This window comes from Nicotiana tabacum, chromosome 3 (genome assembly GCF_000715075.1).
Source record: "Nicotiana tabacum cultivar K326 chromosome 3, ASM71507v2, whole genome shotgun sequence".
Taxonomy (NCBI): domain Eukaryota; kingdom Viridiplantae; phylum Streptophyta; class Magnoliopsida; order Solanales; family Solanaceae; genus Nicotiana; species Nicotiana tabacum.
The window spans coordinates 156895542-156967630 of NC_134082.1; the positions used below are offsets into that span (position 1 = coordinate 156895542).

The 72089-nt window shown below is 39.1% G+C and overlaps 3 protein-coding genes and 1 non-coding gene across 4 annotated transcripts; 1 reads left to right on the plus strand and 3 right to left on the minus strand.

Annotated features, from left to right (window-relative positions):
• Positions 1-28882: 28882 nt before the first annotated feature.
• On the minus strand, positions 28883-29431 carry LOC107828907 (uncharacterized). The gene has a single exon (XM_016656296.2). The coding sequence runs from the start codon at positions 29429-29431 to the stop codon at positions 28883-28885; it is 549 nt and encodes a 182-aa protein (XP_016511782.2).
• Positions 29432-30092: 661 nt separating this feature from the next.
• LOC142177601 (uncharacterized) lies at positions 30093-33914 on the minus strand. Its single transcript, XM_075246810.1, has 9 exons — positions 33360-33914; positions 33255-33284; positions 32964-33059; positions 32539-32870; positions 31782-32424; positions 31470-31551; positions 31016-31213; positions 30782-30835; positions 30093-30691 (listed from the first exon to the last, which is right to left on the minus strand). The coding sequence occupies exons 1-9, from the start codon at positions 33912-33914 to the stop codon at positions 30093-30095; spliced, it is 2589 nt and encodes an 862-aa protein (XP_075102911.1).
• LOC142179755 (small nucleolar RNA R71) lies at positions 33550-33656 on the plus strand. The gene has a single exon (XR_012708293.1). It is a non-coding gene; the product is annotated as a small nucleolar RNA R71 (small nucleolar RNA).
• A 4698-nt stretch (positions 33915-38612) lies between the features above and the next one.
• On the minus strand, positions 38613-42224 carry LOC107828908 (beta-amyrin 28-monooxygenase-like). Its single transcript, XM_016656297.2, has 3 exons — positions 41206-42224; positions 39990-40177; positions 38613-39174 (listed from the first exon to the last, which is right to left on the minus strand). Exons 1-3 carry the CDS (start codon positions 42149-42151, stop codon positions 38878-38880), a joined length of 1431 nt encoding a protein of 476 aa, XP_016511783.1. The 5' UTR covers positions 42152-42224; the 3' UTR covers positions 38613-38877.
• Between the last annotated feature and the right edge of the window lie 29865 nt (positions 42225-72089).

The window sequence follows — 72089 nt, forward strand, 5'->3', positions numbered from 1 at the left end:
TCAGCCGTCCACCTGGAGAACAAGGAAGGGCAATGGAAGATTCAGCAATCAGGCGTACACCTGGAGAACAAGGGAATACGATTCAAGTTCAGCAGTCAGGCACCCAAATGGAGAACGAAGGGAACAAGCAAGTTAGGTTCGAGTAATCAGGAGCCCGCCTGTAGAATAGAGGATAGGCAACAATGGTCAAAGAAAGACGTTTAAAGGTTCAACAATCAGGTACCCGCTTGAAGGAGAGGGAAAGCAGCTCAAGAATGCAATTCGAGTCAGCAACAAAGGAACGACTGAGGGAAATACAAATCAACAAGGCAACAACAGTCACAAGACCAAGTTTGAAAATATATCTTTGTAAAGCATAGATTATAGCTTAGTCTAGCTTCTTCATTTTTGTCATGGTGTAATAGGGAGGACAGTAGGAAGTATCAGCAGCAGCAACAACAGTAACAGTAAAACCGCAGCTTCATGGTAGTCCCAGATACCGAAACTCCCCGAACTACATTGACCTGATTCCTTTATAGCCAAGGATATGTAGGAAACCTTTTGAAGCAAAGGTTCGGTCAAATCTTTCAAAAAATGCTTCCCACGGAGTGCTTAAACAGGCAAAAATCGCTCGTATCCGCTCACTTTATCTTTGCACGAAAACTCTTCGGGTTTCCGAACAAAGAGGGGCAGCTGTGAGTACGTGATTTTTGCCTCATACGAATTACTCCAAAATAATTCCCAAAATTAGGTTTTGGCTTTGATTATGTGTTATTTTAGGAATTATTATGTGATTTTCTTTTAATTTAAGTGTTTAATTATTTGTGATAGGTGTTATTTAAAGTTAATTAATATTTTAAAGCTAATTTAGGTCTTCAATAGTTTAATTTAGGATTTTTAAGTTTAATTTTTGAAAGAAAAAGAAGAAAAGAAAAGAAAAAGAATTAATGAAAGAGAATGAAGTCAAATTTGGGCCAAATTCAATTTAATTCAAGAGGCCCAAATAAAATGCACTGGAAACCCACCCCAATCCAGCCCAAAACCAGCCCCAACCCGGTCCGTCTCCAGCATCGATTAAATGATGCCGTTTCTTGTTTGTTGATCTGAACCATTCGTTTCATTCGATTGAACGATCCAGTATTATCCTCGCAACCCGACCCGTCCACCCCACTAACCGACCCAATCCCCCAACCGGCCAAAATGATTCCGTTTTACATAAGTGGATTGATCCACGCCGTTGATCTCAATTGATCCAACGGTTTGGATTCAATTCCACAACCTGTATATATATGTGTAACACACTCGCCCCCCCTAAAGCCCCTACCCAGTCTCCTTCGTCTCTTCAGAGGCACCCATGTCTCTCACCACCTCACACCACCGCCCTCCGCCCATGAGGCAGTTCAGGTGGCCCAAACAACCCCAAATTAACACCATTGATTCTCCTTCACCCCATCATCTCAAATCCCCGAACCATTGCCTTCGAATCTTAGCCAAATCCCTCGAATTTCAGATCGAAGATCGGACCTAAACCATAGTTTACCCAATCAACCCCAAACTAATACCATATGACCACCTTGACCCCCTCTTTAAAAATCCCAGAATGGTTTCCTTAGAATCTTTCTAGAACTCCTCGAATATTAGATCCAAATTTAAGCTCTTAAAACTCACAACTCGATACTGTCAAAACTGGTGGCATGCATCGACTGGGGAAGGCTGATTCGTTACAAAATTGATGCCAATCGCTCTTTCTCTACAGAAAAAAAAGCGATTGGTATCAGTTTTGTATGAATCAAGTTATAAGATTCTAACTTCGAGTTTAGTTGGTGAGTATCCAGCACTACTTCTTTCTTTTCTTGTTATTATTCCACTTCTGCCCCGTCTTCTTCTCTTCTTAGGTTTGAATTAGGTTTAAAATTGTGAATTATCCATTCGATTGCCTTTGATGCATATTCATGTATGTCGTTAAGTAATTTAACAGTGATTTTGATTTTTCAATCTAGTTAAAGGTTTTAGTCTTTTGTTTACTATAATTGTGGTACTTCGGAACTTAGAGGGTATGAATAACAGAAGCCTTGAGGGTAATTTAGGCAAGAAAACCTGCCAATAATTAATTAGGAGGTTCCTCAATAGTGGTAGGGTTTAGGTGTGAGGACGTGATTTTTGCCTCATATGAATTACTCCAAAAGAATTCCCAAAATTAGGTCTTTTCTTTAATTATATGTTTTTTTAGGAATTATTGTGTGATTTCCCTAATTGTTTGCATATATTTATGTGCATGTTTAATTTTATTAATTCATTAAAAATACAAAAATATAGCATTTGCATTTAAGATTTGATTTTTATATTTTTTTGAAATTAAATTAATAATTAGGTGTTTTACAAAATGAAAATTCAAAAAATATAATACATATTTTGTAATTTTAGTCAAATTATTGTGATTTTCTTTTAATTTGGAATTTAATTATTTGTAATAATTATTAGTTGGAGTAAATTAGTATTTTTAAGTTAATTCGGGTTTTATAATTTAATTAGGATTTTAGTCTTAATTGTTGAAAAGAAAAGGAAAAGAAAATAAGAAGAGGAAAATCTGGTTGGGCCAATTTGGCCAAGCCCAAAACCAAAACTCAGCCAAACCCAGCCAAAAAAAAAACCAGCCCATACCCGTCCCAACCCGGTCTCTCTCCAGCCTCAACCAAACGACGCCGCTTCGAGCATCTCAATCTGGACCTTTGATTTGATGAGATCAAACGGTCCAGAATCTCACTCACAACCCGAACCCGACCCAATCCCTGAACTGATCCAACCCCAGAACCAAAACGACCCCGTTCTGTGCCCATTTGATCCCAACCGTTGGATTTCTATCATCCAACGGTTCACATTAATCACCCCATTTTAATAATACAAAGAACCCCCAAACGACCCCAACCCCCCAAAATCAGAACCCCTCCCATTCGTCTCTCTCATCGATTCAGAGACGACCTTGTCTCACCACCGCCCTCCGCCCACCGAAAATCGCCCAACGGCGGTTCTGGTGGTCCAATCCCTCCCAAAAATACAACCCAGAACCCCATCGATCTCCTCTTCCCAAATCCCCAAACCATTGCCTTCGAATCTTAGCCAAATCCCTCGAATTTCAGATCAGGGCCTTCGAATCTTCAATCAAAGATCGACCAAAACCCTAACTAATCCAATCGATTCTAGGCTAACACCCAAGGTCCACCTGACTTCCCTCGTCCCTAAACCACCCCTAGTTCCCCTCGAATCAAACCGGAGTTTGTCGAATCTCAATTCGAATGAACGAATGCTGAGTTTTCAAATCAAGAGCCTGTATTGAAGATTTGAGGCCGAAATAGGTTTTATTCGTGTGTTCTCGTTTGAGAACTCGTGATTAAGACCTATTCCGACCAAAATCAAAAGATGCCGGATTTTGTTCAAGCCGAGCTGGTCGTTCATCTTAGGTATTTACCATTTCCATTTGGAGTTTGTCATTTAGCTTTCATTTTCCTCATTTTCTCTTTTTTTCTCTATTCTCTGTTTCATCTCATTTTTAGGCTTCATTCGATATGTGTCTTTTCAGATTAATTTCCTGTCACGTCAATTTGTTTTGGTTTGGTAATTGGTGTTGACTCGTTAATTTTAGTCAATTGTTGAAGCTAGTCAGTTTGTCGATTTGTTAGAACATTTCCGATTTTGCAATCGATAAACTAAGTTTGTCCGTTTGCTAAAATTAAGGATTAGTTCATCACAATGTTTGAATCGCTTAGTCGGTCGTCACATTGTTTTGAATTGCTTGGTCAGTTGAAATGCTTTGAAAATACATGAACTGTTGTTTTGGTTGTCACCTGAACCTACTGTGTCATTCCATGTAAGGTGTTCTGAATCATTAAAATCCTTGGCCTTTATTTTGTTGCTATTTGATTCAACCTGGTTCAAGCTTAAGCTGTTGTTGAGTTTGATGAATTGAATCCTACTCTTTAGGGTCTGAAATGAATCTGACATTGGTTTGAATTCAGTGTTGGTATGATAATGTTAATTAGATAGTAGTGAGTTATAAGGTTGCATTCAGAACTTAGGAGAATTGGTTATAGCTGCAGTCACAGGGTCTTCATGGGTATTTTGGGGGTTTAAAAGTTTGTCAAATCGTCTTGCTAAGTGGGCTGTCAGTAAAGTACTTAATTAGCCATTAATCTAATGTGTTAGTGGGGAACAAAACATAATGGTATGGGGAGGCTTAAACGGAATTGATTAAAATATATTGCCCATACTTGCTTGAACTTTAAATAAAGAAAAGACATGGGTTAATGGGGAACAAAACATACTCTAGTGGAGTTCTAAAGAATATCATGGGAAGAATTAGTTTCTTAATTTTGCCTGAGTGCTCTTACGAGCTGGCAGGGTCAGTGTTTGGGTATAAATGGAGGGACTTAGGACAGAGTTAAGGGCTGGTTTTTGGGAGAAGGGAGATCAGTCTTTGATCAATTTTTTTAGAGAGTTAAAAGAGTTCAAAAGGTTCTGAATTTTGAGACCTTAGGAGTTTGAGAGAGGTTCTGCTTTTGGTTACTCTCTAATCAGTCTTAGAGAGCAGTTTTGAGGGTCCAAAAGATCAGTTTTATTTGAGGGCTTTTAGGATCAGTTTTCAGAGGTTAAATTTTAAAGATTCTTTGAGGAGAGTTGAGGCCAGTTTTTGAGAGTTTTAAACAATCAGTTTTGTTGGAGAGTTTAAGAACGTAAAACCAAAAGAAAGATACTGTTTCATTGCATCCGTAGGTGTAATTCGAATTCTTGACAGTGATTCTCATTACTTTTGATTGCTTAAGTGGTTCAGTGGTCTACTGGTTCAGTTTTGGGTTTAATACAAGCTTGGTTGAGTCTGTTTGTCTTGGTATTTGCTGTTGCTGTTGGTTTACAACCTTTTTAGGTTTTTCTGGAGTATTGATTGAGTCACTGCTACTGGTGTATTTCTGTTGTATTGACTGCTACTAGCCTGTTGCTGACCTCCTTCTCTTCTCATTGTATTGCCATTTCCAGGTATCCCTTGAATCCATAGAAGATGAGATACAGAAATATGTAAAGTTGTAATTACATGAAGCTTGATGAATGAATGATCTTTGGCCTTCAGTCTTCAATAACAACTTGTTTGGAATCCAGTAGCATAATGTGAAAGTAGTTAGTTTAGTCTGTTTCATCCTAGTACAAGTAGTGTATTCTGGGAACCATGTTGCTCTTTCTTTCTTATCTGAATATTTGTGGTATGTAAAGTTAATTGAATACTTGAGATACTGTGTATATGGACTATTATCCTATGCCTATTCTCTTCAATAGAATTGACTTTAGTATGGTTCAATTTTAGTATAGTCCAAGTATGGCACCCTGTTCTATAAAGTATTAAAACTGGAATATGATGGAGCCTAAAAGGTTAGGAAGAATGTCTATGTTCGTACCAGTAATTCCATGTATAATAGATAGTAGAAATGGTTTATACTTCATTGTTTAGTGTCAATAACCCTAGCCTGAATATCATGTAGTCATAGTTGAGAAGTTGCATCTCTTCTAGCTTCGATATTGAGTTATTATTATTCTCCCACTAATTGCATATTCAAGGAAAGGATTGAGGCATTAGTGTAAGTTCGTTTGGTTAAAGTCTAAAATTTTTGGACCATGGAGATTGGGCTTGAATGCGTGGCAAACAAGCCCAATGATTTCCAACCCACAGAAAGGTCTCCTAGGGGAGATTAAAAGAACGTTGGGCTCTAGAACTGATCCACGACTTTGAGCCCAAACGCTGGTGGCTGAAATGCCGGGTTGCTGCAATTGTGCACAAGCAAATTTATTATTTGGACTTGGCTGGAAGAATTCAATTCATAGTTCAACGTATTATAATTCAATACATAATTAACTAGGACTCTTTCTTTTATTTTAGAGACAAATAAAGTAGAGAATCATAGTTGCTCTTAGGTTTGCCCTTTAAATAATGAACGAGATGAGCCTCTCCAAATAAAGCATCTAGATTGCGGGCCCTCGATAATTGTATATATTAAAACACTTAGATTTCGGGACTGGCCGTTTAGAGAATTTCACGGCCTTCTCCAAAATAATAACGCGTTAGTCTCTTTAGGCGCGTATTTTAATAACATTACCTCCCTAAACTCGGGTGCGCATTTGTGTGACCCAAATCCAAATCCCAACGATGTTAAAGTATGTCCAAAAACCACGGGTGCATTTATGTGACGTGGTTCAAGACTTGTTTTAATGACGTTGCAATTTTCTTTAAAAATGAATAAAAGTGGTTAAGGTTAAAATTTGCACATAGGTTCATAATTGTTAAAATCAGATAATTTAAGCCAAATATAACAGTTGAGCGACCGTGCTAGAACCACGGAACTCGGGAATGCCTAACACCTTCTCCCGAGTTAACAGAATTCCTTACTTAGATTCGGGGACTGTAATACAGAGTCAATCTTTTCCTCGATTCGGGATTCAACCGGTGACTTGGGACACCATAAATCTCTCAAGTGGTGACTCTAAATCTTTAATAATAAATTCCGTTTCGATTGTCCTTTAATTGGAAAAACTCCCTTATATCATCTTTGGGTGTGAAAAAGGAGGTGTGATAGCTCTGGCGACTCCGCTGGGGAACGCACCCAGAATCTCTGGTTCAGGGTTCAGAATTTGAGCTTAGGATAATTGTTATATTTTGGCTTTATTTATTATCTAGTCTTATTTACATGTTTGGGCCTAATGTGCTAAATGTTGCTTTTTACCGCTTTGATATTATCTGAACTGTATATATAAACTGCTACGAAACCCCTCTCTTCTCCCTCCTGAGGAATGCATGCTGGTCGTGACTTCTTTCTGTTAGTGTCAAATCCCAAATAGAACGAGGTTCGGACAAGTTGCGAAGCCGGATGATCTTTTGGTTACCGGTACACAGCCCCCCCTCGGCTCGAGTTGTCCGCTCGGGTAAGCCAGGTCTAGAACAAATAAACCTAGGTTTTTAAACCTAGTATAACAGTACCTCATGATGGATCCCTAGTAGGAATGTTTGTTTGCATCATGTGCATTTTGACTTTGGAGACTCAACACAGGGGTTGGGTCTGTCTAGGACAGGTGCACTCGAAATAAAAAGACAATCCTGATGCATCTTACTTACTACTTGCGCATTTATTTGCTTTGGATTTGCATCTTGACCGGCTTTGGAATGAAAGGAGAGAATTTGGGAAAGAAATAGCAGCGTAGAGGGTTAAGAGAGTGAATCACATGTTTAAAGAAAAACCAGTGTCCAAATAGCGCTGAAACTCTGCCGAATTTTTGAAAAAAAAAACGAATTAAAAATGAGAAAGGAGTTTTGTTTTCGAAAATAGTTTGTTTTATTTTCCCGAAGGCAACCCCCATCGGTTATTTGAAAGGGTTATTTGCTACGCCAGTTTGATTCTCACAGGGTGTGAGATATGTAGGCAACCCCCATTGGGTCCAACTTCATTTTTGCAAAAATAATCCGAAAGAACAAAAATTTTTCTTTTTATTTGAAAATAGTTAGGGTGATTCCATTCTTGTCAGTAATAGCCGAATGGTGCTAAAAGTGCGCTGGAAGGCTGTTTTTGCAAAAACAGCCGCCTGTGGTCATTTCAGAGTTATTTCAGAGTTTGTTAGTCTTTTTGAAATTTGTTAGTATTGCGTCTTTGTGATCGAAGCATCTGTTTTATAAAAGCTGAAAATATTTTATTTACTTTCACACTTATCGGACAGAACTACGCACGGTTTGATTCATGCGGGGACATGATACGTAGGCAATCTCTATAGGATTCGACCACCACTAAAAAGAAAAAGGGAAAATAAAGAAGGATAGAATAAAAGAAGCTTAAAAGAAGGGGCAGAATTATGAGGGGCCGGAATGACGCACGCAACCGAAGCAAATGCATGATAGAAAATGGTTAATTACCTAGATGCATTGCATCCCAAAGTGTAATTGCATATGTGTTAAACTCTAAGAACTAACAAGTTTGTTGTATTCCAGAGAATTCAAGCAGTTAGTTTATTTAGAGGATACTGGCACATTATCATTACCAAACCAGATCAAAGGGACCAATACTAGAAATAATGTCTATCCCGGATGTTGACACTAGTGTTGAGGTAGAGGAGTTGAACGTCAATAAAATGAAAGAGGAGATGCTCAAGCTTAAGCAACAGATGGCCGAAATGTACCAGGCCTGGTCCAAAGGGCAATCACCGCCGTCTTACCCAGCCAACCCGACTTTTACCGCACCATTAGCTCAGTCTAAGGATCATCCCGCCACCGATCCATGTTTTCCCATTTATCAACACTACCATGGCACTACTTCTCAAACGCCTTAAGCTCCACCACCAAAATCAATTACATACCCTCCTCTGCCAGCCACCCCTATCTTTGTGGCATCTCCACCAACTGCGTTACATAGATCCCTAAGTGAACCTGTGTTCCAAGCTCAGGACAAAGAGTATTATCCCCCGGAACTCACCTTCAAAGCTCCCGAAACCTACCCTTACGATCCACGTTCTGATCTCCCGAGAGAAGCTTAGAGACCAGCCAAAAATCCCGAACATGAGGAGATGTTCAGAAAAATGAAAAGCATAGAACAATCCTTCAGGGATATGAGAGGGCTAGGAGGTCAGGTAAGTGTGGCTTACAAAAACCTATGTTTATTCCCAAATGTACAACTACCGGCAGGGTTCAAAGTGCCCAAATTCGACTTGTACAACGGACACAGTGATCCGGTGGCTCATTTGAGAGGTTTTTACAGTAAGATGAGGGGAGCCGGAGGAAAGGATGAATTGCTAATGGCTTACTTTAGTTAGAGTTTGAGCGGAGCAGCATTGGAGTGGTACACCCACCAAGATCACGGAAGATGGTACACATGGGATGATCTGGCACAAGCATTCGCTTTTCACTTTCAGTATAATCTTGAGATCATTCCAGACCGACTATCTTTGACTAAACTAGAGAAGAAGCACAGTGAAAGCTTTAGAGAATATGGTTTCTAGTGGAGGGAGCAAGCAGCAAGGGCTGACCCCCCAATGAAAGAGAGCGAGATGGTTGATTACTTTTTGCAGGCTTTGGAGCCAACTTACTTTGGTCATTTGGTGTCCGCAATTGGCAAGTCTTTTAATGATGTTGTAAAAATGGGAGGCATGGTCGAGGAGGGGCTTAAGTCCAAAAAAATATGAGTTATTCAGCGATCAAGGCAACCACTTAGGCCATTCAAAGTGGCACTGGGGGTGTACTTGGAAAGAAGAAGAAAGAAGATATCACGACTGTTGAGTCCGGTGCCTGGTACGGATCTAGAGGCCCGTCACCCTACTATAGCCAACCATGACCCTACCACCAAAATTACCCCCACACTCCATATAGCCTTCCGCAATATTACTACCCACCGCTAGATCCCCATTTTCCGTCCATCATGCACAAACATATACCCAAACTCTGGCACATGCACCATGGCATGCACCGACTCCACAAAATCCATACCCAGCTCCACAAAATACATATCCACCCCCAAGAGCCTACAGAAATCCCCCCGAAACAGGTTTCCGACCAAACCAAGCCTTCAAGAATGAGAGGTTACAGAAGTAAAAGACTTTCACTCCACTGGGGGAATCATATACCAGTCTTTTCCACAGGTTGATGCAGTTGGGCATGCTAAATCCAATTGAGCCTAAAATGCCAAATCCTCCTCCTAGAAATCTTGACCACTCGGTGAGTTGTGAGTACTGTTCAGGAGCCCCGGGGCATGATACAGAGAAATGTTGGAAACTGAAAATAGCTGTGCAAGAGCTTATTGATACTCATCGGATCGAGGTTCAGGCACTAGAAGCACCAAATATCAATAAGAATCCACTGCCAGCTCACCATGAGACCCATATGATTGAGTTGATACACAAAGGAGGGGATCCCAAGAAGCCCTCGCAGACGGTAATGATGGTCCGTTCCAGTGAAGCCAGCTCAAAGGAAAATGTAACTAATGGGAAATCAATGGTCCAGTTAAAAGGGGTGGACAATAATCCAGCTGTGGTAGCCGAGAAAGGGTCGTCAAACATTGTTGCAGTGAAACCCGAGAAAGCTAAAGTGGTAGTACCAGGGGTTGCAAGTAAACCTGTTGTGGTCATGAAGGGGGCTCGCACAGAGCCTGTTATTATAAAACCAGCAACTCAACTTCCAGTGATCAACAGCAAAGCTGTTCCTTGGAATTATGAACGGGTGACCGTGATTTACAAAGGAAAAGAAATCAAAGAAGAAGTTTGTGAAGCACAAGGTTTGACTCACTCAGGAAGGTGTTTTACTCCCGAGGAGTTAAGAAGAACTAAAGATGATCCAACGCCGGTGAAGAAAGCTGTAACTAAATAAGAGGCAGAGGATTTTTTGAGGAAAATAAAAGTGCATGACTATTCTATTGTAGAGCAGTTGAGGAAAACGCCCGCTCAGATCTCATTGCTCTCATTGTTAATCCATTCAGATGAGCACCGCCGATCATTGATGAAAAACCTGAATGATGCCCATGTTCCCGACAAGATCTCGGTGAACCATCTGGAAAAGATAGCCAGCAAGATTTTTGAAGTAAACGGAGTCACTTTTTCTGATGATGAATTGCCCGTAGAAGGTACTGAGCATAACAAAGCCCTTTACCTTACAGTGAAATGTGAGGATTCCGTGGTTACCCGGGTATTGGTTGACAATGGTTCAAGTGCGAACATCTATCCTCTATCCACTCTAAGCAAGCTGAAAGTAGAGGAGGAGATGATCCATAAGAACAGTATCTGTGTGCGGGGATTTGACGGCGGAGGCAAAGACTTAGTTGGGGACATAATGTTCGAACTAACCATAGGTCCAGTAGAATTCACAATGGAATTCCAAGTACTGGATATGGCTGTTTCCTACAATTTGGTATTAGGGCGACCGTGGATTCACGCCGCTAAAGCAGTACCAGCAACAATCCATCAGATGGTCAAGTTTGAATGGGACAGACAGGAAATAGTTGTGTTGGCCTCATTTTAGTTAATCCTGTATTGATCATTAGAATTCGAGGCGTGCCGTTTAGTTAAATTCCATGGCCCTCGCAAAGCTTCAAATGCGAAAGGCTTTTAGGCGCGTTAGTTAATAATATTACTTTCCTAGACTCGGGTGCACATTTATGTGACCCAAATCCAAATCTCAACAATGTTAAAATATGTCGAAAGCCCCGGGTGCATTTATGCGACGTGGTTCGAGACATGTTTTAACAGTGTTGCAATATTCCTAAAATAAACAAAGCGGTTAAAGTATTAAAATGCACATAAATTTGAACATGTATTAAAAATCAGATAATTAAGTCGAATATAACAGTTGAGCAACCGGGCTAGAACCACGGAACTGGGGAATGCCTAACACCTTCTCCCGAGTTAATAGAATTCCTTACTCGGATTTCTAGTTCGCAGACTGTATTACAGAGTCATATTTTCCTCGATTCGAGATTCAACCGGTGACTTGGGATACCATAAATCTCCTAAGTGGAGACTCTGAATTCTTAATAATAAATCCCTTTTCGATTGTCCTTTAATTGGAAAAACTCCCTTATACCCTTTCGGGGGTGTAGGTAAAAAGGAGGTGTGACAGCTCTGGCGACTCTGCTGGGGAACAAACCCAGAATCTCTGGTCCAGGGTTCAGAATTCGAGCTTAGGATAATTGTTATATTTTGGCTTTATTTATTATCTAGTCTTATTTACATGTTTGGGCCTAATGTGCTAAATGTTGCTTTTTACCGCTTTGATATTATCTGAACTGTATATATAAACTGCTACGAAACCCCTCTCTTCTCCCTCCTGAGGAGTGCACGCTGGTCGTGACTTCTTTCTGTTAGTGTCAAATCCCAAATAGAATGAGGTTCGGACAAGTTGCAAAGCCAGATGATCTTTTGGTTACCGGTACGCAGCCCCCCCTCGGCTCGAGTTGTTCGCTCGGGTAAGCCAGGTCTAGAACAAATAAACCTAGGTTTTTAAACCTAGTATAATAGTACCTCATGCCGGATCCCTAGTAGGAACGTTTGTTTGCATCATGTGCATTTTGACTTTGGAGACTCAACACAGGGGTTGGGTCTGTCTAGGACAGGTGCACTCGAAATAAAAAGACCATCCTGATGCATCTTACTTGCTACTTGCGCATTTATTTGCTTCGGATTTGCATGTTGACCGGCTTTGGAATGAAAGGAGAGAATTTGGGTAAGACATAGCAGTGTAGATGGTTAAGAGAGTGAATCACATGTTTAAAGAAAAACCAGTGTCCAAATAGCGCTGAAACTCTGCTGAATTTTTGAAAAAAAAGAGAAAAAAAATTAAAAATGAGAAAGGAGTTTTGTTTTCAAAAATAGTTCGTTTTATTTGCCCGAACTACGCCAGTTTGATTCTCACAGAGTGTGAGATACGTAGGCAACCCCCATCGGGTCTATCTTCCTTTTTGCAAATTTAATCCGAAAGAACATAAATTTTACTTTTTATTTGAAAATAGTTAGGGTGATTCCATTCTTGTCAGAAATAGCCGAATGGCCCTAAGAGGGCGCCGGAATGCTGTTTTTGCAAAAACAGCTGTCTGTGGTCATTTTTCAAGGTTTTCATCGATTAGCCAACACAACCTTAAAATCTTCGTCTTCGAGGTGCTGAAAGGCCGTATTTGCAAAACCAGATTTCATTTTTTGGAAGAAAGGGAAAAGAAAAAGTGTGTCAATTTTGTCTTTAAGTCAAATGAGTCTTGATTTTTGCTTAATCACCCTAATAAATGTGCAGAATGAGCACGGGTCCAAGTTTGCCGATAGCAGTTATGAACAAGATCCCTTTGGAGTTGCGTATGTGGTGGGAAGATCTGGGCAAGTCAGAGCAAGATAAGGTCAATCTACATTTGGGGGGTCTCACTGGGTTATTAAAGATCAGACCTAGAGGAGACATCATAAAGGCTTTGGTTACGTTCTGGGACCCGGTCCATAACGTATTTCACTTCTCGGATTTTGAACTCACCCCAACCTTGGAAGAGATAGCAGGTTATATGAAAAGTACTGCAGGTTTGAGGCATAAGTATCTGATCGCTCCAAGGGCCATTAACTCTCACAAATTCATGGATTTGCTAAAGATAAACAAGGGAATCCCATATTCCGAGTTGGAAGGGGTTTTTCCACTCTACGTTTTATATACCAGAAGTACGGGCATGTAGGAGGGTTCAATGATTGGGAAAGAGGGGTTTGCAGTAAAGGGAACCGAACAAAATGGGACGAGCATATGCGTTTTGCTTTCATGGTAGCATTCTTAGGCCTTGTGTTGTTTCCCCGAAAAGACGGTAATATCGATTTGCGGGTGGCTGGAGTCATCAAGGTCCTGGTTACCAACTCCAAGAGCACTCTCGCCCCTATGATAGTGTCTGAGATATACCAAGCTCTCACAGCTTGTAAAGCTGGGGCAGACTTCTTCGAGGGATGCAATTTGCTACTACAAATGTGGATGATCGAGCACTTGTGCCACCACCCTCAGTATATGAGTTATGGATCCGCAGAGAAAAGTTGCATTGAAGAATTCAACATAAGGGTTTCAGGGTTCAAGTTACCGGAGGGGTTTGGAGAATGGATAGCCCTCCTTCGCGCCATCAATACGGGACAAATAGAATGGACACTAGGTTGGCTTCTTGTTGAAGAAATTGTGTATATACCCGCCACAGATCCTTACTTCCTCCTAATAGGTCTTTGAGGTATTCAGCCTTACGCTCCCTACCGAGTGATGAGACAATTAAGAAGGTGTCAGGTGATGCATCTAGATGAAGATCTCAGTATCCACGCGGTTGAGATTAGCTGCGACGGCCAATTTCACGAAGAAACAGTTCGTTCTATTTGGAATGAGTGCCAATATTTGACGGCAAGCACCCGAGTGCGGAACCTATCTAAAGGAGAGGTCTCACCCGCCTACCTTGCCTGGTATAGAAAGAAGAACACTACAAGGGCCGAATCAGAAAGACCGGCCAAAAAACTGCACATTCAGGAATTCGTCGAGGCATCGCAAGAACTATGGGCTTGGTTGGCCAAGGAAAACGAGTACAGGGCCACGATAGGAAAGCTGGAGAAGAAAGTCAAAGACCTTCAATTCGAGAAAGGCTTACAAGCAGCGACGGATGAGGGTGAAAAGAAAAGGCTAGCCAAAGAAAATAAGGCCCTTCGAGCTAAAATTTAAAAACTGAAAGTAGCAGCAGAAAATCCAGTCCGAAGTAACAGAGATGAAAAGCTCGTAGCTAACCTAAGGCAGAAAGTGAGTAACTATAGTTTCTATTTGAACAAAGCAGAAAGTGAACTAGCCGGAGCTCAAAAACAATTGGCTAAAAATGCAGATGAATGGGTATGCCTGGTTAAGCAGTTGAGAGAAGGGTACGACGATGAGGTTGCGGGGTTGAAGAAAAGGGTCATCGCCACGAGAAACAAAATGATCAAGCAGGCAAAAGACTTCAAGGTTGAAAGGGAACACTGTTACATGACATTGGCGCAGTTAGAAATAGACTTGCAACAACTTCAGGAACAAAACTATGCAGCTAAGCAAACTTTGGAGGCCAGGGCCCAAAAGATTGAGCGTTTGTTACAAGAAAAGGGAGTCATAAGAGAGAGAATTAGAAACATCGCTGACTATATCGTTATGAAGTGCCACATTTGTGAGGATATGACTCATACTACATTCTTTGCAGCGGTGATGACCTTTGTTAAACAAATAATGAACAACTTGGACCAAATTCAAAGGGATCTTGCACATAGGCCCGTGGCGAGACCGAATGAAGTCCCACGGACACCAGGAGCATTGATGTACTCATGATTTTCAGTTTGAGTCTGTATTTCCTTTTCTGTCAGAGTCTGTAAGGCATGTTGGGTTTATATTTTCTCTCTGTTTGAGTCTGTATTTCTTTAAAGTATGATAGCTTAATTTCAGAGTCTGTATTTTGTCTTTGCATCAGAGTCTGTTAGTCTTTTGAAATTTGTTAGTATTGAGTCTTTGTGATCGAAGCATCAGTTTTTATAAAAGCTGAAAAACCCAAAAATATTTTATTTACTTTCACACTTATCTGGACAGAACTACGCACGGTCTGATTCATGCGGGGACATGATACGTAGGCAATCTCTATAGGATTAGCCCACCACTAAAAAGAAAAAGGGGAAATAAATAAGGATAGAATAAAAGAAGCTTAAAATAAGGGGCACAATTATGAGAGGCCGGAATGACGCACTCAACCGAAGCAAATGCATGATAGAAATGGTTAATTGCCTAGGTACATTGCATCCCAATGTGTAATTGCATATGTGTTAAACTCTAAGAACTAAGTCATATCTCAGAGAATTCAAGCAGTTAGTTTATTTAGAGGATACTGGCACATTATCATTACCAAACCAGATCAAAGGGACCAATACCAGAAATCATGTCTATCCCGGATGTCGACACTAGTGTTGAGGTAGAGGAGTTGGACGTCAATAAAATGAAATAGGAAATGCTCAAGCTTAAGCAACAGATGGCCGAAATGTACCAGGTCTGGTCAAAAGGGCAATCACCACCATCTTACCCAGCCAACCCGACTTTTACCCCACCATTAGCTCAGTCTCAGGATCATCCCGCCACCGATCCAGGTTTTCTCATTTATCAAAACTACCATGGCACTACTTCTCATATGCCGCAAGCTCCACTACCAAAATCAATTCCATACCCTCCTCCGCCAGTCACCCCTATCTTTGTTGCATCTCCACCAGCTGCACTCCAAAGATCCCCAAGTGAACCTGTGTTCCAAGCTCAGGACAACCAGTATTATCCCCCGGAGCCCACCTTCAAAGCTCCCGAAACCTACCCCTACGATCCACGTTCTAATCTCCCGAGAGAAGCTGAGAGACCAGCCAAAAATCCCGAACATGAGGAAATGTTCAGAAAAATGAAAAGCATAGAACAATCCTTCAGGGATATGAGAGGGCAAGGAGGTCAGGTAAGCATGGCTTACAAAGACCTGTGTTTATTCCTAAATGTACAACTACCGGCAGGGTTCAAAATGCCCAAATTCGACTTGTACAACGGACACAGTGATCCGGTGGCTCATTTGAGAGGTTTTTGCAGTAAGATGAGGGGAGCCAAAGGAAAGGATGAATTGCTAATGGCTTACTTCAATCAGAGCTTGAGCGGATCAGCATTGGAGTGGTACACCCGCCAAGATCACGAAAGATGATACACATGGGATGATCTGGCACAAGCATTCGCTTGTCACTTTTAGTATAATCTTGAGATCATTCCAGACCGACTATCTTTGACTAAACCGGAGAAGAAGCACAGTGAAAGATTTAGAGAGTATGGTTTCCAGTGGAGGGAGCAAGCAGCAAGGGTAGATCCCCCGATGAAAGAAAGCGAGATGGTTGATTACTTTTTGCAAGCATTGGAGCCGACTTACTTTGGTCATTTGGTGTCCGCAATTGGCAAGTCTTTTAATGAGGTTGTGAAAATGGGAGACATGGTCGAGGAGGGGCTTAAGTCCAACAAAACCATGAGTTATTCAGTGATCAAGGCAACCACTCAGGCCATTCAAAGCGGCACTGGGGGTGTACTTGGGAAAAAGAAGAAAGAAGATGTCACGACTGAGAATGAGAATGAGAGGTTACAGAAGCAAAAGACTTTCACTCCACTGGGGGAATCATATACCAGTCTTTTCCACAGGTTGAGGCAGTTGGGCATGCTGAATCCAATTGAGCCTAAAATGCCAAATCCTCTTGCAGTCGTGAAGGGTGCTCGCACAGAGCCTGTTATTATAAGACCAGTAACTCAGCTTCCAGTGATCAACAACAAAGCTGCTCCTTGGAATTATGAACGGGTGACGGTGATTTACAAAGGGAAAGAAGTCAAAGAAGAAGTTTGCGAAGTGCAAGGTTTGACTCGCTCAGGAAGTCGTTTTACTCCCGAGGAGTTAAAAAAAACTAAAGATAATCCAACGCCGGTAAAGAAAGCTGTAACTAAAGAAGAGGCAGAGGAATTTTTGAGGAAAATGAAAGTGCATGACTATTCTGTTGTAGAACAGTTGAGGAAAACGCCCACTCAGATCTCATTGCTCTCATTGGTAATCCATTCAGATGAGCACCGCCAGTCGCTGATGAAAATCTTGAATGAGGCCTATATCCCCGACAAGATCTCGGTAAACCATCTGGAAAAGATAGCCAACAAGATTTTTGAAGTAAACAGAGTCACTTTTTCCGATGATGAATTGCCCGTAGAGGGTACTGAGCACAACAAAGCCCTTTACCTGATAGTAAAATGTGAAGATTCTGTGGTTATCCGGGTATTGGTTGACAATGGTTCAAGTGCGAACATCTGTCCTCTCTCCACTCTAAGCAAGCTGAAAGTAGAAGATGAGAGGATCCATAAGAACAATATCTGTGTGCGAGGATTTGACGGCGAAGGCAAAGACTCAGTCGGGGACATAATGTTGGAGCTGACTATAGGTCCAGTAGAATTCACAATGGAATTCCAAGTGCTGGATATAGCTGTTTCCTATAATTTTCTATTAGGACGACCATGGATCCACGCCGCTAAAGCAGTACCATCAACACTCCATCAGATGGTCAAGTTTGAATGGGACAGACAGGAAATAGTTGTGCACGGTGAAGATAATTTGTGCGCTCACAGCAACACCATTGTGCCATTCATTGAAATGGAAGATGACAAGGGACCATGGGTCTACCAAGTTTCTGACGCAATGTCAGTCGAGAAAGTTCCAGAGGGAAGTGTATCCCAAATCCGAAGATAACCGCCGCATTAGTCATGGTAGCATACGAAATGTTGAAAAATGGTTTTGTACCAGGAAAGGGTTTGGGATTAGCTCTGCAAGGCATCATACAGCCCGTGTCTCTCCCTGAAAACTTGGGAACATTTGGTCTAGGATTCAAGCCCACAACCGCAGATATAAAAAGAGCCAGGAAATTGAAACAGAGGGCATGGGTCCTTCCAAAGCCGGTCCCACGTCTTTCCAGATCATTTGTCAAGTCCGGTACGAGGAGTCGCCCAGTGACAACAATTCCCAGTTCTGTGATTGATCCAGACAAGGAGTTAATTGAAATATTTGAGAAGTTGTTCGACAGTGTGAACATGGTGGAAATTGGAGAAGGTTCTAGCAACACGGAAGTGCAATTTATCGGGCCAACAACAAAGCTTAATAATTGGAAGGATACTCCTCTCCCTACTCGGAAGGAGTCTTGGTAGTTTGCTTTGATTTTCTTTTAAGTTTGTACGGATTATTCCAGGGTTGTAATCCGGATTTCATTTTTCAGTCTGTTTGAGTGTGCAAACCTTGTTATCTTTTATCATTCAATAAAATACAATTTCCCTTTCTTCATCATTCTTGATGGTTTTCCTTTTTGTTTTCTTTTCTTTTATATACAGTTCTTTTTACGTTGGTTCTAATGATATGGTATGCATAAGGAATCCTCAGTCCAGTCTTAAAAATTAATCTGATTCCGAAATATTAGTTCAAGAAGTAGATTGTGATTATGAATCAGAATATGATGATGAGGATTAAGCCTTCAAAGAGATTAGTAAGGAGTTAATTCACTTCGAAGAAAAATCCAAACCCAACCTGAATGACACAGAAGCCGTCAATTTAGGGGACACAAACAATGTCCGAGAGGCTAAAATAAGTGTCCACCTCGAGCCAAAAACCCGGGAGGAGTTAATCAAAACACCCATTGAGTACAAAGATGTTTTTGCGTGGTAATATGACGACATGCCAGGTTTAAGCACTGATTTAGTGGTCCACAGATTGCCCACTGATCCAGCATTCCCTCCTGTCAAGCAAAAGTTGAGGAAATTCTAAACTGATATGAGTGTGAAGATTAAAGAAGAAGTTACCAAGCAGTTGGTTGCAAAGGTTATTCGGGTCACTCGGTATCCTGTTTGATTGGCTAATGTCGTGCCTGTGCCGAAGAAGGATGGCAAGATCAGAGTATGCGTCGATTACCGCAATCTCAACAAAGTAAGTCCGAAGGATAACTTCCCACTACCCAATATTCACATTTTGATCGATAATTGTGCTAAGCGTGAGATTGGATCTTTTGTTGACTGCTACGCCGGGTATCATCAGATTCTAATGGATGAAAAAGATGCAGAAAAGACGGCATTCATCATGCCATGGGGAACTTATTGCTACCGGGTAATGCCATTTGGTTTGAAGAATGCTGGGGCAACTTATATGAGGGCAATGACTACTGTGTTTCATGATATGATACACAAGGAGATTGAGGTATATGTATATGATGTGATCATAAAATCAAAGCATCAGGCCGACCATGTCGGGGATTTGAGGAAATTCTTCCAGAGGCTTTGCAGGTACAACCTCAAGCTGAACCCCGCCAAGTGCGCATTTGGTGTTCCATCTGGAAAACTGTTGGGATTCATAGTCAGCCAGCGAGGCATCGAGTTGGACCCATCAAAGATCAAAGCCATACAAGAATTGCCCCCTCCGAGGAACAATACTGAAGTGATGAGTTTGTTAGGAAGGTTGAACTATATCAGCAGATTTATTGCTCAGCTCACGACAACTTGTGAGCCTATTTTCAAGTTGCTAATGAAGGACGCTGCGATCAAGTGGACTGATGAGTGTCAAGAAGCATTCAACGAGATAAAGGGATACTTGTCTAACCCGCCTGTACTGGTACCACCAGAACTAGGGAGACCTTTGATTCTTTACTTAACTGTCCTAAAAAATTCATTTGGCTGTGTACTGGGGCAGCATAATATCACCGGTAGGAAAGAACAAGCCATCTACTATCTTAGCAAGAAGTTCATAGCTTGTGAGGTTAAGTACACTCACCTAGAAAGGACATGTTGCGCCCTAACTTGGGTGGCACAGAAATTGAAACATTATTTGTCATCCTACACTACTTACCTCATTTCACGCTTGGATCCATTGAAGTATATCTTTCAAAAGCCTATGCCGACAGTAGACTGACGAAGTGGAAGATTTTGCTCACAGAGTTTGACATAATCTATGTGACTCGGACTGCAATGAAAGCCCAAGCATTGGCCGATCATTTGGCCGAAAACCCGGCCGATGAAGAGTTTGAGCCACTGAGGACTTATTTTCCTGATGAAGAGGTAATGAATATTGACGAGCTAGAACAGGCCGAAAAACCAGGTTGGAAACTTTTCTTCGATGGGGCTGCTAACATGAAAAGAGTGGGGATAAGAGCCGTGCTTATTTCTGAAACACGACATCACTATCTTGTTATAGCTCAACTTCGTTTCTATTGTACCAACAATATGGCTGAGTACGAAGCATGCATTTTGGGTTTAAGGATAGCTGCAGACATGGATGTACAGGAAGTCTTGGTCTTGGGAGACTCGGATCTTCTGGTACACCAAATTCAAGGAGAATGGGAAACACGAGATTTGAAGCTCATACCATACCGACAATGTTTGCATGATCTTTGTCAACGGTTTCGATCAGTAGAGTTTAGGCATATTCCTAGAGTCCATAATGAGGTCGCCGATGCTTTAGCTACCCTAGCGTCAATGTTGCACCATCCGGACAAAGCCTATGTCGATCCTTTGCACATTTAAGTACGAGATCAGCATGCTTACTGCAACAAGATTGAAGAAGAACTTGATGGCGAACCGTGGTTTGATGATATCCAGGAGTACATCAGAATGGGGATATATCCAGTGCAAGCCACGGGGGATCAGAAGAGAACAATTCGACAGTTGGAAAGTGGATTGTTCTTAAGTGGAGGAGTTTTGTATAAAAGAACACCAGACCTTGGATTGTTAAGATGCATAGATTCTAGATAAGCTACGACTGTCATGTCCGAAGTACATTCAGGAGTATGCGGACCACATATGAGTGGGTATGTGCTAGCAAAGAAAATTCTCCGAGCAGGTTATTATTGGCTCACCATAGAGCGAGATTGTATCAGTTTTGTGCGCAAATGTCATCAATGCCAGATACACAGAGATTTGATTCATTCTCCACCATCGGAATTGCACACGATGTCGGCACCATGGCCCTTCGTTGCTTGGGGCATGGATATCATTGGACCAATTGAGCCAGCAGCATCCAACATTCATAGATTCATTCTGGTAGCCATTGATTATTTCACCAAGTGGATTTGGCCCAAAACATTCAAATCGGTGACCAAGAAAGTAGTGGTCGATTTTGTTCACTCAAATATTATCTGTCGATTCAGCATCCCAAAAGTGATCATCACGGATAATGGTGCTAATCTTAATAGTAAATTGATGGAAGAGGTATGCCAACAGTTTAAGATTACACATTGCAATTCTACCCCATATCTTCCCAAGGCGAATGGAGCAGTTGAGGCAGCCAACAAAAACATAAAGAAGATACTTCAGAAAATGGTAGAAAGTTCCAGGCAATGGCATGAAAAATTACCGTTTGCGCTGCTGGGTTATCACACTACTGTCCGTACTTCAGTAAGTGCAACTCTTTATTTGTTGGTATATGGAACTGAAGCAGTGATACCTGTGAAAGTTGAAATCTCGTCCCTTCGGATTGTCACTGAGGCTGAAATTGATGATAATAAGTGGGTCAAGACCCGTTTGGAGCAGTTGAATTTGATTGATGAAAAAAGATTAGCAGCAGTATGTCATGGCCAGTTATATCAAAAGAGAATGGCAAGAGCATACAACAAAAAGGTACGTCCCCGGAAGTTTGAAGTGGGCCAGCAGGTGCTGAAACGTATCCTTCCACACCAGGCTGAAACGAAAGGCAAGTTCGCCCCAAATTGGCAAGGGTCATTCCTTATGACCAGAGTATTGTCCAATGGTGCTTTATGTTTAACATATATCGAAGGAAAATGCATAGACATGGCTATCAATTCTGATGCAGTAAAAAGATATTATGTATGATTTCATTGTTATAACTGTTGATTGTTTGTATTTGGCATTATTTCGAAGATTGGAATGACGAAGGCAATTTGTTCTGCTATCTAAACATTTCACCCTTTGTTCCCCCTTTTTAGCCTTATTTATTTCTTTCATACCCCTCTTTTGGAATCAATAACGAAAAAGAGAGAAAAAGAAAGAAAAGAAAAAGAGAAAAGAAAAGAAGTGAAAAGTATAACAACAAGGAAATTCACGTGTGAACTACGTTTGACCTGATTCCTGTTAAGGATACGTAGGCAGCTTCCCCGCTTGGTCATAGTAAAATAAAATATCAAAAGATCCCCAAGCAAGAAACTGGGGCAGAAGTTGTACTTGTAATAAGAAATGTGATTCCAAGAGTTGTAATTTTAAACCCGTGTCAAAATTGTTTTGAGCCTTTGATACCCTTTCTTTCTAACCCCATCCAAAAGCCCACATTACGATCCAAAGAAAGACCTTCCGATCAGTTTTCAAGATATGCCAAGTCGAGCAATGTAAAGAGGATTCATATCTGGGGCAACACTCCAGTTTAAGTAAGAAAAATAAAAAAAATGAGAGAGTCTTATTGGTGAAAACCCTCATGGGCACCATGATGCGACGAAAGCTGAGAGAAAATAAAAATGAGAGAGTCTTATTGGTGAAAACCTTCGTGGGCACCATGAGGCAACGAAAGCTGAGAGAAAACAAATGAGAGAGGTTTGTCGGTGAAAACCCTTCAGGGCACTGCAAGTCGAACAAGGTCCGTAAGTTGGCGGAAAGTAAAATTGGGTTGTGGAAATCTTGGAGAACAAAGTAAAACAATTGGAAAAGAGATTGGTTAAATAGACTGGGCTGATTAATCCAAATGCATACTATGATCATTGGTGCTGGTGATTCCGCTCAGATAAGTCCCTTTTCCTATCTCCAACAGTCATCCAAATTTGGATTCTTTTCTTTATTTTTAAAATCCTTGCATTTCATTGCTGTTAATTTTACTTCTCTAAAGCTCTTCCAAGTTAGCCTTCTAAGAAGGAATTTCAAAGCTTACTACCAGTTTCGGAATTGCACAAAGCAAAATGCAGCTAGAACATGCCAAAGACGAAAAATGGGACCTATGGTGTAAGGAAAAGTTAAAACTGTGGAATGGTTCAGTAATATCGTGAGAGATGTACGGTTTCAGGTAGAAAGGTTAGGAGGTGAGAATAGCAGTTGGGGATCTTGCAGTTAAGGATCAGTCAAAAGGTCAAAACAATCTTTTCGATCAGTTCAAGGCAGTTGGACGAAGCAAAGAATGGCAAAGAGAAAACCACCTCCACCAAGACTGCCACGATGAACCACCACGTTTTAAACTGACGAAATTTTCTTTGATTTGAAACAGGGGCAAAAATGGCATTTGTTTCGGGAAATCATCCGTAGGAAGAGTAAGTACTAAGCAGATTTGATCGCGGAAATTCTCAGGACCCTCCTGGAAAATAGGACTTAGTTTAAAATTCAAAATAATCATGAGTAGCGGAATTTGGCATGAGTGCACCCTAGAAGATTATAAGTGGAACTTTGAAGTTTGTATGTTTGGGATACACTTTGGACATTACCCCATGAGAACAAAGATTCTAACTTCTCTTCTTTCCTAGATTAATGATTATGATTTTCTGTTTCCTCAACGTTTTCCCCAAGCAGAAACACCATCTTTTTCCGCCTTTTCCCAATTTAGTCAGAAATTCTCAGGACCCTCATGGAAAATGGGACCTAGTTTAAAAAGAAAAATCGAAAGAATCGTGAAAAACAAGATCTAGCATAAGTGTACCCCAAAGAAACATAAGTTAATTTCAAAGTTTGCATGTTTTAGATAGGATTCAATTAGGAATTCTCAGGACCCTCCTGAACAATGGGACCTAGCTTTGAGAGTTTTCATTAAACAACGAGATTTAGCGGAAGTCATACCTTTAAAAGATATAGCTTAGATTTAAAATTGTCAAGAGTTGTCAAGACCCCCTGGATAACGGAACCTAGTTTTCAAATGCTTATTGATATTTGGTAATGTGGTTCGTTTTACACTTACATATATGCCCAGATACCCAAACTGGGGCAGAAAATTTTCTTTGTTTTGTCTATTTTGAAGTCAGGAGCCCGCCTGGAGAGCATGGGAATACATTTCAAGTTTAGCAATCAGGAGCCCGCCTGGAAAGCATGGGAACACATTCAAGCGTAGCAGTCAGGAGCCCGCCTGGAGAACAAGGGAGTATAATTTAAGTTTTAGCTTTAAAATTATTGGTTTGTCTATTTAGAAGTCAGGAGCCCGCCTGGAGAGCAAGGAATACTTTCAAGCGCAGTAGTCAGGATCCCACCTGGAGAACAAGGGGATACCATTCAGATTTCAAGTAATTAGGAACCCGCCGGAAAAATGAAGGGAAGAAGCAATTCAAGCTCAAGCAATCAGGCATCCACCTAGAGAACAAGGAAGGGCAGTGGAAGATTCAGCAATCAGGCATCCACCTGGAAAACAAGGGAATATGATTCAAGTTCAGCAGTCAGGCACCCAAATGGAGAACGAAGGGAACAAGCAAGTCAGGTTCAAGTGATCAGAAGCCCGCCTGTAGAATAGAGGATAAGCAGCAATGGTCAAAGAAAGACGTTTAAAGGTTCAACAATCAGGTACCCGCCTGAAGGAGAGGGAAAGCATCTCAAGAATGCAATTCGAGTCAGCAGCAAAGGAACGACTGAGGGAAATGCAAATCAACAAGGCAACAATAGTCACAAGACCAAGTTTGAAAATAAATCATTGTAAAACATAGATTATAGCTTAGTCTAGCTTTTTCATTTTTGTCATGGTGTAATAGGGAGGACAGTATGAAGTATCAGCAGTAGCAACAACAGTAACAGTAAAACCGCAGCTTCATGGTAGTCCCAGTTACCGAAACTCCCCGAACTACATTGACCTGATTCCTTTATAGCCAAGGATATGTAGGAAACCTTTTGAAGCAAAGGTTCGGTCAAATCTTTCATAAAATGCTTCCCACGGAGTGTTATTGCTCGTATTCGCTCACTTTATCTTTGCACGAAAACTCTTTGGGCTTCCGGACAAAGAGGGGCAGCTGTGAGCACGTGATTTTTGCCTCATACGAATTACTCCAAAATAATTCCCAAAATTAGGTTTTGGCTTTGATTATGTGTTATTTTAGGAATTATTGTGTGATTTTCTTTTAATTTAAGTGTTTAATTATTTGTGATAGGTGTTATTTAAAGTTAATTAATATTTTAAAGCTAATTTAGGTCTTCTATAGTTTACTTTAGGATTTTTAAGTTTAATTTTTGAAAGAAAAAGAAGAAAAAAAAAGAAAAAGAATTAATGAAAGAGAAGGAAGTCAAATTTGGGCCAAATTCAATTTAATTCAAGAGGCCCAAATAAAATGCACTGGAAACCCACCCCAATCCAGCCCAAAACCAGCCCCAACCCGGTCCGTCTCCAGCATCGACTAAACGATGCCATTTCATGTTTGTTAATTTGAACCATTCGTTTCATTCGATCGAACGGCCCGGTATTATCCACGCAACCCGACCCGTCCACCCCACTAACCGACCCAATCCCCCAACCGGCCAAAACGACTCCGTTTTACATAAGTGGATTGATCCACGCCGTTGATCTCAATTTATCCAACGGTTTGGATTCAATTCCACAACCTGTATATATATGTGTAACATATCTCGCCTTCCCTAAAGCCCCTACCCAGGCTCCTTCGTCTCTTCAGAGACACCCAAGTCTCTCACCCCTCACACCACCTCCCTCTGCCCACCGGAACCACCGGAAATCGCCTCACGGCGGTTCCGGTGGCCCAAACAACCCCAAATTAACACCATTGATTCTCCTTCACCCCATCATCTCAAATCCCCAAACCAAACTAATACCATATGACCACCTTGACCCCCTCTTTACAAATCCCAGAATGGTTTCCTTCGAATCTTTCTAGAACTCCTCGAATATTAGATCCAAATTTAAGCTCTAAAAACTCACAACTCGATAATGTCAAAACTGGTGGCATGCATCGACTCGGGAAGGCTGATTCGTTACAAAATTGATGGCATTCGCTCCTTCTCGACAGAAAAAAGCGATTGGTATCAATTTTGTATGAATCAAGTTATAAGATTCTAACTTCGAGTTTAGTTGGTGAGTATCCAACACTACTTCTTTTCTTTTCTTGTTATTATTCCACTTCTGCCCCGTCTTCTTCTCTTCTTAGGTTTGAATTAGGTTTAAAATTGTGAATTATCCATTCAATTTCCTTTGATGGATATTCATGTATGTCGTTAAGTAATTTAATAGCGATTTTGATTTTTCAATCTAGTTAAAGGTTTTAGTCTTTTGTTTACTATAATTGTGGTACTTCGGAACTTAGGGGTATGAATAATAGAAGCCTTGAGGGTAATTTAGGCAGAAAAACCTGCCAATAATTAATTAGGAGGTTCCTCAATAGTGGTAGGGTCTAGGAAGTGCACTACTGAATTAAAGAAAAAACATTAAGTTAGTGGAATGAATTTAAAAATAGAAAAGGGTATTGATAAGTGGAAGCTACACTTGTTTAAGGACCTTTTAAGAGCTGGAAATCAGAAGAACATGGGGGTGTGATTAAAAGGCTAAGAGATACATATGGTAAGAGAATAAAACAAGCCGGAAAGGGAAAAGATTTGAATAAAAAAGGGAGTTGGCTCTAGTCTTAAAAATAGACACATATAGACAGAGAGATGGGCATTGAGATACACACAGATAGACCTAGAGAGGGGAAGGAAGACTGAGATATAGACATTTTTTGTGAGAGTGAGAGTTTAGACCTTCTGAGATCTAAACTGCCCAAAGGATCAATAAGAAAAGTACTGTTCCATCGAAATCTTTTGGTTAATTTCTGATAAAACTGTTGAAACTACTGATCCATTGGTCTTTTGGAGTTAATCTCTTGGGTTCATTTACCATAAGAAAAGTACTGTTCCATCGAAATCTTTTGGTTAATTTCTGATAAAACTGTTGAAACTACTGATCCATTGGTCTTTTGGGGTTAATCTCTTGGGTTCATTTACCAAGTCTGGGCTGTGTTTGTTGCTGTTATTGTTGTTGATATCTGCTACTGCTACTGCTGATTCTCCATAGTTTGTATCTTTCCATTTCCAGGTTTCCTTGGCACTATGGACATCACCTAAAGTGTAATATGGAGTTTGAATTTGGAAATATGATAAACTGATGTTATCGTTACTGAATTTCATTTATTCTCCTTTCAATCCCATCTATGGATGTAATATTTAGCTACAGAGGCATTTGATTAGTATATTTGTCATGAATGGGGTATTATGATATAAGACTAAAGCTTTAAGTGACCTGATTCTTCTGCTTAGTTATCAGATTAGTTTGAGAATGGTTGTAGGTTAGAGAAATGCTTGGTTATGTTCTATAGTATCCTGTTGGCCTGTGTTGAATTGTTTGTTGGCGTTTGCATGATATGGTATCAAACTTGATGCTTTAAAGTCATTGCTGCTTAATGTCGACCCCCATGTCTTGCTAATATGAGCTTTAGTTAAGGCTCAGGCCTTCATGTTATTGTTTAGGTTAGTTAGGTTTCACTTACCAATTAGAATCACATATTGTATAATTTCCAAGAAACTGGATTTTTGTCGTCACTACAATCTCCTGTGATTGTCCATTGAATGTTTAATGGCTTATTTAAGATTTGTTGCGTAATGCCATCATTGGCAATCAGCTGGGTTCACGCAGATACCCCCTGGAATTTTCAGTTGTTGCTTGTGTGCCGTGGGGACTCGATCTTGAGTCCTGCACCTGCTGATTTCAGCTTCTAAAAGAAGTGGGCTCATTCTGGGCCCAAGCTCGAAGATAGCAAGATATTTTCATTTTTGTTAGATTTTTTTTATAACTCAATGAATTGGAAAGTTAAAGAGAAGTGAAGGTCGTACCAACTGCTGGCAATTTAACTCGCGCTAGGATTATTCATGAAATGTGAGTGTTGGATCACATTAAAAGGGATATTGGATTGATTATGTAGACATGAATCCATTTAGTTGTGTTGGCCTCATTTTAGTTAATCCTGTATTGATCCTTAGAATTCGAGGCGTGACGTTTAGTTAAATTCCATGGCCCTCGCAAAGCTGCAAATGCGAAAAGCTTTTAGGCGCGTTAGTTAATAATATTATTTTCCTAGACTCGGGTGTGCATTTATGTGACCCAAATCCAAATCTCAACAATGTTAAAATATGTCGAAAGCCCCGGGTGCATTTATGCGACGTGGTTCGAGATATGTTTTAACAGTGTTGCAATATTCCTAAAATAAACAAAGCCGTTAAAGTATTAAAGTGCACATAGATTTGAACATGTATTAAAAATCAGATAATTAAGTCGAATATAAAAGTTAAACGACCGCGCTAGAACCACGGAACTGGGGAATGCCTAACACCTTCTCCCGAGTTAATAGAATTCCTTACTCAGATTTTTGGTTTGCGGACCGTATTACAGAGTCATATTTTACTCGATTCGGGATTCAATCGGTGACTTGGGACACCATAAATCTCCCAAGTGGCGACTTTGAATTCTTAATAATAAATCCCGTTTCGATTGTTCTTTAATTGGAAAAACTCCCTTATACCCTTCCCGAGATGTAGGTAAAAAGGAGGTGTGACAATAACGTGTTGGTCATGAATATAAACCAGAAAAATTTAGCTGTGCCAACATTCGAATTGAATTATTAAATGGCTAACCAACCAGTTACTTAGTCATACCGATCACCATGGAATTACTCTTGTATAGGTGACACTATTTTTGTAGAGACCTTCATGAGATGTTCCGGTTGTACAATAACCTGGATATTGACCAGATTAATTGGTTAAGCATTTAATTACCCAAATCTGTATCGGACTTATGAGGCTCCATTGCTTCACCCTCAATGGCTACGTGTAGGGTATCATAGATCTGAGTTTAACGTCGTCAGCTCGACTTATTAATTTTGAAATTCATCAATCTATCAAAGTGACCGATGGATTTTGCTCAAAATGTCCTCCAAAGTACATTTTTAGCCTGTGTCCATTTACCTTAAACTTGTCTCCGCCATTATTTTGTTGAATTTCAATTGTACCATATGGAGTTACATCTGTAACATTACAAGGATCTGTCCACCTGGATTTCAACTTTCCTGGGAATAGCCTGAGTCGACTATTGTAAAGAAGTACCTGATCTCCCACTTGAAAACTTTTCTGTCGGATCAAATTGTCATGCCAGATTTTTGTTTTTTCTTTGAAAATTCTTGCATTTTCATAAGCTACTAATCTCAGTTCTTCCAACTTATTAACCTGAAAAAATCTATTTTTACCAGCAGAGAATAATTCAAAGTTTAGTGCTTTTAGTGCCCAAAAAGCTTTGTGTTCTAATTCAACTAGCAAATGACAAGCTTTCCCAAAGACTAATCTATATGGGGATGTTCCAATTGGCATTTTAAACGTCGTTCGGTACGCCCATAATGCATCATCTAATTTTAAAGCCCAGTCTTTTCTTGAGATTCCAACCATTTTTTCAAGAATTCTTTTTAACTCACGGTTGGAAACTTCAACTTGCCCTTGAGTTTGAGCATGATATGGTGTTCATGTTTTATGAGTCACACCATATTTTGTCAGCAAAGCAGAAAATTGTTTATTCATAAAATGAGTCCCTTGGTCATTAATGATGACTCATGGTGTGACAAATCTAGTAAAATATTTTTCTTGAGAAAATTGCACACAGTTCGAGCATCATTTTTCCTTGTGGGGATGGCTTCAACCCATCTTGACACATAATCCATGACCACAAGGATATATTCAAAAGAATGAGAAGAAGGAAAGGACCCATGAAATCTATTCCCCAAACATCAAATATTTCACATACTTGTATTGATTGTAATGGTATCTCATCTCTATTAGTGATGTTACCTGTTCTCTGACACCTGTCACATTGTGCAACATATGCTCGGGCATCTTTAAAGAGAGTTGGCCAGAAAAATCCGGCTTCCAAAACTTTAAAGGCTGTTCGATTTGCCGCATAATGACCTCCAATTGCTCCATCATGACAATGATATAAAATTTTGCTCATCTCATCTTCAGGCACACATCTTCTAATGATATTATCTACGCAATTTTTAAACAAGTAAGGTTCATTCCATAAATAATACTTTGCATTAGATATAAGCTTTTTTCTTTACTGGTAAGAGAGATCTTGGGGTGTCCTTTTTCCAACCAAGTAGTTTGCAATATCTGCAAACCAGGGTGGTTGAGTCACAATTGAGTTAACTGAGAAAATGTGTTCATCAGGAAATTCTTCCTTTATTTCGCTAAACTCAAGGAGGGGATTTTCTAATCTAGACAAATGGTCAGCTACTTGATTTTCTGTTCCTTTTTTGTCTTTTATCTCAAGGTCATATTCTTGTAGAAGTAAAATCCATCTTAACAATCTAGGTCGATCATCTTTCTTTGCTAAGAGGTATTTTAAAGCTGCATGATCAGTAAAAATAGTGACTTTGGTTCCTATCAAATAAGATCGAAACTTATCAAAAGCAAATACTACTGCTAGTAACTCTTTTTCTGTTGTGGCATAATTTAGTTGAGCCTCATTCATTGTTCTACTAACATAGTAAATGGGACGAAAGATCTTATCCTTTCTCTGACCAAAAACAGCTCCAATTGCTATATCACTAGCATCACACATGACCTCAAAAGGTTGATTCCAGTCTGGGGACACAACTACACGGGCGGTTGATAACTTTTCCTTAAGGGTCTCAAATGCTTTCAAACAATCACCTGAAAAATCAAACTTAATATCTTTCATCAAAAGATTAGTCAACGACTTTGAAATCTTTGAAAAGTCTTTTATACACCGTCTGTAAAAACCTGTATGACCTAGAAAGCTTCTGATGCCTTTAACAGTTGTGAGAGGGGGTAGTCCTGCTATAAGATCAATTTAGCCTTATCAAAGTTTATCCCTTTATCGGTGATTTTATGTCCTAAAACAATTCCCTCAGCAACCATAAAATGACATTTTTCCCAATTAAGAATCAAGTTTGTCTCTTCACATCTCTTAAAAACTAAGGTCAAGTGGTGAAGACAATCCTCAAATGTGTTTGCCAAAGAGTGTAAAATCATCCATACAAATTTCAAGAAATTTTTCAGTCATGTCAGAAAAAATTGCTGACATGCAACGCTGAAAAGTAGCAGGGGCATTGCATAGACGAAATGACATTCTCCTATAGGCATATGTTCCATGAGGACATGTGAAAGTTATTTTGTCCTGATCTTCAGGTGCAATTGGTATTTGGTTATACCCTGAATAGCCATCAAGAAAGCAGTAAAAACTATATCCTGCAATTCTTTCTAACATTTGATCAATAAATGGTAAAGGAAAATGATTTTTTCGAGTAGCATCATTGAGACGTCTGTAATCAATACAGACTCTCCATCCTGTGACGGTCCTAGTAGGTATGAGTTCATTACTTTCATTTTATAACATTCATACCTCCTTTCTTTGGTACTACCTGAACTGGGCTTACTCAAGGGCTGTCTGAAATGGGATAGATAATACCTGCCGCCAAAAGCTTTACGATCTCCTTTTTACTACTTCCTGCATTGCTGGATTCAATCTCCTTTGGGGCTGGACTATTGGCCTATAGCTATCCTCTATAAAGATTATGTGCGTACAAACAGTTGCATTAAGCCCTTTGATATCTTCTATAGTCCATCCCAAGGCTCCCTTGTGTGCTTTCAACACTTCAATCAGTTTTTCTTCTTATCCTGTAGTAAGAGAAGATGAAATAATTACTGGAAATAATTCTTTCTCAAGGTAAACATATTTTAAATGAGATGGAAGAACTTTGAGTTCAATTTTTTGTTGAACTTGTTCTGGTTGGATCTCCTCATCTTCAGAATCTTTTTCTAGTATTTCGGCTTCTCTTCTGATGATAAGATCATTATCTTGTTTTGTGCCAGATTTGGCCAAACATCTTTCCATTGAGTCTGGAATTAATTGATCATCTTTGAATTCATCTGTAAGATAATTAAGCATGTAAATCGAAAAACACGACGATGACGTCTCATCTCCTGAAAATCTTAATATCTTTTGCATATCAAAAATGACTCTTTCTTCATGAACTCTCAAAATTAGTTGTCCTTGATGGGCATCTATGATTGCTCTACCTGTGGCAAGCAATGGTCTACCCAAAATGATTGGTTCATTAGGACATTCCTTCATTTCAAGTACTATAAAATCTACAGGGAAAACAAACTTATATACTCTTACGAACACATTTTCAATTATTCCCTTAGGTTTCTTAGTACTTTGATCTGCAAACTGAAGAGAAACACATATGTCTTTCATTTCACCAAGATTCAATTTTCTAAAGATAGAAAATTGCATCAAATTTATTGAAGCTCCAGAATCACAGAGTGCTTTTTCAAAATATACTCCTCCCAAAGTGCATGGAATTGTAAAACTACATGGGTCACCAAGTTTTTGTGGTAGCTTATTTTGAAGTATAGCACTGCATTTTTCAGTAAGCATTACCACAGAAACTTCTTCCAATTTTCTTTTGCTTGACAAAATTTCTTTTAAAAATTTGGCATATGAAGGCATTTGCAATAAAGCATCAGTGAACGGAACATTGATGTTAATCTGTTTTAAAATCTTCAAAAATTTGGCAAATTGACTATCAAGAGTTTTTCTTTTCATTTTTTGTGGAAAAGAAATTGTCACAGGGAGAGGATTCAATATTTTTTTCTTGACTTCTTTCTTTTCATATGGTTCAATGGGTATTTCAACATTCTTACCATTGTTTACCTGTTGTTCTGATTGGTCTGTATAGGGTTCATTAAGCTCCTTACCTGACCATAAGGTGATGGCCTTAAGGTGTTCTTTTGAATTTTTCTCTGTATTGCTTGGTAAACGACCCTGAATCTTTTCTGTAATAAGAGCTGCCAATTGGCTCAACTGTATTTATAGATTTTTGAGGAATAAATTTTGACTCTCCATCTTTTCATCAGTGACCGTAATATACTTATACAAAAGATCATCAAGACTTACATGAGCTTGTTGAGGCCTTTGCTGATATGGAGTTGCTTGCTGATAAGGTCTAAAGTTTGATTGACCATGGTTTGGATTCTGGTATCCGGGTGGACCCTGTATTTGTTTCTTCTGGAAGCTTTGAGAGTTCTTAGCACCATTTGGATTGCTTCATTGAAAACCTGGATGTTTCTGTTGCATTGGACTTCCAAAAGGATATTGCTTGTAACCGATGACATTGACATGTTCATCATTGTGATTGGTTGCTTGACATTCATGGTTCTAATGATTTCCTCCACACATGTAACAAACCTCAGATTGGCTTGGTTGTTGTGTATTCACCTGAAAAGTTTCAAACTTTTGTACCAAAGAAACAATTTGCTGCATTTGTGTATTTAAAACATCAACCTAATTTACCGTAGCAGCCTTCTTGATGATTACACTCTCAGATGGCCATTGGATGGCATTCTCAGAAATCTCGTTCAACAATTGCAATGCTTCCTCCGTGGTTTTTCCCATTACAGAACCTCCCGCAGCTACATCAATCACATTTCTAGAAGAGGGTTTTAACCCGTGATAAAAAATATACAACTGCATATGTTCAGGAATGTCATGGTGTGGGCATTTTCTTAACATTGCTTTTAATTTTTCCCAAGCTTGATAAACTGACTTAGTGTCAGTCTGCAAGAAATTAGAGATGTCTTGTCTTAACTTTGTGGTTTTAGCAGAGGAAAAATATTTGTTTAAAAATTTCTGAATCATATGATCCCATGTGGTGATGGAACCTTGTGGCAAACTTCGCAACCAAGTTTTGGCATCTCCTTTTAAAGAGAAAGGAAATAGCCTTAACTTGATAGGTTCAGGAGGTACTCCATTATATTTAGCTGTTTCAACAAGTTCCAAAAAGTCAATCAAATGACTGTGTGGATTTTCACTTGCGTCTCCATTGAAGATGCAAGACTGTTGAATCATTTGAATCAGGCCAGTCCTGATTTCAAAGTTGTTGGCTGCCACTGGAGGTTTTCTGACACTAGATTCACAGTTAAAGCGGTCAGGTCTAGCATAATCCCTTAAGATTCTGTTTGCTCGCCTTGTGCTACTTCATCAAAGTGATCCTCCACATGGACTGGTAGTTGAATGTCTTCTACTTCTTGATTCTCCATACCTTCACAAGCTATGCTTTGGGAAGATAATGCTTTTCCTTTCCTGCACAATCGAAGAGATTTTTCAATTTCAGGATCGTAATTGACCAACTCTTTTATAGAAGAGCGGGTCATAAACTACTCAAGATTCTAAAAAAATAATCTGAACTTAACTCCTAAAGTAGTAGTTGTAGTAGTAGTAGTTGTAGTAGTAGTATATGATAATAGTAATTATATTAGTACTAATTAGCAATAGATGTTATGAAAAAAATGGTAAACGAAATCAGTAAGTAGTAATAGTAACTAACAATGGAAAATAATAATATAATACTAATATAGAATATAGTTATAAGTAGTACTACTATTAATAATAGTGACTGCTATGCTATAATGATGGTAAGAAGGACGAATGATAATAACACTTCTATAAGATGTTAGTACTTGTAATAGTAAAAGTAATAGTAGTAATATTTAGTAGATACTGATAACAAAGATAATAATATTAATAGTAAGTTCCCAAATTAGTAATAAAATATTTAGTCTGAAGTAGACGTGTGCCAATCCCCGACAATGATGTAAAAAATTTGACGAGATCAATGTGCATAGGATTTTTCTGCTCGTACTCAGTCAAATTCTAGTATAGTTTATGATATCGTCCCACAAAGATTGGTTAATCTAGGCTACAGACTTTTAATATTTTTACTACTATTTGAGAGAACCAAATTGATTAAAGGTGAGTTTTAAAACTTGTTAATTAATTAAAGTAAAGCAAACAATTTCTGAAAGATTTATAATTTAAAAGAGTTGGGAATCGTTGAATTCACTTGATAATATTATTACAATAAAATCTCAATTTCTACATGTATTTCTCTAAAGAATAATTGCTTATTGCTAATACAATTATGTTTGTTCACTAAGAAAAAGTCAATTAATAGCACTCCGTGAGATTATGTAATTAAATGAGTTAAAACTAGTGACGATCAAACCGAAATATTTTCTTGCTTGAATTGTGCTAAAAGGTAGTAAAAACTTCGTGAGAATATTTTTACTAAAAATCAGTAATCTTGCCTACAACAATTCCTCCGTGAGAATTAAAACTCACACAAACAAGATTACAGATTTGAAATAATAATTTTATAAAAAATTATTCTCACTCTACTATTTTATTCATTGGTTATTATATATTAATTTTGCTTCATGAGAATTACAAAATTAATATAAGAATAACTTAAATAAAATATATAGAAGTGATAATAATGATTAGTTAGAAACCATTATTTCAGCACAATATGAATTATACAATGAAAATTTCAAGCCAAGGGTGCATTAAAACTGAAATAATATTATACAAATATATATCAAGCTTCATCAACTATCCCAACAAAAGAGATTACTCCATTATGGAGTATTTAAATCTCACAACAAAAAGGAATTCTAGAATATTTCCAATACTCTTAGAAAATCCAAAAACTAATAAGAATAAAATAAAATAGTTAAAGAAAGAAGTTAAGACTGAAGTTTAGATAAAAGTAGTTCTCCTCCTCCTCTCCGATGCCAAATTGCATTCTCTTTATAGATAAATCTTGCAAGCATTAAATGATTAGACGTGTCCAAGGAATGAGTTTGGATGTGTCTGAGGAGTGAGCTTGAATGTGTCTGAAGACATGAGCTTGGATGTGTCTGAGGAGTGAGCTTGGATGTGTCCGAGGAGTGAGCTTGGACAAGTCCAAGCTTCAATTATAGGCTTCTGTTTCCCATTTCAATTCTTGTGCTTGCCATAGCAGACTTTCATCGAGCATTTTGTCTTTTCCTTCTATTATTTATAATCTTTTTTTTCTGCAAAAATAGTTAGAAAGAGGCAAAATACTAAATATAAATTTAAGTATATTATTTAAAGTAAAATATTAATAATATATAATAAGTAAATATTTTATATTCATCAAGGTGTCTAGTAGAGTCTTGTGGATCGGTATGATATGGTAATGATAATTTTGGTTATCGGTTTTGGGATGATCAGAATAGAAGGATCCTAAGACACAGGAATGTCACATTTAATGAAAATGTGATGTACAAGGACAAGCTTGAAGTAGAACCAAACAACACCAGCAAACAGACAATGTCTGAAACAGTTGAGTTAGAAGAAATCTCAGAAAATGAAGTGGCTAGAGGGATTACAACTGATTCTGAAATTGAAGATGAAGAACCAGAAGCCGAATTTTAAGAAGAACTAGAAGCCAAACCTGGATCAGAACCAGAGATAGAATCAAATGCAGAACCAAATCTGGAATCAGGACCTGAATCAAATTCGGATTCTGTTACTCATGAACCTACATTGAGGAGATCTAAAAGAGTCACGAATGCTCCAAATAGGTTAACTCTCTCTCTTCACTATTTACTTCTAACTGATGCTGGAGAACCAGAGCATTTTGTCGAAGGAATGCAGGTGATAGACTCTGATAAGTAGAAGCTAACCTTGAAAGAAGAGATGAATTCTCTTCAAAAGATAAAACATGGATACTTACGGAGTTACCAAAAGGAAAGAAGGCATTGCAGAACAAGTGGGTGTACAGAGTCAAGGAAGAGCATGATGGTAAGAAGAGATATAAAGCACGATTAGTAGTAAAAGGCTTTCAGCAGAAGGAAGGAATTGACTACACCAAGATCTTCTCTCCTGTAGTCAAATTAACTACTATCAGGTTGGTGCTAAGTATCGTAGCTGCAGAAAATTTGTATTTGGAGCAGCTAGATGTTAAAACTGCTTTCTTGCATGGTGACCTTGAAGAAGACATCTACATGAAGCAACCTGAAGGTTTTCAAGTTTCTGGTAAAGAAAACTTTGTGTGTAAGTTGAAGAAGAGTTTGTATGGTTTGAAACAAGCTCCCCGACAATGGTACAACAAATTTGATGGATTCATGCATAAAAATGGTTTCACACAATGTGAGATGGACCATTGCTGTTATATAAAAAATCTTGATGAATCCTATAACATTTTACTGTTGTACGTTGATGATATGCTAATTGCAGGATCTAGCATAAATAAGATTAATTTGGTTAAGCAACAACTGGCGGAGGAGTTTGAAATGAAAGACTTAGGACCAGCTAAGCAAATGCTTGGGATGAGGATTAGCAGAAACATGTCGGAAGGAACCTTAAAGTTGTCTCAAGAAAAGTACATACAGAAGGTACTAAGCAGGTTCAGTCTTCATGATGCAAAGACCAGAAGCACTCCACTTGGAAGCCATCTAAATCTGTCAAAGGACCAATCACCTAAGACAAATGAAGAAAGGAAGTACATGTCCAAAGTTCCGTATGTTCAGTAGTAGGAAGTTTGATGTATGCTATGGTTTGCACTAGACCTGACATAGCCCATGCAATTGGAGTTGTTAGTAGATACATGTCAGATCCAGGAAAGGAGCATTGGGAAGGTGTAAAATAGATATTGCGATATCTCAAAGGCACCCCAGGTATATCACTTTGTTTTAAAAAGAGAAATATTATCTTACAAGGTTTTGCTGATGCAAATTTAGGCGGCGATATGAATAGTCGAAAAAGTACCACGGGCTACGTGTTCACCTTGGGTGGTACTGCTGTTAGTTGGATATCCAGACTTCAAAAAAATGTTGCTTTATCTACCACTGAAGTAGAGTACATGACAATTACAGAAGCTGGAAAAGAGATGATTTGGCTCAAGAATTTTCTTAAAGAGCTAGGTAAAGAGTAGGACAATTGTGAGCTTTTCAGCGATAGCCAGAGTGCAATTCATCTTGCCAAGAATCCAGTATTTCATGCAAGATCGAAGCATATCTAGTTTAGGTATCATCATAGCCGAGAGTTGATAAATAAAGGAACTCTTTCCCTGCAGAAGATACAAGGATCAAAGAACCCGTCAGACATGTTGACCAAAGTTGTCAGTGTTGACAAACTGAGGCTGTGCGCTGCCTCACTTAGCCTTCAAGACTGATAGCGTGAAGGCACCACCAGAGAATAGCAAATTTTTTTCTTTCTTGATGTAACATAGGTTTGAGGGGGGATTGATAGGAGCAAACCTATTGTTGTACGTGAAAGTAGACAAAACAAAATAAAGAAAAATAAAAAAAAAGATAAAAATATGATGTAAGCGCTTACATCGACATGCTTGTGATGTAAGCGCTTACCTCGATATTCTTATGATGTAAGAGCTTACATCTGCATTTTTATGATGTTAGCGCTTACCTCGACAGGACATTCAAAAGCCTATAAATAGGGGTCTACATTTTCATTTGTAGATCATCCCAAAACTTCTTCTTTCTCTCTTCAATTAATAAAGAACTATTTTTTGTGTGACCGTGGAGTAGACAAAAATTGCCGAACCACGTAAATTTTGCCTTGTCTTGTACAATTTATTGTTTTTCTCTCTTAAATATCCTTTTCCTTCTATTATCTTAACACGCTTCCCAACATTATGATTTTTGATGTTGTATGTGACGATGGTCTACCACTCTACATGCATCATAGGCGAGTACCTCTTAGTGATTGGTGAATAATAAAGACAACAGAATAAAAATTTTCATTAATTAATTACCTGATCAACAAGTGGTAGAATTGTGCAAATATTCTCTAATAAAACATGATTGTCTCATTCAATCACCTCCGATCGTCTCAAATTTAACAGTAACAAGTCCTTAATGAACTTACAACTTTTAAACAGGATCAAATAAAACCAAGAAAAATAGATAATTTCATTAATTGAAATTGAAAATCCTATATAGTTTGATGGCTAGAGAATATAATCTCAAAAGCTGATGGCTTCTTTTTAATGTTGGTGAAGACGGATAGGAAGCCCTTTTTCTGGTGTAGGCATCATATCACCAACAACCTTCTCATCTGGTGCTAGTAATTCCCACTTGTATTTCATTACTACATTGTGAAGAAAAGTTAAAATTGCAAGGCGAGCGTACTCTTTGCCAGGGCACATTCTTGGTCCACCCCCAAATGGCACGTACGTGTATGGAGTTGGCTCGTCGCGTTTCTCGTATCTTGATGGATCAAACTCTTCAGGGTCTTGAAAATATGCAGGATTTTTGTTTGTGCTGCTTGCTGTCCAGTAAACCTATACATGTCAAATTACTTAGTTTTTTTAAAAAAAAAATATTTGTAGATTGATGTACTTGTTTCTGGTGTAACTTCTTAAGATAGCATTTTCATTGAACTGATCATTGAATGGATATGTATACAGTGTATTATGAAATAATCAAATTCGTATCTTAAAAAAAAAAGAATCATTAAACTTTAATTTGTATCATAGTTGTTGGCTCAAGAGTTTGGAGGATTAATATATCAAACAAGCTAAGGTTGGTGGAATTAGGTCGCAAAATGTTCAGATTAGTGGATCATTACGGAACTTTTGACCTTTGAACCAATTAATTATTAGGTTGAGATAAGATGTATTCTCAAGTGGCTACGGAGTATGTTCCAAGTACTTTTAAAAAAAAAACTTCAAACCATTTGGACAGTATTTGGTTGCCGTTGAAAAAATGAATATTTGAGATAGACTATGGAGATTAAAAAAGCCTATTTGGGTTTTAAAATTGTGATCAAACATATATTGGGGCTACGCGGCGCGAATCCGAATATAGTCGAGCCCCAATACGGATACCGGATACCGGGTGGAAAACCAAAAAAAAGAAATAAAACTAATGCAAAAACTTTTTTACCTAAATACTCTCCAAACTAATTTTTCAAAGTTAAGTCTTTTATTTCAAGTTGAAACTAAACTAAAAAGGGATATTAGCGGTTCGAACCCCTTACCTACAAATCACACATAGATAACTGTACCGTTGTTCCGAAACTCCCTTCTATGTAGAAACTAAACTATTAAAAAAAGTAAAATAAAATAATGAGATGGTCCAAGTAGATGGAATGTACCTTCCAACCCTTGGGGATGGAGTAACCGGCATAGGTGAAGTCTGTCAGCACTTGTCTAAAAGTACCTTGAAGAGGTGGAGTTAGCCTCATTGTTTCACATATCACATTCCATGAGTACTTCATTTTTTGCATGTCCTCCCATTCCAACACTTCTCCCGCCTTCTTCGCCCCTGCAATCTCCTTTTGCTCTGTATTATAAGAGAATTTAAGTTTTATAAGTCGATAAAATAAATAATTAGTCATACTTATAAACCTTTAATTTATGATAAATATTAATCCATAACCTAAAAAGACTACCAACTAACTAACTTGTTATCATAGGTTAATATTCACTGAAATGTAAAAATGATCTATTAACAATATATAGCTTAAATTTATTTCTCTCGATTACAAATAAGCAGGGCAGATGCACGCGCGCTTACCGAAGCGGTGTCACGCGATACCGTTTCGTCGAATTTTTTCACTAAATATATGTATCAATATTGTACGGAAACGGATAAGTAGGAAAAAATGACACCACTTAACATAAATTGTATTTTGGTGTGTTGGTTATGTGTTTGATTTTGCTCTAAGAGGTCAAAGGTTTAAACCTCAACTAGCACATTTTTCTTTTGCAAATATTTGAGAGGGCCTTTATGGTTAAAAATTGTAAGACCTTTTCTATCTTAATACTCAACAAAACCAACAGACTAAGAATATTTTTTATCTAAAAATATAATAATCAAAATTATATTCAATTCTTCTATAAATTTCAACATCGCTTACAAAAATTCGTGCGTACACCCTTTAATAAGAAACCATCAATTTATATATGCTGGCTATGAAACAAGTCAATTGTTTCTTTTTCTTTCCTTTTTCGGATGATTTTTATTGGTAATCTAATCATATACTATGAAAAAATATCATGGAAACTTATACACGCTACATTCAAGACTAGACCTAGATTTACCTATCCCAAATTATATTGAAACTTCATGTCCAATAGAAAGGCTTACTTGCAAAAGAGAATTTGTGCAAATCTTTTAAAATCTAATTACTATAATTATAAGCAACTATCCATGATTGGTGGTGGTAAGTGACCATGCACGGAGTAGGAGAAAGGGCGGACCGCAATATTGTATGCAATATTTTTGGATAAGTGGATATAATATAATAAGAAAAATAAAAGGAAAAGAAATGAATAAATTAAAAAGAGAGACGAAGAGGATGTACATACCAATCAAAATCTTTTCATAGATATCAGATCTCTGTCCAACATATTTCATGAGAAAGGTTATGGTAGTAGCAACAGTGCTATATCCAGCAACTAAAAGTCCCATAATTTTATCAGCAATTTCATTCTCAGGCATAAACTTCCCTTTACTATCCGTAACAACTATCATATGACACAATATATCTTGCATTTTCACTCCATTTGCCATTTCTTCTTTCTTCTCTTTAATCACACCTATAAGTTCCCTTCTGACGGCAATCGCCGCCTTATTCGCCCGATAAAATGCCGTCCCTGGAAAATTCAAAAGCATCGCATGTAATCCTAAAGTAATATCATCAAAATAATTCACGAGTTTCGTGATCCTTTCTGAATTATTTGTGCCAAGAAAGAAACGACAAGCAAGTGTTAATGTCAAAAATTTAGCAAAAGGATAGGTTTTAATCTCATTTTTGCCTTCCCAATGAGATTGCAAAAGCTCTTGTGTTATTAAATCCATTTCTCCCAAGTATCTGGTTAGAGCTTCGGGTTTTAAAAACCCGGGTTGGCGAATCATAACCCGAGTAGACTGAGAAGGAGAAGGAGAAGGAGAAGAAGAAGAATTGGATTGGTAGGATTGGAAAAGTTTTTGCATGGAGTGAGTACGAAACGCAGTAAAGAGTTTCTCTTCGTTTGAGAAGAGGAATTTATGACCATTAGGGCCACAAATTACTGCTGTTTTTTCTCCCATTATTTTAGTCATGAAAATATCAGGAGAGTATTTCTTCATCCTATCACTCACAAACTTTTCAGGATTACTAAACAAGAAGTCTATAGTTTCGCCTATTACAGGCCAGCCAAAACTACCAGGGGGAAGTTTGGTTTTATTAGAAGAAAGACGTTTGTGGACAATAGCAGTGAGGAATAGAGAGAAGAGAACAACGACAAGGGCAGAGGGATCAAAAGAATCCATGGATGGATGCTTATTTTTACCTTGTTCGTACTAAGAACTTAATAAGATGTGTTAGGCTGCTAATTAAGTTTGGTGGATGCGTGCTAATTATATAGAAGAGGTTTGAACTAATTAAGTAATTTCGAAAAAATAGAAATGAAACAAAGAATTATTTAAATATACTAGTATCTATGAACGTGCGTTGCACGTTAATAATGGTACGTGATGGTTTAGGCATTTAAATAATCTAAAGGCCGAAAATATTACATTAACATAATACGTGAATTCAAAATGTAAGGACATCATCAAAACTATACAAATGATCAATTTAGTCATGTTAGTTAGATAATTACGTATTATAGTTTAAAAGTATTTAATTTGATGCTATCTTACCGAATAGTTCTTTGTAGATGATCTTTTTTTTTGTGTGTATGTTTCCTTCTAATGCTTTAGTTGCTCTGCCATAACCAGAACTTTTGTTGTCGATATTTATATTACTCTTGAAAGTGCAACATATAATTGTAAAACATAAACATATCGAAAATTATTTTCACACAAATTTAAAATGATATTCTGTAGTTTCAGAAGACGAAGGTTGAATTCGGGGATAAAAATATACTTAAAATCATATTGACTAGTATCATAATTTTTGCATGTATGACGTTATTGTCAAAACTTCTATAGACAATCTATGTGCTATTACATAAGATATTTGACGGATCTAAATTTTTCAGTAGCATGACGGGCATAGTTTCTTCAAAATCAATCTATATGGAATGGAAGATCAATTTTAACGTAGTCTATTATATACGGTGACATTAACATAAGTAAGAAAAAATAAACTTGACAACAAACCTGTTGTCACGACCCAAAATCCGAACCCCGATCGTGATGGCGCCTCTCGTGAAGATAAGGCCAACCGACACACTCCCAATTCATTTTTAAGCAATTAATAATAAAAATTAAGTCTAAAACATAATAATAATCCCAAAATAAGGTGAATACTACAATTTGCAGAATAGACATAGCCCGACATCGGGGTGTCACCAGTCATGAGCATCTATCATAAAAAAAAATTACAAGTCTGAGAAGGGCTACACAACTACTACATAACTAAAACAGGAGAAAATAAGATAGAGGGAGAAGCATTGGGCTGCGAACGTCGGGCAGCTACCTAGTGAATCTCCGGAACCTACTGGAAGAGCTCTCAACCCTCGCAAGCAGGACCTGAAGCGCTTGAATCTGCACACAAGGTGCAGGGAGTAAAGTGAGTACTCCAACTCAGTGAGTAATAATAATAAATGCAGACTGAGCAATAAGAAATCACGTAAAGGCACATCAACAGGCTATAAAGAAGTAGTAAAACCCAGTAAAAGCAAGAAAACAGTGAAAATATGTAAAGTCACTTTAGTTCAGTTTATGCTTTTTTAAAATACCCTTTTTTACAATTATGCAAGTAAATGACAGACAGCTAGAAAAGATAAACACATAAAGAACCGCCCCTCGGGTACAATACCAACAGAATCAGCCCCTCGGGCAACAATGGAATAATACCAGCCCCTCGGGCTATATCTCATAACACAATAGGTACCCGCGCTCACTGGGGGTGTGCAGACTCTTGGATGGGCCCCTTGCGGCCCAAGCGCAATATCAAGCCATCTCGTGACATACTCAATAGGCTCTCGGCCTCATATCAACAAACCACATCGTGGCTTACAATCTCAAGCCCTCGGCCTGAAAATCATGAATCAGTGTATCCTCACAACACAAGTTCTCGGCCTTACTCAGTCAGAATCACATAAGCCACTCGGGCAACAATAAATCATGATGCTCAGGCCAAATTATCATTTAAAATGTCATTTAATGTGTTAAAACAAAGTAAACAGTTGAGTTATGAAAGTAGTGGAATATAGCATGACCGAGTTCAAGTATAAAGTCTAAACAGTGAGGAAATATCAGTAAAAATCTCCTAAGGGTCCAAATAGTTGGTACGAGGCCCAAATATGACATTCAGCCCAAAATATGATGATAACAGATAGTTTTCAATCAAATACGCAGTAAAACAATCCTTTGGGATAGACTAAGTCACAATCCCCAACGGCGCACGACCCCACGCTCGTCATCTAGCGTGTGCATCACATGAATATAGCACAACGATGTGCAATCCGGGGTTTCATACCCTCAGGACAATATTTACAATCATTACTCACCTCTAGCCACTCCAAATCTCTAGCTTGCGATGCCTTTGCCTCTTGAATCGGCCTCTGGAGGCTCCAAATCTAACCAAAATAAGTGCAAAACCATCAACATATGTTAAGGGAACAAAGCCCACTCGAAAGAAATCAATTTACAACACAAATCTCAAAATTGGCCAAATCCGACCCCGAGCCCACATCTCGGATTCCGACAAAATTTACATCAATAGACTTTTTATCACTCCCCGAGTTCATTCATACCAAAAGTATCCAAATCCAGCCACAAACAACCCCGTAAATCCCAAATTCTAGGTCTCAAATTACAAGCCTTAGTTCTTCAATATTAGGCTTATATTCCATGATTAATTAGGTAAAATTCACATAAAAATCGAGAATTAAGTCCATAAATCTTACCTCCAAGTGTTTCCCCTTGAATCCCTCTTCAATCCTCTTCAAAAAGCTCCAAAATTTCTCAAAAATGGTGGAAGTTAAAAATCGCGGACCAAATGGCTATTTAAACATTCTACCCAGGCATTTAATCCTTTTTCGTGAACGCGGTCAACGCCTCGTGTTCGCGAAGCACAAATTAACTTTGACTAAAACTCCTTTATCGCCATCGCGATCCCCAGCTCGCGAATGCGAAGACTTAGCTCCCAAACTCACCGCGAACTCTCCTTCCACGAACGCGAAGAACAATTCCACCTGAACCCTAGCTGCTCAACTTCCTCTACGCGAACGTGGAGCCTCCCTCGCGAACACGATGCACAAGATCCCATCCCTTCGCGAACACGGAGCCTCCCTCACGAACGCGAAGGCTAAATCCTCAGCCTCACCTGCTAACCCTTCGTGAACGCGAGGGCCTACTTGCGAACGCGAAGGTTAATTTTTCTGCAATACTCCAGCAGATTTTCTACAATTCTCCAAAACATGAAATGGTCCGATTGACCACCCGAAACTCACCCGAGGCCCCCGGGACCTTAACCAAACATGCCAACATATCCCATAACATCATTCAAACTTGTTCCAATCTTCATAACGCTCAAAACAACATTAAAACACCAAAATTCGCATCGGATTCAAGCCTAAGAATTCCAAAATCTTCTAAAATACGCTTTTGATCAAAAAGTCTACCAAACCATATGTCCGAATGACCTGAAATTTTGCACACACATCCCAAATGACACAACGGAACTACCGTAACTCCCGGAATTCTATTCCGACCCCTATATCAAAATCTCACCTATCAACCAGAAAACGCCAAAATTCCAATTTCGCCAATTCAAGCCTAAATCTACTCCGGACCTCCAAAACACATTCCGATCACGCTCCTAAGTCCCAAATCACCTCTCAAAGCTATCCGAACCATCAGAACTCACATTCGAGCCCTCTAACACATAAGTCAACATCCAGTTGACTTTTCCATCTTAAGCTTCCTCAAAAGAGACTAAGAGTCTCAAACCTTCTCAAAACCTCTCCGAATCCGAAACAACCAACCCGATCACATATAGAACCGATAAACAAAGCAATAAGAAGTAGAAATGGGGGAAACATAGCAGTAACTCATGAGATGACTGGCCGGGTCGTCACATCCTCCCCCTCTTAAACAAACGTTCGTCCTCGAACGAGTCAAGAAACGTATATGAAGCCTCAAACAGGTGAGGATATCTGCTCCGCATCTCCCGCTTGGTCTCCCAGGTAGCCTCCTCCACGGGCCGACCTCTCTACTACACTTTCACTAAAGCTATATCCTTTGATCTCAACTTCCGAACATGACGCCCCAAAATGGCTTCTGGATCCACATCATAAGTCAAATCACCATCTAATTGAACCGTGCTGAAATCCAAAACATGAGACAGATCCCCAACATATTTCTGGATCATAGAAACATGAAATACCGGATGTACACTCGACAAACTAGGTGGAAAAGTAAGCTCATAAGCCACATCTCCAATCCTCCGAAGCACCTCAAAAGGCCCAATGAACCGAAGACTCAATTTACCCTTCTTCCCAAACCTCATAACACCCTTCATGGGTGAAACCTTCAACAGAACCTTCTCACCAACCATGTAGGACATATTTCGAACCTTCCTGTCAGCATAACTCTTTTGCCTCGATTGTGCTGTACGAAGCCTCTCCTAAATTACCTTCACCTTTTCTAAAGCATCCTGCACCAAGTCTGCCCCCAATAGCCTAGCCTCACCTGGCACGAACCAACCAACTAAAGATCTACACCGCCTCCCATACAAAACCTCATATGGAGCCATCTGAATACTAGATTGGTAGCTGTTGTTATAAGCAAACTCTGTAAGCGGTGGAAACTAATCCCATGACCCTCCGAAATTAATGACACAAGCACGCAACATGTCCTCCAATATCTGAATAGTGCGCTCGGACTGTCTGTCCGTCTAAGGGTGAAAAGCTGTGCTTAACTCAACCTGAGTACCGAACTCTCGCTGCACAGACCTCTAAAACTGCAAAGTAAACTGAGTGCCCCTATCTGAAATGATGGAAACTAGGACACCATGCAAACGAATAATCTCCCGGATATAGATCTCTTCCTACCGCTCTGAAGAATAGGTAGTACACACAGGAATGAAGTGTGCGGACTTGGTCAGCCGATCCACAATCACCCAAATAGCATCAAACTTCTTCAAAGTCCGTGGAAGTCCAACTATAAAGTCCATAGTGATCCGCTCCCACTTCCACTCTAGAATATCCATCTGCTAAAGCAAGCCACCTGGTCTCTGATGCTCATATTTCACCTATTGATAATTGAGACACCGAGCTACAAATCCCACAATGTCCTTCTTCATCATCTTCCACAAATAATGCTGCCACAAATCTTGATACATCTTCGCGGCACCCGGATGAATGGAATACTGCGAGCTATGGGCCTCCTCCAAAATTAACTCCCGAAGCCCATCTACATTGGGCACACATATCCGGCCTTACATCCTCAATACCCCATCATCACCAATAGTCACATCTATGGCATCGTCGTGCTGAACTTTGACCTTAAGGACAAGCAATGAGGATCATCATACTGGCGCTCTCTGATGCGATCATATATGGAAGACCGAGAAACCACACAAGCCAATATCCGACTAGGCTCTGAAATATCCAACCTCACGAACCGATTGGCCAAGGCCTGAACATCAAATGCCAGTTTTCTCTCCCTAACTGGAATATATGCCAAACTCCCCATACTCACCGCCTTTCGGCTCAAAGCATCGGCCACTACATTGGCCTTCCTCGAATGGTACAATATAGTAATATCATAATCTTTTAGTAACTCCAACCATCTCCGCTACCTCAAATTGACATCCTTCTGCTTGAGCAAGTGCTGGAGGCTACGATGATCAGTAAACACCTCACAAGACACACCATACAAGTAATGCCTCCAAATCTTCAATGCGTAAACAATGGCAGCCAACTCCAAGTCATAAACGCAGTAGTTCTTCTCATGGGGCTTCAATTGACGAGAAGCATAAGCAATAAATCTACCCTCCTACATCAATACACACCCAATACCAACTCTCGAAGCATCACAATACACGGTATATGAACCTGAAGCTGATGTCAAAACTAACACTAGAGCTGCGGTCAAGGCTGTCTTAAGCTTTTGAAAGCTCTTCTCACACTCATCCGACCATACAAATGAAGCACCCTTTTGAGTCAACTTGGTCAAGGGTGATGCGATAGATGAGAATCCCTGAACAAACCGGCGGTAATAACTTGCCAAACCAAGAAAGCTACGAATCTCTGTGGCTGAGGACGGTCTGGGCCAACTCTGAACTGCCTCTATCTTTTTTGGATCAACCTGAATACCCTCGTTGGACACCACGTGCCCCAAGAAAGCCACTGAACTGAGCCAAAACTCACACTTGGAGAATTTTACATAAAGCCTCTCCTACCTCAATCTCTGCAACACAACTCTCAAATTCTCCGCGTGCTCCTCCTGACTATGTGAGTATTCCAGAATATCATCAATGAAGACTATGATAAACGAGTTGAGATAAGGCCAGGACATGATGTTCATCAAATGCATGAACGCTGCTGGTGCATTTGTCAGCCCAAACGACATCACCAAGAACTAATAATGACCATATCGGGTCCTGAAAGCCGTCTTGAGAATATCCGAGTCCCTGATCTTCAACTGGTGATAACCTGAAAGGAGATCAATCTTGGAGAACACTCTCACTCCCTGAAGTTGGTCAAATAAATCATCAATGCGAGGCAAAGGATACCTCTTCTTAACTGTTACTTTGTTCAACTGCCTATGATCAATGCACATCCTCATTGTGCCATCCTTCTTCTTCACAAATAGAACCAGCGCACCCCAAGGCAACACACTATGCCGAATGAACCCCTTATCAAGGAGTTCCTAAAGCTGCTCCTTTAACTCCTTCAACTCCGCTGGTGCCATATGATACGACAGAATAGAAATGGGCTGAGTGCCCGACACCAGGTCAATACCGAAATTAATATCCTTGTTCGATGGCATACCCAACAGGTTTGCAGGAAACACATCGGGAAAATCCCTCACAACTAGAACAGAATCAATACTGGGAGCCTCTGCACCGACATCCCTCGCAAAGGCTAGATACGAAAGACAACCCTTCCCAACCATACGCTGGGCCTTCAAGAATAAGATTACCCTACTGGGAACATAATTAGTCAAACCTCACCACTCAATCCGTGGTACACCCGGAATAGCCAATGTCACTGTCTTAGCATGATAGTCCAGAATAGCACGACACGAAGATAGCCAATCCATGCCCAAAATAACATCAAAATCCACCACACATAATAGTAAAAGATCCACTCGGGTCTCCAGATCCTCAATAGTCACCACACACGATCGGTACACACGGTCTACAACAACAGTATCGCCCACCGGAGTAGATATATGAACATATGAAACAATAGACTCACAAGGTATATCCAAATAATAAGCAAAGTATGATGACACATAAGAAAAGGTGAAACTGGGATCAAATAATATAGAGGCATCTCTGTGGCAGACTGAGTCAATACCTGTAATAACAACATCAGAAGCAATAACATCAGGTCTACCTGGAAGTGCATAGAAATGGGCCTGACCGCCACCTGATCGACCTTCCCCTCTAAGGCAAACCCCTAGCTGACTGACCTCTACCCCTAGCTGGCTGGGCGAGTGGTGGCGAAGTAATTGGTGCTGAAGCCGATGGCTGACTCCTCTACTGAGATGAACCCACAAGACGACAAGGACACTGCCTCCATATATGACTCATCTATCCACACTCACAACAACTCTCGGGTGCTGGAGACGGGACTGAAGAGAACCCCTAGCACCGGAATGTCTAGCAGATGCACCTGGCATAGAAGAGCTTTGAACTTATGGAGCACGGGACGAACTCTGAGTTGGAAGGGTACTAAGTGATGACTGGCCCTGATGAGAACTATGATAACCATGACCCGATGACGCCCCACAATAACCTGGGCGAGCTGGCTGAGCATGCCTGAATGGACGGCCTCAAACGTGCTGAAACTGACCTCTCGAAGGTGTACCACCATAACTACCAGATCCTCGAGGCCTCTTGGCCTCCCTCTTATCTCGCTCCTCGCGACGAACTGACTTAATCTCCCGCTGGTCTTTAGAATACCTGCTGTGCGAAGAATCCTCTGACACTTATCCAAGAAACCCTAGGCATCCTCGCCCTCTACACCACTGAAAGTCAGAGGCTGAAGTCTACCAAACCTCTCCAACCTGCACTGCTCGTCCTCTAGCATGGCAAGAGCTACATAGTCCTGAGCAGCTGCAATCAGCTGGGCTGGATATGCCCCCGGTGTCTAAACTCCCTATACGACCTGCTCAGGTGTGCGAGCGACAGGAGTCTGAGTGCCTCCCCCAGCCTGAGAAGTAGCTACAACTGTAGTAACTGAAACTGCCTGAGCTAGGCCAGTGCATACTAATAGAATCTGAGCCAAGGCCTCCTGAAGACTGGAATCACAATGGGCACAGTTGGTGCCTGAGTTGGTGCTGCTGGAGCGTCCACAACTGGGACCTGATCCTGAACTAGGGCAGCTGGTAGATCTATAGGTGCTGCCCTAGCTACTGTGCGGGCCACACCCCTGCCCCTACCGCGACCACGACCGCATCCTCGGCGTCTAGTGGCCATAGCTGGTGGTATTGGTGGTCGTACATCCTGACCGATAGCGTATGTCCTTACCATCTGTGAGAGAACAAAATAACAAAAGTTTAGTACTCGGATCAACGAATTCGCCTGACAAGAATTTAAAGAATATGAAGTTTTTCATAAAGGTTCTGCAGCCTCTCGAGGATAAATACAGACGTCTCTATACCGATCCGCAAGACACTACTAAACCTGCTCATGACTCGTGAACATATGTAACCTAGGCTCTAATACCAACTTATCACGACCCAAAACCTGGACTCGGTCGTGATGACACCTCTCATGAAGACAAGGCCAGCCGACATAATCCCAATTCATTTTTAAGCAATTAATAATAAAAACTAAGTTTGAAACATAATAATAATCCCAAAATAAGGTGAATACTACAATTTGCAGATAGACATAACCCGACATCGGGGTATCACCAGTCATGAGCATCTATCATAAAAAAACTACAAGTCTGAGAAGGGCTACATAACTACTACATAACTAAAACAGGAGAAAATAAGATAGAGGGAGAAGCACTAGGCTGCGAACGCCAGACAGCTACCTAGTGAATCTCCGGAACCTGCTGGAAGCTCTCTCAACCCTCGCAAGCAGGACCTGAAGCTCCTGAATCTGCACATGGGGTGCAGGGAGTAAAGTTAGTACTCTAACTCTGTGAGTAATAATAATAAATGCAGATTGAACAATAAAAAATCACGTAAAGGCACATCAACAGGCTATAAAGAAGTAGTAAAAACCAGTAAAAGCAATGAAACGGTGAAAATATTTAAAGTCACTTTAGTTCAGTTTAAGCTTATTTAAAGAACACTTTTAGTAGTTAAGCAAGTAAATGACAGGCAGCTAGAAAAGATAAACACATAAAGAACCTCCCCTCGGGCACAATACCAACAGAATCAACCCCTCGGGCAACACATGGAACAATACCAACCCCTCGGACTATATCTCATAACGCAATGGGTACCCGCACTCAATGGGGGTGTGCAGACTCCTGGAGGGGCCCCTTATGGCCCAAGCACAATATCAAGCCATCTCATGGCATACTCATTATGCTCTCGGCCTCATAACAACAAGCCACCTTGTGGCGTACAATCTCAGGCCCTTGGCCTCAAAATCATGAATCAGTGTATCCTCACAACACAGGCCCTAAGCCTTACTCAGTCAGAATCACATAAGCCACTTGGGCAACAGTAAATCATGATGCTCAACCCAAATTATCATTTAAAATGTCATTTAATGTGTTAAAACAAAGTAAATATGGCTGAGTTATGAAAGCAGTAGAATATAGCATGACTGAATTCAAGTATAAAGTCTAAACAGTTAGGAAATATCAATAAAAATCCCCTAAGGGTCCAAATAGTTGGCACAAGGCCAAAATATGGCATTCAGCCCAAAACATGATGATAGCAGATAGTTTTCAATTAAATACGCGGTAAAACAATCCTTCAGGATGGACTAAGTCACAATCTCCAATGGTGCACGACCCCACGCTCATCATCTAGCGTGTGCGTCACCTCAATATAGCACATCGATGTGCAATCCGGGGTTTCATACCTTCAGGATAACATTTACAATCATTACTCACCTCTAGCTGGTCCAAATCTCTAGCTCGCGTTGCCTTTGCCTCTCGAATCGGCCTTCAGAGACTCCAAATCTAACCAAAATTAGTGCAAAACCATCAAAATATGCTAAGGAAACAAAGCCCACTCGAAAGAAATCAATTTACAACACAAATCCTGAAATTGGCCAAACCCGACCCCCGGGCCCACGTCTCAGATTTCGACAAAATTTGCATCAATAGACTCCTCATCACTCCCCGAGTTCATTCATACCAAAAGCATCCAAATCCAGCCACAAGCGACCCCTTAAATCCCAAATTCTAGGTCTCCAATTACAAGCCCTAATTCTTCAATATTAGGCTTAAATTCCATGATTAATTAGGTAGAATTCACATAAGAATCGAGTATTAAGTCCATAAATCTTACCTCCAAGTGTTTCCCCTTGAATCCCTCTTCAATCCTCTTCAAAAAGCTCCAAAATTTCTCAAAAATGTGGAAGTTAACCCCAAAATCGCAGACCAAACGACTATTTAAACATTCTGCCCAGACATCCAATCCTTCTTCGCAAACACGGTCAACGCCTCGCGTTCGCGAAGCACAAATTAACTTTGACCAAAATTCCTTCACCGCGATCGCAATCCCCAGCTCGCAACCGCGAAGACTTAGCTCCCTATTTCACCGCGAACGTGACTCTCCTTCCGCGAACGCGAAGAACAATTCCACCTGAACCCCAGCTGCTCAACTTCCTCTACGCGAACGCGAAGCCTCCATCGCGAACGCGATGCAAAAGATCCCAGACCTTCGCGAACGCGGAGCCTCTCTCGCGAATGCGAAGGCTAAATCCTCAGCCTTACCTGCTAAAACTTCGCGAACGCGAAGGTCAATTTTTCTTCAACACTCCAGCAGATTTTCTGCAATTCTCCAAAACATGAAATGGTCAGATTTACCACCCGTAACTCACCCAAGACCCCCGGGATCTTAACCAAACATGCCAACATATCCCATAACATCATTCAAACTTGTTCCAATCTTCGGAACGCCTAAAACAACATCAAAACACCAAATTCGCATCGGATTCAAATCTAAGAATTTTAAAATTTTCTAAAATACACTTTTGATTAAAAAGTCTCCCAAACCATGTCTGAATGACCTGAAATTTTGCACACACATCCCAAATGACACAACGAAACTACTGCAACTCCCAGAATTCTATTCCAACCCCTATATCAAAATTTCACCTATCTACCGGAAAATGCCAAAATTCCAATTTCGCCAATTCAAGCCTAAATCTATTCCGGACCTCCAAAACACAATTCCGATCACGCTCCTAAGTCCCAAATCATCTTCCGAAGCTATCCGAACCATCAGAACCCTCATTTGAGCCCTCTAACACATAAGTCAACATCCGACTGACTTTTCCAACTTAAGCTTCCTTAAAAGAGACTAAGTGTCTCAAACCTTCTCAAAACATCTCCGAACCCTAAACAACCAACCCGATCACATATAGAACCGATAAACAAAGCAATAAGAAGCAGAAATGGGGGAAACAACGCGGTAACTCATGAGACAATTGGCTTGGTCGTCACACTTGTGTGGTAGAAGACCATTTGGTACTAAAGTATTTGAGTATTCTTCATGATAGTAATTGTTGGTATCATCTTCTATTGAGTCAAAAACTAAAAAATATTTTATTTTTACCATAAAATTTTTGCAATCAACCTTTTATTTAGTTGATCAGCATATTTATTTCTGCTAGCTAAGATAACTTTTTAATTTCTATCATGTAATATACACAAATTGTGTAATGCACTACTATTACTATTGGAATTGATAACCAAGTGTCCTGGAAGAACCAATAATCTTTTATTAGACGCTCTTCTTCGTTTCCGACACGAAGCAAGAAGTCACTGAATATTGGATCTGTTCTTACTTTATATTTCTTGTTAGTTGAATCTTTTTTTATTTGAGCAAGCTAGTTTATACGGTCTCTGCTTTTGTCGATTTTGGAACTATTGGTTGTAATTGACAAAAATCACCTTTCAAACCATATATTTTCACCAAACGGTTCATTGTTATTTAATATATCTCCAGAACTTCGGGTAATTATTTCGATCATTTGACACTTAGTTATAAGAGCTTCATCCCATATTATCAATTTTGCTTTCCTTCTAAATTTAGCAAAATTGCTCTACGTTGATATATTTGTGATGGTTCAGTTTTTTGAAGAGGTATATCAAATCTAAAGTGAGTGGCCTTACGATAAAATTGCTATGGGTACACCATTTGTGTCACGGCCCGGAGTTCCCGCCCTCGGGACCGTGATGACACCTAATAATTTACTTGCTAGGCAAGCTAACTATCACGACCCAAAATTCAACCTGTCATGATGGCGGCTATCATGTTATTAGGAAAGCCAACAACTCAGACTCTTCCAACACTTTTGAATTTGAAATATGCTAAACAGGTTGTAATTAAGTAAAACTCTCATAAAACTGGATAAAAATGTCATAACTTAATACAGGAGTTTTCCCAAAAACTGGGGTGTCACTAAGTACATGAGCATCTATACCAATACAAAGTCGGAAACACTGTCTAAGAAATTGAAACTGCATAAATAAAACTGAGGGATGGGAGAGGAGAGTCAATGCCTGCGGACGCCAGGGCAACTACCTCGATAATCTCCAACTGACTGAACTTGAGAATCAACAACCACTATGACCGGAAACACCTGGATCTGCATATGAAGTGCAGGGTGTAGCGTGAGTACAACTAACTTAATAAGTAACAAATCTAACCTTTGGACTGAAAGTAGTGATGAGTTCAAGTATTACAACCCACATACAACATTAACAGTACAGAAAGTCACAGAAAAATATGACAGTGATTAGAGGCGTATCTAAGTCTTAGGGTATGGCTTCACGTGAACCCATACTCCTTTCCCTAAACCATGTATAATAATGTTATATTTCTTGAGAATTCCTTAATTATACGTGTGTGAACCCATACTCAAAGACTCCTATGGTGCAATAATCATTGGGTGCACCTCTACAAGTGAAATGGTTCAAATCCCACTCCGGACGGTCTTGTTTTTGGCACAGAGTATAGATATATTTGTAAAAATCACTAAAAATTTTTAAAAAATAAACTTTGAACCTATAATTTTAAAAGTGTAATGGGTACATGGTAGATACTAAAGTTAATCTCGTCAAATATAAATTCTAAATTCGCATCTTCACAATAGTGCACCCATCCTCTTGAAATCTTGGATCCGCCTCTACTTGTGGTCTGGCCCTTCCCCGGACCCTGTGCATATCGGGAACTTAGTGCAACGGTATATTAAGCAACAAAACTCAACAAAGAACAAGGTAGATCCAACCCAAATGCAAATAAAATATGGGCAGATCCAGCCCAACTGAAATAAATCCAGGGCAACTCCAGCCCAAATGTAAATAAATCACTAGCAACTGCGCCCACTATAGATGTGCAGACTCCGAAGGGGCAGATCCAGCTCAAGCGCTATAATAAGCCAACATGAATCAATAAAGTCTGTTTTGGCATGCAGCCTGATCCCGTGAATATCACTCACAATAGACCCTTAGCCTCACTTAGTCATTAATCTCTCCAGTCTCTCGGGCTTACATGAACTATGATAATCAGCCCAAACAATAATGATATGATGTATCAATAAAGGACAACAGAGACTGAGATATAATATGTAAATAATGGTTGTGGCTGAGTAAAAAATAACAAATTAAGCGAATAATTCAACATGTAATACGACCTCTATGGGTCCCAACAGTACCAACACGTAGCATAAGCAGGATTTCTAACATGACTGGTAGCTCAACTGCTCTAACACATGATGAAAATACAGGTAACAACAAGATTATTTAACTATACAGTTCCATGGAATCGACCAAGTAATAATTCTTACGGTGCACGCCCACACGCCCATCACCTCAACACCAATCACATAACACGTAGTTTAGGGTTTCATATCCATCAGAACTAAGTTTAGAAGTGTTGCTTACCTCAAACTATACAAATCTCTACTCCAACAATCCGTTACATCGCAAAACAGCCTTTGAATTCTTCGAATCTAGCCACAAATAATTCGATACAATCAACACGAGCTAAATGAATCAATTCCAAAAGAAAATACTAGGTTCTTAATCAAAAGTAAAAAAGTCAACTCAAAAGTCGATCCTTATGACCACGTCTCGAAATTCGATAAATGTCACAAAATTTGGAAGCTCATTCAACCACACCATACAAAATTTACCAATATCCAACACCAAATTGTCACTCAAATCCCCAAATTAGGCTTTCTAAATCCTTAGCTTCTAACTCCAAAAATTATACCTCAAAAACATACAAACTAGGTGGAAAATTTAATAGGGAGACAATATTATTGAATAAAAATGACCACAAGTGACTAACCTCAAGAATTCTTTTGAAATCCCTCTCAAAAATTGCCTAAGCCCGAGCTTGAAATGTCCAAAAATGATTAAAAGAACCCTTTGAATTTAACACTGCCAGAGATCCCGCTTATGCGGTTAAAAATCCGCATCTACAAAGGTCACTTAAGGGTCGACCAACTGCCTCTGTGGTCCCAAATCCCGCTCCCGCGGGTGCGCAAGGCCATCTACTTCTGCGGACCAATCACCCCAAGCCCTTTTCCGCTTCTATGACAGCCTCCGCATCTACGAGATCGCAGGTGCAAAATTTTCCCTTGCACCTGTGCAAACCCTCAATTCGCCCAAAACCGCATCTGTGACCCACATACCGCATATGCGGTTCCGCACCTGTGGCATTTCCCTCGCAGGTGCGGTTGCAACAGACCTGATCACATCAGCCTTCAAAATTCCATAATCCAATCCGATTTTCAAGTCGAATAACTGTTGAGGACCCCAAGACCTCAACCAAACATACTAACAAGTCCTAAACACGATGCGAACTTAGTCAAGCCTTCAAATCACATCAAATAACACTAAAACCACAAATCATGCATCGATTCAAGCCTAATGAACTTTTGAACTTCTAACTTCTACATTCGATGACGAAACCTATCAAATCACGTCCGATTGACCTCAAATTTTGCACACAAGTCACAAATGGTACAACTGACCTACTCCAACTCCGGAACCCCTATCCGAGCCCGATAACCACAAAATCGACTCTCGGTCAAACTTCTGCCATTTCAAGCCTAATTCAACTATGGACCTACAAATCATTATCCGGACACACTCCCTAACCCAAAATTACCCAACGGTGCTAACGAAACCATCAAAACTCCATTCCAGAGTTATTTACACATAAGTCAACATCTGGTCAACCTTTTGAACTTAAACTTCCAACCTTGAAACTAAGTGTCTCAACATATTTCGAAACATTCCCGGAACCGAACCAACTACCCTGTCAAGTCACATAGCAATTAATAAGCATACAATGAGTAGTAAATGGGAGAACGAGGCCACAACTCTCAAAACAATTAGCGGGGTCATTACATCAATGTTATATGTATCTATTAACCATTTTAACAAACTTTTGATATGATGACAATAAAGAAACTGGATAGTCTGAAACAAGTTAAATAAGATAATAAGTGACGAAATCTAAATATGAACCCCAGATATGGTGTCACAAATACATGAGCGTCTAAGATACTATAAATAATGCTATGAAATAAACATAAATCTCTAAATCAAATGAACAACTAAAGGAAATAAAAGGGGACTTTAGATCTGCGGATGCCGTGCAACCATACCTCAAGTCTACGGTACGCCGCTGGACCAACTCCGGTATATGTACAAGAAGTGCAGAGTGTAGAATGAGTACAACCGATCCCATATACTCTGTTAGTGTCGAGCCTAACCTCGACGGAGTAGTGACGAGGCTAAGGCCGGTCACTTACATTAACATGTACGGAATAATAATAATAACAGAAAAGATAGGAATAAAAGTAAAGCAGGTAACCCATATCAACGAAACTCAAATCAACCAGCAGAGAGTCCTGAATAACTAGTCATATATCTCATCTCAACAACCGACGCCAATCCAATAGTTACAAACAAATATTACTTTTATCAATATGTTGTGGCGTGCAACCGATCCCACAATATCAACTTTAAACTTTCTGTTGCAGCGTGCAACCCACCCTGACCATATAATCTTTTGTCAATATCATAGTCCATCCTTATTCTGACATTTCAATTCATTAGCTTTCAATTTCCATTGCAGCGTGCAACCCGCCCCCCAAACAATGTCAATTAACAATAATAACTCAATAACTAAGATTTACAAGAAACTATACATCAAGAGAACAAATGTACAAGCAATAATGTGTAATATGATAATCAAAGAGACTCAAACTACTCGGATGTCTCAACTTTACCAACTCAACGGTATTTACTTTTAACAATACATATAAGTGAAACTACTTTAATGAAGGCAACAATTAATATAAAACTATAAGGCAACAAGGCATAAGACAATTTAGATATCTGAGGGAAACAAATAGAGACAAGTAGTAGATATATATGGAATCAGGGAAGGGATGGATAATTTAATACAAGAAATGTTAAATGGAAAGTAGCAATTATGGCATGGAAGTCAAATAAGCATGTATCAATTAGGCATGAAACAAGACATAATATGAAGCGATGAAGATATGGAAAACAAGTAATGTAATAGTTAAATCATGGAATAAAGTAATTAATAAAATACAAAAGAGCGTGAAAAAAAGAAATTTGATGGTGTATATACACTCTTCACCTCACATATATGCCGATACACTTGAATTCACATAGCACATAGCTCAAGGGTTCCTAATTCCCTCAAATAAAGGTTAGACCCAACACTTACCTCACTCTGCAATCAACTCAAATTTCGACCACGACCTTGCCTTTTGAACAAGACTCCAAACCAACCAAATCCAGAAAATTATTAACCAAACGATTTAAAATAAGTCTTAGAAACTACCCACGAATGAAAGAGGTTCAATTTAGATCATTACTGAAAAATTAACAGAAGGCAACCCCGGGCCCACTTGGTCGAAACCCGAGATTCGGACTAAAATCCGATTACCCATTCACCCCCGTACCCGGTTATGTAATTTATTTCGAAATCTGACCTCAATTCGAGGTCAAATTCCCAAATTTGCAAAAATTCCTAATTCTACCCAAATCCCTAATTTCTACCATGAAAATCCTAGATTTTATGGTGAAAACTTATGAAATGTAATGGGTAATTGAAGAGAAGTATATTAATGTCACTTACCAATGTATTTAGGAAGAAAGTCTCTTGAATAAATTGCCTCTAGGGTGTTTAGGGTTGAGAGTTTGAAAGAAATAAGCTAATTTCCGTTTTCCCCCACTTTTACCCAGCTGCAGTTATCGCAATTGCGATGATCGCAAAAGCGATCAACACCGTCGCAAATGCGAAAAAGTCACTAATCCTATTGTCGTCGCAAATGCGAACCAAGTCTGTCCACAAATGCGAACAATACTTCGCAAAAGCGAAGCAGCAAAAAATCAGTCAGTGGCGTAATTGCGACCAAATGCTTCACAATTGCGAAGATACAAAGTCCGCAAATATGAAGAATTTTCTCAAATGCGAACTTTTCCCAACCCAGCCTATGCTCCCAAATACGACTCATTGTTCGTAAAAACAAGGCTCGTATTTGTGAGCCAGACCTTGCAAATGTGAGATCTGCAGGTAACACCAGAAGCAAAGAAGCATCATCTATTCTCTAAGTCAAAAACCACTCCGTAGTCTATCCGAAACTCACCCGAGCCCCTAGGGCTTCAAACCAAACATGCACACAAGTATAATAATATCATACGAACTTGATTGTAAGATCAAAACACTAGAATAACACCTAGAAACATGAATCGAATACCAAAACAAATGAAATTTTTAAAGAAACTTAAGAACTTTCAATTTTACAACCGGACGTCTGAATCACGTCAAATCAACTCCATTTTGCACCAAATTTTGTAAACAAGCCATAGATAATAAAATGAACATGTTCCTAGTTCCGAACCCTAACCCAAACACGATGGAAATAAAGTTAACCTACGATCAAACTTAAGAATTCTTTAAACCTTTAAACTTCTAGTTTTTAACAAATTACGTTAAATCAAGTTGGGGACTTCCAAATTTGTTTCCGGGCATACGCCCGAGTTTCAAATCACGATATGGACCCACCAAGACCATCAATGTAAGTCCCCATGAAATTTTTCCTAAAAACCCGAGTTTCGTGATGCCGAATTAGGCGAAGTATCCATTTCTGTGGCCTATTATACGGCCGCATAATCACTCTACGGGCCGTAGAATGACCGCCGAGTGAAGCAGTCTTTTTGGCCAATTTTGAGGTCAGTTTTGCGGCCAATTATGCGATTGCATAACCATTTCACGGGTCGCACTTTGATCGCACAATCATCCTTGGACTTTTGCGAAGGGAGGTTCTGTGGCACATTATGTGACCGCAGAATAAGTCTGCGGGCTGCATAATGATCGCAAAGTGAAATAGACCAGCCTAGTTCCTAGGACCACTTTTCGTGGTTATTTCGCGGACCACAAAACCATTATATGCGACCGCAGAACCTATTCCGGAGCTTCATTTTTTTGTCTTTTATACCCGATCCTATTTCGTTTAAACACCCACCTTAGGCCATTTTGAGCCAAATTTCTGATATCTTTAGAGTGAGAAAGAGGGTCCTAGAGGGAGAAGGTGTTCTTCATCAAAGAAATTTCTCTTCAATTCTTGCTTAAACCTTGAAGATCATTAAAAGAGGCACCTAGGTCTTCTTCACAAGAGATTGAAGTTGCTAATTCTGGAACATCTAAGTTTTAAGAGGCTCAATTGAGGTATGCATGGCTAAACCCCCTTCTTCTAAGAATCGAAGCTCCTGGTGTTCGTGTAGCTAGTGTAAGTCCCCAAATTGATCATACTAGAATGGACTATCCCTAATATGTTGTGTTTATATGTCCAATATTTGTTCTAAATGCTCACCATGTCATATTTCCCTCTTGAGGATATGTTAAAAATGTGGAGTATGTGTTAAGAAAGGTTAAAACTCCATGTCAAAAGTCGAATAAAGGTTGTTATGCCAATTTGTATGAAAAGCCTCTATGTGCTTAGGAGTTCCAAAGTTTTTTCCCTTATGTGTACAAATACCTTACATGATAGTCCTTATTGTTACTAATGATAATGTTATTGAATGTGTAAAAAGGGAACTGAATTGTGAAATACGGCCAAGTTCCAAGAACGACTTAATAAATGAGGCCACTCGTGACAATGTATTGAAAGATAGGAAATAAATATGAAGTGGGATGAGTAATTGAAAGGATGATGTCTCAAGTGAGATGGCCTAGCCAATCAGGCCGTGATCGAATGCCATGCCGCACACATGGTGGTAACTGTGCTGGAAATGAAAACCGAGTTAGAATTACTTACCCTAATGATTTTCTTGAAAAACTCTCAAAAATTCTATTACACCCTGCAATATTATGATGATGTTACATCCTGCAGTATTATATTACGATGATGTTTCGCCATGCAGTATTACATTACGATGATGTTACGCTTTGCAGTATTAAGTTATAATGATGTTACACTTTGCAGTATTAAGTTACGACGATGTTGCATCCTGTAGTATTGTACGTTGAATTTGTCGTAAGGTAATTGCCATCAGTCCAAGTAAAAGATTATTTGGAGATTATAAGGATTATGCTATTTCACAAGTGATGAGTAAATTCATGAAGGTCAAAGGGGAAGCAAGTCAAAGTAAATGAATTTTCGTCAAAGTTTGGCATTTTGGGTAAAATACGGCCCGAGCTAAAATACCGGTAATTATGAACTAGTACCATGCAAGGTACTATATGACCATGATAGTATAATATATAAAGTATATATAAAGTATATTAAAAATAAGTAGAATTTTAAGTAATTTGAGGTAATTTTTAAATTATGCGGGTAATTGGTTAATTACCGGATAACGGGACATTATCTAATTACTTAATAAGTGGATAAAAATAAAATATCCCACCCCCACCCCACGTGAAAGCTAGCCACATTATCAAGAAATGACTAAGAATCATTCCTTGATAGGTGTCAAAAGGATACAAATTTCCTTTCATGATTCAAGTCCTTGGATATCAAAGTCTTTCAAAATTCCTTTCATTTTTCAAGACTTTGCATTGAAAGACTTGTGAAAGAACGTGAGTTTAAAGTCTTTCAAATTCCTTCAAACCTTCCATTCTCAAGAACACATCAAAGATCATATTTTATACTTTAAGCAACGTCACTTCTACAATTCCAACAAATTCCAGCGAGAATTTTTGGAGTTTTAGCAACGGAGAAATTTTGCGGTTCTAAAGAAGTACGGTGCAACTTTTTCCAAAAACATCATACGATTTTTTCCCTACTTCAGGTATATTAAGGCTATCCCTTCTTTCTTATGGCATGATCTATACGACACAAATGAAACGAGCAAATACACAAATTCCATAAATGATTCTATTCATAGAAGTATTAGAGATATCTATGTTCTTGAATTTTCATGTGTCATAATATTCTATCATCTGTTCATGAGTCTTAGAAAAATACAAAAGTTGAAAAGAGTTTACTTTATGATATTACTCAAAGGCAAAATGGTCTTATGACATTCCGAAAGATTTTATTAACGTACTTTCCATGCATTGCATTCATGTACATTAACCCATGACCAGATGAACCCATGACCAGATGAAGTTATATACGCATATATATATATATGTATATATATGTATATGGGATATGGGAAAGGTTATGGCGTTATATACGCACCACCACCTGATCAGCTGGTATACGTTAATGATTTTGCCCACAATGGTCGAGATGATATGATGGGATGCCCTCAGAGGCTGATGATGTTATGAAACATGTACCTATGCAAACATGACATTCATACGCATATGTATGACACTATAATTATTTCATGATTTGCAAAGTTATCCAGACTTACAGGTGGAGTCATTTACTCTATATTTCCTCCATGTCTGTTATGTACTTATTTATGTGCCTTACATACTCAGTACATTATTCGTACTGACATCCTTTTTTGCCTGGGGATGCTATGTTTCATGACCGCAGGTCCCGATAGACAGGTCGATATCCCTCCAAGTAGGCTATCAGCTCAGCGAAAGATGTTGGTGTGATTCATTTGCTTCGGAGTTGCTTGTTTGGTTAGTATGGGGTAGATGTGTCCCGACCTGTATTAAAATTATGCATTTTTAGAGGCTTGTAGATAGATGTCATATATGTAAAAGATCGTATGGCCTTGTCGGCCTATGTTCAGTGTTCAAGTGGCTATTTTGGTTTTAGAGGCCCATATGTCTTATGTATAAGTTAGTATTACCTGCTGTATTCTACCTTTTTCACGGCAGCCTCTCCGGTGCAGTTATTTATGATAGTATGACATGAAAAGATACGTTATGTTGGTACTCGGTTGCGTAAGGTACCGGGTGCCCGTCGTGGCCCATCGGTTTGGGTCGTGACAAAAGTTGTATCAGAGCAGTTCTGTCCTAGGGAGTCTATAAGCCGTGTCTAGTAGAGTCTTGTTTATGGGTGTGTCGTACACCACACTTATAAGCAGGAGGCTACAAGGCATTTAGGACTGTCACTCTTTCTTCTTACTCTAGATCGTGTAGTAGAGCTCACTTATAAGAATTCAACTTTTGAAATTCTATTTTATTTGTAATAAGACAATGCTTACATCCGGAAAGAAGGTTGGAGAGAGAGATAGTTGTGGAAGAGCTGAGTCAGAAGAATTGGATTTTTGTATGATACCTACAATAAGTAAATATGAGGTCTTTAGCAGATCATGGGTGTATTGAAAGGTGTAAGCTTTCTGATAAAAAGCCTTAAGGCAAGAATACCTATCCACCTTAATGGTGAAAGACAATGAGAGATTCAGAAGATAAATACAAGTTTCAACAAGCAAAAGAAGCAAGATGAAGAAGAGTATGAGGCACCCAATTAATGAAGGTTAATAGTGTTTATAATTCAGGGAGAGGAAATAAGCTTTTTGCATTATATTCAACAGTAACGGAGGAATGTATAATTGGTCGTACCCATCTCAATTATGCCCTATGGGGGCTAACAGGTGTAGTTTAAGAAAAGGACGGAACATCAAGATCCGGCTGGGGTTAGAGTAACCCAAAATGGTGAATGGATTGTTTGTGTTAGTTTACATTTCTGAAGGGTATTACAAATCTGCCAATAGATCTTCTCGTGAGACACCCAGATGGTGCACTCTAGAATTTTACGATTAGATGTGAATACTAGCATGAAAAAAAAATCAGAAGATCGGCATTGAAAGCCTTGATGGGATAAATATTACCTTAGTGTGACTCTCTCCCTAGTAGAGCGAGGACGTTAAGCAAACTGATAAGCCGATGAATGAAGCAAGGAGAGCTAAAAGCAAAAGAATGTCGTGTTGAAGTTTTCACAAGAAAAGGGATATGCAGAAATATTAGCAGAGTAATGAGAAGAGAGTTAAGGAAGCATTATGAATAAGGTGTGATAAATGGATAACGACGGTAGCAAAGTCTAGTCAAGTGAATGACGAGACGAAAGGTGACAGGCCTTAGGACAACAAAAGAGTATAGGCCATGAAGTCATATCCTCATTTTAAGAAGTAAGTTCGTGACTCTAACATGATTACCAATAGAAAAAGCTAGACCCCAGAATAATAGAGATCAGTATGGGCTGGTGAACAAGATAAAGTAAACATTAATTAGGGATTTAGTGATTTGATAATGGTCGACATAATGAGAATTTCAGATTTTGTGCCGGAAATAATAGAATGGACAACAGAAGAAGATTCATGAGAAATTCAGAGAATGGTCATTCAGGAAGACGCTTCCCTAAAGCAAGCAATGTGAGCAAAGTTAAGCTTAAGCGACTGTATGTGCCAGTTACACTAAATGTCACCATCGCGAGTGAGGAATTTTGTTATCCTTGGTACAAAAAGATTACTGCAAGTGAGTAAGGGTCATCGATGATGTGAAAGGATGCCAAAGATGAAGAGGAAAAACATCTATAGGTAGGTTGTCATAGCTCCAAGTCTTAGTACTCCCCTAAAGGAGGGAATATGGAATGATAAAGGAAGAATGTGATAAAAATGAGAAATGGATGAGATTGCACTTGTCCAAATGTTACAGATATGCTATGATTCCAGGACGTTATGTAAGCACGAAGTCAAAAAAAGAAAGTAAGGGTTCCTGCCCGGGATGTTATTGATAGATAAGGAGCCAGCACGTGAGGTAACTTAAGACAAGGAAATAACCCAAGAAAGATTACACAAAATATGGATATGAGAATGGCCGACGAGTAATTAGTAGTTGATTCAGGAAGAGCCTAGTCATGACTAGATAAGAAGTTACGGACAAATCAGCAGATCATGCAAGATGAATGTAGTAAACCCCAACATTTAGAATTCAGCCCCGCAGTAATGTCATTATAATACTTGAAATATATTCAAATAGGAGTCGGGGCAGTTAAAGGTACCGTATGAGTGTTATGGGGATAAAAGAAAGTGCCACTAGGAAGACAATCAAAATGTCAGTTCATAAGAAACCCTACAAGAACAAGGGCACAGAGATAAGCAACTACGGATAATTATAGGCAAGGAAGGACATCAAAAGGTCCATAAAAACCTCACAGCTTTACGAGGGTCAAAGGTTCTCCCTAAGTACTACAACGAAAGACTAGCTGAGAAAATAAGAAAGAAGGCTTCAACGTAAGCACAACGACCTAAAGAGGAAATGGTCGTGTAACAACAATCTCACAACAACATTGTAAGCACTCCAAAGGAAAGTGGCACCTACCATGGCTAATGAACGGGAAGTAAAATTAAAAATAATATTCGAGATCATATGAGTTGCATGGAAACTCTGGCATATGTTGGCATGAAGATAAGCTAAGTGTGGATGCAACAAGGGGGAAGAAAAACCAGAAAAAGTAATAACTTACGTTGAAAGAAAGCTAAGATGGAACAAAAGAAATTATTCGATCAATGATCCAGAGTTGGTTACATTATGAACACACTTAAGGGTTCGGAGTTTTATACATGCAGCATATATACCCGTAGAAGATTCTGGTATACGTTAAAGGAAAGAATTGAGCTCAGGTAATAAACGAAGGATTACATTATTAAAGGATTTTATCATGAATATTCCTCAGTGCCCATGAAAGGCTAAAAAGAATAACTAATACCAGGAACCACAGATCAGAAGATAGCTTAAGTCGACGTAAAGGCCGATCTGAAGAAGGAGGGAACTAAAGAGTTACATCACCCAAGTAAATCGGGAGTTTGATTATTGGACCCATAAAAATAGAAACATCGTGATCGAGAACATTGCAGGATATCCTTTAAAATCAGAGGTACGAGAGAGATAGTACAACAACCATAGTCTATAACGGCTATATGATAAAGCAGTTACAAAAAAAAGTAATAGCCTCATAAGAAGTCAGTATGAAGCTCCCACCAGATTGTAGTATTATAATAGAGCTTCAAGTTATGATGTGAATCATACCTATGTGGAAGGGAGGTTATGAAGGAGATAGAAGATATGATGCGAGATTTTAAGTAAGTAAGGTAAAGGTGAACAACGTACGGGATACTCAAATGCAGAAAGTTATGAATAGTCCATACTTCGAATAGAAGGTTAGAAGCGCGGGGATTCAATATCCAGGAATGATAGCGGCATCGTCAGTGGCATATCTCATAGCCTATGATTTCTAGGTATCGAGGAGGCTAATTAAGATAGTAAAGAAGAGTTAGAGATGATGTGATGTCTCGCTTGATGTTCCATAGTGACATAAAGGAAACTTATGATACAAGCAAGTTGAAGGAAGGTTGCGAGTAATATAAATAAATATGGGTAGGTTGTGAGCTTAAGTATGGAAAAGCGACAAGGTTTTAGGAAGGCAAGAGTAAGGATACAAAAGTGAGAGTGAGAAGGTGACGAGAATGGATAAGTCCTCAGGATTAAACCCATGAAAATAAGCAAGCTAATGGTTTCTCTAAGTCAGAGAAAGCTTAGTATAGCCTGAATGAACTCAAAGGAGTCTAAGACTAATATCATTTGAAAGAGATGATGGTATAATTGTGGTAGATAAAGAATGACATTTGGACCTTCGTTTGAATAATGATTTTGAAAAAAAAAAGAGAAGGAGAAAAGATTTCACTAACGGCACGAGATTAGGATACCCCATAAGGTGAATTACATTGAGACACTATGAAATACGATTATAGAAATCACTTCAAATATTCCTCAATGCAACGTAAGACCTAGAGGCAATGTATTACGTAAGAAGTTTCAAATCTTCAAGTGGAGGATTGTAGATCAACATTGAGGTAAATCAACAACGGACAAATACAGGTTACAAAGTATGACATGAGATTATGCCATCCTTCTTAAGATGAATGGTAATGAAGGAGCATTAAGGACTGAGATTTATACCTAAAGGATAGGCAACAAAAGTAACTGGGAGTTTGGTAAGCATATCTCAATAACGATAAATTGAAGTATAAAAAAATATGGTATAGTATGACCCATGTAGATGCAATAAAGACATACGAATGGATGACCAGATCTATGAAATAATATATGGCCATATTTGCAAGTTTTACAAAGTATCGAGCGAAAAACTTCAGTACACTTATAGATGCCTAGAGAGACATCCTATTAAGCCTTGTATATGTTTACAAAGTAATGCCTAGAGATTGACTAAAAGCTAAAAGAAAAAAGGAAAAATGAATCGCATAAGCGCACTTACAAAGCCAGGGTCATACAGGCTATATGACAGGAGATAGTAACAGTTGTGAGATTAGAAAGATTTCGACCACAAGTCATAATATGAGAGAAAAGACTAAAGGGGGGATACCCTAGACTTTGGATTTATTCACAAAGAAACTACTTAAATGGCAAGGAGAGTATTAAGGTATTCACAAGAGCTATAAGTTATGAAAATGATAAGAACATCAATCAACATTCGAGGACGAATGTTACAAATGGGGGGAATGATGTTACACAAGCAATATTACGATGATGTTACGTCCTGCAGTATTATATTATGATGATGTTACACTTTGCAGTATTAAGTTACGATAATTTTGCACCCTGCAGTATTACATTACGATGATGTTACGCTTCACAGTATTAAGTTACGACGATATTGCACCCTGTAGTATTGTACATTGAATTTGTCGTAATGTAATTGACATCAGTCCAAGTAGAAGATTATTTGAAGATTATAAGAATTATGCTATTTCACAAGTGATGAGTAAATTCGTGAAGGTGAAAGGGGAAGCAAGTCAAAGTAAATGAATTTTCGTCAAAGTTAGGCATTTTAGGTAAAATAGTGCCCGAGCTAAAATACTCGATAAGTATGAACTAGTACCGTGCAAGTAACCATATGACCACGGTAGTATAATAAATAATGTATATTAAAAATAAGTAGAATTTTAAGTAATTTGAGGTAATTTTTAAATTATGCGGGTAATTGATTAATTACCGGGTAACGGGACGTTACTTAATTACCTAATAAGTGGATAAAAATAAAATATCCCACCCACCCCACGTGGCAACTCGACACATTATCAAGAAATTACTAAGATTCATTCTTTGATAGGTGTCACAAGGATACAAATTTCCTTTCATGATTCAAGACCTTGGATATCAAAGTCTTTCAGAATTCCTTTCATTTTTCAAGACTTTGCATTGAAAGACTTGTGGAAGAACGTGACTTTAAAGTGTTTCAAATTCCTTCAAACCTTCCATTCTCAAAAACACATCAAAGATCAGATTTTATACTTTAATCAACGTCACTTCTACAATTCCAACAAATTCCAGCGATAATTTTGAAGTTTTAGCAACGGAGAAATTTTGCGATTCGAAAGAAGTACGGTGCAACTTTTTCTAAGAACATCATATGAATTTTTCCCTACTCCAGGTATGTTAAGGCTATCCCTTTTTTCTTATGACATGATCTATAAGACACAAACAAAATGAGAAAATGCACAAATTCAATAAATGACTCTATTCATAGAAATATTAGAGATATCTATGTCCTTGAATTTTCATATGTCATAATATTGTATCATCTGTTCATGGGCCTCAGAAAAATACGAAAGTTGACGAGAGTTTACTTTATGATATTACTCAAAAGCAAAATGGTCTTATGACATTCCGAAAGATTTTATTGACGTGATTTTCATGCATTTCATTCATGTACATTGAACCATGACCAGATGTCGTTATATACGCGTATATATGTATGTATATATATGACATATGGCATTATATACGCGTATATATGTATATATGTATATATATGTATATGGGATATGGGAAAGGTTATGGTGTTATGTACGCACCACCACCTGATCAGCTGGTATACGTTGATGATTTTGCCCACAGTGGACGAGATGATATGATGGGATGCCCTCAGAGGCTGGTGATGTTATGAAACATGTACCTATGCACGACATGACATTCATACGTATATGCATGATACTATAATTATTTCATGATTTACAAAGTTATACAGACTTATAGGTGGAGTCATTTACTCTATATTTCCTCTATGTCTGTTATGTACTTATTTATGTGCCTTACATACTCAGTACATTATTCGTACTGACATCCCTTTTTGCCTAGGGACACTGCATTTCATGCCCGTAGGTCCCGATAGACAGGTCGAGAGCCCTCCAAGTAGGCTATCAGCTCAGTGGAAAATGTTGGTGCGCTTCATTTGCTTCGAAATTGCTTATTTGGTTAGTATGAGTTAGATGTGTATTGTTTGGTATGGCGGGACTCTGTCCCGACCTTTATGAAAATTATATATTCTTAGAGGCTTGTAGACAGATGTGATGTACGTAAAAGTTTGTATGGCCTTGTCGGCCTATGTTCAGTGTTCAAGTGGTTATTTTGGTCTTAGAGGCCTATATGTCTTATGTATAAGTTGGCATTACCTATTGTATTCTACCTATTTCACGGCAGCCACTTCGACGCAATTATTCATGATAGTATGACATGAAAAGATACGTTATGTTGGTACTCGGTTAAGTTACCGAGTGCCCATCGCGGCCCATCGGTTTGGGTCATGACAAGATCGGACTTCGTGTAAGAACACGGTGGTATTGTGGATTTTGGCATATGTCACTAAAGATTACCCAACCTAATAAGATGGAAATTGTCTTGAGAACTTATGTGATCCTTACTTGATGTTTTAGTATTGCTTGAAGCACTTATTGAACTCATGACTATTTTCCCCTAGTATTATTATTCGTTCTTTTGAGATGGTGTTTTAGGTTTACATACAGTACTATTCGACAGTACTAACATCCCTTTTGCTGGGGGCGCTACATCTTTAAATGGATGTAGGTGGTTCCATAGCAGACAGTGTTGATCACATCTAGTGGTGCATCCTCTTTACAACAGTCTTGGTGAGCCCCATTTCATCATAGGGTCATGTATTGTATCTCTTGTTCATATTTTCATCACGTTTTGAGGTATAGCCGGGGCCTTATCGCTGACATTATCATAATTAACTTTTGTATCTTTAGAGGCTCCATAGACATTATGTGAGTTGTGTATGGGTGCTAGAAAGGCCAGACAGATTATGTTGTGTTTTGGACTCTTGACCCACTAGATTGTAAAGTGTATGTATGTTGGGAACTTAACAAAGATGTAGTAAAATGAAATGAATTAGTAATATTGTATATATATATGACCCTTTTTCTGTTTAACTAATGGAAACGCGTCTTCATGATCATAAGCGAGTCGGGTAGATAGTGTCTAATAGGCTTGCTCGACCGGCTCCACTCAGTTGAGCGCCGATCGCGCTCCCCAAGGTTGGGGTGTGACATGGTCGTGCTCAACCGAGGTTGGGGCATGACAGTCAAAATACTAATTTGGGTCTGTTTGCTCAAAGCATTGAACGAAGTCAACTCGAATGGGTTTTAAAGCGCAATTTTACATTTTTATCAATTTTTCACATAAAAACCTTCCAGAAAAAGACATGGGTTGCGTACGTAAATCAAGAAATTCTAAATGGAGCTAATCGAAGTTTTGAAATATAGAAATGAAGGCTAAAACTAAAAATGACTTATCGAATCATCAAAATTTGTTATTATTTCTAACAGTTTCATGCCTCTTGATTTGACATTTGCAAGTAATGCATGACGTAGAAATGTTATTTCGATTCTGCCGGAGCCATCTTCAAAGGATAATCCCGCTATGTAATGACCCGACAGATTGTTTCACTTTTTAGATCCCCCGTTCCCTAAATTTAGACTCCCCGTATGTGATTTTACTGTTTTATGACTTACGGGGATGGTTAGTTCGGGCTTGGAAGGGTTCAGGTTGAAATCGAAACACTTAGTTCCTTAAGGTTTGGCTAAAAAGGGCTAAGTTTGACTTGAGTTAACATTTTAAGTAAACGACCTCGGATCCCGAATTTGACGGTCCCAATAGATTTGTATGATGATTTTGGACTTGGTCGTATGTTCGGATCGGGTTTTGGATGAACCGGGAGCATTTCGGCGATTAATATTGAAAGTTGGAACATTAAAGATTTTAAAGTTCTTTAAATTTGGTTTGGAGTAGGTCTTGGTGTTATCGAGGTCCGTTTGTGATTCTGAGCCTGAGAATAGTTCCATAGGGTAAAAAAAGTATTGCACACAAAAATTTGTGTCATTCCAAGTGGTTTATATACAATTCAGCACGTTTGGAGTAGGTTGGAAGAACTTGAAGTTCATCCGTTGATTCGAATTGGTTTAGAGAGTGATTCTTCGCCTTGATATTGTTTTACGCATTTCAAAGATAAGCAAGTCTCTATTATGATTACAAACTTGTTGGTATGTTTGATCGAGGCCCCGGGTGCTATTCGGACGATGCGCGAATTAAGTTTGGACTTAGAGGAAATGGCTGGAATAGTAGAACATCTGGTGCAATCGCTCCTATGAAGGGC

What these genes read in the sequence shown, in the direction of transcription:
- LOC107828907 (XM_016656296.2), bottom strand. Translation starts at nt 29,431, where the DNA reads ATGGTTGGAATCTCAAGAAAAGACTGGGCTTTAAAATTAGATGATGCA.
- LOC107828908 (XM_016656297.2), bottom strand. Translation starts at nt 42,151, where the DNA reads ATGGATTCTTTTGATCCCTCTGCCCTTGTCGTTGTTCTCTTCTCTCTA. An exon ending in CTATGAAAAGATTTTGATTG is followed by an intron (nt 40,178 to 41,205) that starts GTATGTACATCC and finishes CTTATAATACAG; the next exon opens with AGCAAAAGGAGATTGCAGGG. An exon ending in CCATCCCCAAGGGTTGGAAG is followed by an intron (nt 39,175 to 39,989) that starts GTACATTCCATC and finishes TGACATGTATAG; the next exon opens with GTTTACTGGACAGCAAGCAG.
- LOC142177601 (XM_075246810.1), bottom strand. Translation starts at nt 33,914, where the DNA reads ATGATTCAACAGTCTTGCATCTTCAATGGAGACGCAAGTGAAAATCCA. An exon ending in AGGAGATCCAACCAGAACAA is followed by an intron (nt 31,552 to 31,781) that starts GTTCAACAAAAA and finishes GGATAGCTATAG; the next exon opens with GCCAATAGTCCAGCCCCAAA. An exon ending in AAGCTTTCTAGGTCATACAG is followed by an intron (nt 30,692 to 30,781) that starts GTTTTTACAGAC and finishes TTGATTTTTCAG; the next exon opens with GTGATTGTTTGAAAGCATTT.